Source organism: Sabethes cyaneus, chromosome 2, assembly GCF_943734655.1.
Source record: "Sabethes cyaneus chromosome 2, idSabCyanKW18_F2, whole genome shotgun sequence".
Classification (NCBI taxonomy): Eukaryota; Metazoa; Arthropoda; class Insecta; order Diptera; family Culicidae; genus Sabethes; species Sabethes cyaneus.
Window position 1 is genome coordinate 208,813,356 of NC_071354.1, and position 72,089 is coordinate 208,885,444.

Here is a 72,089-nt window from a genome sequence, read left to right on the forward strand (position 1 = left end):
TGATATGGTTTGGAAAAGGATGATTTGATTACGCAACAAGCATTTCTAAAATCCTGTTTTTGTTCACCTGGAAGTGTTATTAAACTTTTCTCATACTGATAATACGTTAATTGCGGTTCTAGTTATTCGTTTACGATACAGGACGGTATTTTCTCTATATTTAACTTAATACGGTGGCATAATTGAGACAAACGTTCAGAGATGTTTACAATAGTTTTGCTGCTGGATAACCGAAAAAAGCATTCTTGTTTACCTTTTCTTTGTTACGTATCATGTTGAATAAAACAGCAATTGGGAATTTGCAAATATACTTCAGCAAATCTGGTTTGATGGGCAGCGAAATTGCCAAGCAATGGATGAAGGAGGTGGATAGGCATCGGGATCAACATTCCGATACATTGTTGAATGGTCAACAAGATGGCTCATCAGAAATAGGAAAACGACTGAAGATGACGGACAAGCTATGGATCCACTAACTTTGGACGAAGTTATAAAAGCAGCGATTTAGCTGAAAATGGCAAATCAGTTGGAAAGGATGACATCCCTGTTGAACTTTTGAAAGTCGGGAGCGAACTTTTGAAAGAACGGGTGCAATCCATCAGGTTATACTAAAAGGTATAGACTGAGAAGGAAATTTCTACGGACTGGTTAGAAGATCTCATGTTCCCTATTTATAAAAAAGGCCTTTGACTCGAATGCAGCAATCACCGAGGCATTGCTTTCTTCAATTATGCATACAAAATTCTCTCCCGTATCCTGTTTCTCCGAACAGACTGATGCCGTTGCGAATACCTGTGCGGTATTCGAAAGAAACGCTCCAAGCCGGACCAAATGTTTACCTTGCGACAAATCCTCGATAAATTCCACGAATTCAACTTGCAGATTCACAATGTGTTTATAGACTTTAAGGCGGCGTACGGTTCAGTTAAACGCAATGAGCTGTGCTGTGGCAAATTATGCTCGAACATGGTTTTCCAACAAAACTGATAAGGCTGAAACGTTCTATTGTTAATGGTTCCAATCAAGCATTAGGATAACGGGTGAAACATCGGACGCGTTTGTGGTTTGAAGTAAGATGACGGGCTATCGAATTTGCTTTTCAACATTGTATTGGAAGATGCTATTCGAAGGGCAGGCGTGTAGAGAATCGATACGATCTTCACGAAATCTCATATGCTCCTAGCGTTTGCGGGCGACATCGGTATCATCGGTGTTAACCGTAGAACTGTGGAAACAGCGAACACGCGTCTTAAATCATGAATCGCATGAATCACGAAATCTACCAAGTAAACCAAGATGCGGATATTGTGAAGCGACTAAACCATGGCAGCCTAAAATGGGCTGGTCACGTAGCAAGGAAGTTGGATGAGAGACCAGCGAAAACAGACCGCGTACCCGTTGGATGAGCGCTGTTGACGTAGCTGTTAGAGCAGCAGATGGGAGCGGCAGCGCAAGACCGAGAAATGTGGAGACGGCTCCTGAATTCGGCATGGATTCGATAAGTGGACTGTCGCCAAAAAAAGTCAAGTAAGTAAAGGATGAAGGAGGTGTTATTGGACATAGTTGAATTTCGTGGTCCGGTTATAAGCAAATGATGGAGTAACCGCAAATCGCTCAGAAAAAATTGAAAATTATTTTACTTCCGCCTGACTCAACCTCGGTTCTGTAAACGGCAGATATATATATTAATCGGCCATTTAAGGATCTCATACGAAACGTATGTAATAAAATTCAATGGCATCACAATCTTGACAAAGCGGAACAATGTATTGGCAATTCTAGACATGCTTTGGTACCAAGGCATGAAAGTTTTTATGGTATCATGGTATTCATGGTATCGGAACGTCTTCATTGATGAACATCCATATGAATTTAATACACCAGCGCAATTTTGTCTTGGTTTTTCAAGATACGCAACATGCAAAAAACAATCTTGCACGAATTTTTGCTTTTTCAATTACATTTGTAGTTTCAATTCAGAACACCAAACTTGCATACCGGAATTAACGAGGAGAAAAGTTTAATAACACTTTCAGGTGAACGAAAAAGGGATTTCAGAAAAGCTTGTTGCATAATCTAATTATCCTTTTCAAACAATATCATTTTCTTTTTGATCTGTTACTTAAACGTTTAGGATATTCACAATGTACCATGCACCTCCATTAAGTCAAATGCCCATACAAATTTCAAGTTAAGTTTTCTCAAAAAAGTTCCATAGGCTACACCTATAAGAGCAGTGCAGTGAAATTCTGGATCGACAGGACTACGCTATGGTGTATATGGTTAAGCTCTAAGCCTGTGACCGATAGTGACGTTTCCTTGTTAGTGGCTCTATAAAAGAACTTTCTAATTCGGGACTTCATCTGCATCATGTCTTGACTTAAATATATTCATGAGTTTCGTTGCCGATCTCCGTCGTATTGGGTTTAAGAAGAGTAACTGGGTTTCTGTAGTGGCGGACTATTACAGAAAGCATATCCGTTCCGACAGAAAGCGTATTCCGTTTGAGTATGTGTTGACTACTTAACCCTTCAGAGGTTCGGCGAGATTTGCCGTACATGACGCAGATCTGCAGATTAAAGTCTGCTATCTCATTATTTTCACGCTCACGATGAATTATCGGAAATACCATAATCGGTGTGTGGTACTATATATACACCCTATGACTTATGACTTGGTTGTGCACCATTACGATTCAATTAATATTTTAATTGAAATTTCAATTAAATTTCAGTGATAATGTCCATAAACATTGTTATCAAAAGCGGAGGCCGTACATTATTTTAGTTTTTTTTCACGGGGGCCCTTAAACATATTTCCAATATAAAAAATAGTGTCGTTATTCATATTACTTGCTTAAATTTTCAATTCGCTCATAAATATATTGCATTGTTTATATTGTTTATTGTTTATATTGCATATACAACAGATTTAAATTCAGTGCAAAATTTGAATATTTTTGCACTTAAAAAATGAGCAAACCAATCCCACCGACGATTGGCCAAAATGTTCCGATTAGTTGGCTAGGAGCTGGTTCTCTAAATTGCAATTAAATTTTCACAATTCCAGCGGACAATTAGGAGCCACGCAACATTGCACCCACGCTAACAAGGTACGGCAAGCGTGACGATGAAATCGGCTTTGTCCCAAACTGGACACAGGCCGTATACATATTTTCGTTATAAATAGAATGGATTCGCACTTGGCATATTAGCTCTCGGTTCTACACACCGGGCATCGTTTCCCATTCGAAGCATCTGCACATTTGCTGTTGTTCCCACGTACACGTAACTTCAACACTCGCCGACCGCATCCCTCGGTGGATCCGTTTAGGCTCGCTCGGTAACGCATGCCGGTGTCGAGCCCAGGGACAGCGTACCGTTAATGGCTAACTCGTCCTCCCGACAGTAGCCCATAATGATGCCCGTCCTGCAGTCGCCAATCAGGTTCGGCATCAGCAGCGCTGCACCGGAAATTGTGACAATCGTACCGAACAGTACCAGCCCGGCAGCCGGCAGCTTCTCCTGGCTAAACAGCGAATGTGGGCTCAGCTGGATGTAGGCCAGCCCAGGAAGAATGTAGGCTAGTGGTATCGCTGCCAGCAGACCCTGCAATCGGACGGAGAAGATGGATAGGCCCACAAATGGGCAATTAATTGTGTATATGCGGCTGAGCCCAAACGGAGATCAATCTTTCCGCTGATAGTACTCGCACTGGGTTAGGTGTTGTATATCATGTTTTAACTGTACGATGCTTGTTTTAGTCAATTAGATGAAGATGAGAATGCCATTTTAAGTTGATAAACTTTACGTTTTTAAACACTTACATTCAACTCCAGCACAGGTCCTAGACATTCCGTGTACGGTGACAGGATGAAGGCAGCAAACACGATAACCAGCGTGGTAGACACGGCCTTTGGATCGTCCTCACCTGTTTTACCGGTGGCGTGGGACGGGTCCTTATCGGTATCGTACTCGACGGCTTCGCTGTTATAGAATCGCTTAATTTGAGTGCGAACAATTTCCCGGGAGACAAAACACTCGATGGGGAATGTTAGCAGAATTGAAATCGAGAACAGAACGCGGGAAAAATTCATTAAATCGTCGTCCCAGCAGTAGTTCTCCAGTAGGTCACCTACGGATTAATCAGGTCATAGAAAAGCGAAACTTTCTTATATTAGGAAAAGTAACAAGTACCTTGTGATAGTGCTCGAAAAGTGCAGTACCCGGCGATACCGAAAAACACGGCCACCATCCAAGCGAATCCAACCGATAGATGTGTGACCTTTACCCACCGCTCCATGGTGGCATTCCGCATCGATTGGTACACCAGAAATGTGTTGTGATGACACATGAAAGCTGAAAGTATGCACAAATTCACGAAGCGAAACAATAGAGCAGAGGATTAGTTTTGAAAAGTTTTCTTTTTCTTCTAGCAGGAATTTCGCTCAGAACTGAAAGTGGAGGTTAAGATGCGCTGATGCAAGAGGTATTACCGAAAGCCATTATTCCGACGGCAGGAATGAGATCCCCGTGAGCGAACCGCCACGATTCTGGCGTATCGGGTCTGGAAGGATAAGTGTCACGTCGTTGTCGAATGCAGTGGAAAGAAAAGGTAAAAGTTCGGTGCGGTATGATGTTAGTTTTAGTCGTTTTTTTGACACATGATAAATCGAAAAGGGGAAGGAAATCTTGAATATATATTTTACCTTTAAGTCATCCTAAGAGGATGACAGCTTTTCTATTGTCTGGTATGTCAGTTTAATTTAATTGAAATGATAGCATGAAAAGCTTTTTACACTCTTACATAACCTTATTTATAAACTAGTTTGTTTTAACTAAAAGTTGATCAAATCTACTCTGAATCAAGCTTTTGTATCGGCTGGTTGGTATTATTTGATAAGACAGTTTTCGGTAAATTGTTAAGACAAGAATATGATCTTTTGCCGACGTTTCGACACTACGTGGATATCATTTCAACGGTTAAATATCTTTTAATTATTTTGAAGATAGCTTGAATAGCTAAACATTGACCTTAACAACATTATTTCTATCAATATTATTCGAGAAAATAGGGTAAAGAACTAGTTTTAAGCAGTCTAAGCGGGTCACTGATTGTTTTACCTTATTACAAGCGATGGGTTGACTAAGTGGGGGATATCAGCATACCAATCTTCTTGCTATCTTTAGTTCTTCAAGCTGTTACCATTGGAAGACACTATTGTTGAGCTAAACTTTTGAGTTTTCGCTTTAAAAGTTGGAGCGGCGGAACTTATTTTGAACAGACCGAACCCATTTTCACCCGCAAGGTGCTTTTTTAAGCAATCCTGAAATCTGAATTTTTTTACGTCCCCTTAAAAAATCCCTCGAACTTTTCCCCCTATTCAGTAAGTTCGCGTTCCTATCCGACCTACTAATCGGCATCTGATGCGTAATCGGCATATCGTATCGGCATAGATGCGCAAAATGCCATCTGTCTAAATTGTTTATCGGGGCATACACTCACCGCACCGTTCGGCGAACGGTATTCGTCGTCTCTTTTATTCTCTGGTGTTCTTATGGGAAACTGTGAGTTTGACGTCTCACTCGCTGTTCATAAGGATGGTGGGAGAACAAAAGAGGTAAACATATAGCAGTACAAACGACCGACTCAGAACAGTGTTGTCAAAGCAAATAACATTGAAACACATCGTTGCTTTATTAAATCACTGAGAAAATCTTCGAAAATTATTGAAAAAGCTGTCTTTTGTGTTGTTTTTAATAAAGAAAAATTAATTATGAACATACATTTCTCTTGAAAGTATTGAACCACGTTTTCACCATAGGAGGTTTCAGTTAAAACTTAAAATTCTTATTTCCAGAACCGAAACAGTGTCTTGGCAACACGATAGTTCATCAGTTGTGCTGCAGCTGCTGCTACTGGTGAACTGGTTCCGTCAATTCAGAATTTGTTTTCAGTTTTGTTAGAATATAATAAAACTTTCGGCTAGTGACAAAGCCTTAGATAATAGAAAAAAAGAGAGTGAGTAATATGGTATGTGACAATTGAGTGCTTGACTTTTAGAGTGGTTGTAATCAGTGCTGAAAAATGTGATGGATTCGTTAGTAGCGAGGTGGCGATTGCCTTCAGCAGCTGAAAAATGTACGTTTTTGGACAACAATTTTTAATTCATCATATTTCTTGTCGGAAACCCAATAAATTGTGTTTGTATGAATCAAATGTATGGTTAAGTGATTTGTGAAGATGATCCTATCAAAAGATTTTGAAAATATGAATAAAAAAGTGCATTTTCGGCTCATTTATGTTCAACTGATTAAAATAGGTGACACTGCTTAACTCGTTCCTTACCCTATTTTTCGGCGAGATTCAGCCAGGCAGGGCTATAGCCTGTTACATGTATACAGCCTTTTATGACAGTTGTTGAAATTCGGCCATTTGGATTTCGACTATTTATTATTCGGTCATTTGGTACCAGCCCGATGAGTCGTTGCGAAGGCTATGGAAAATGGGCTACATGGCTATGTGCTTTCTGCGGAGGGGGGCTGCCCCCACACTTACTGGCACTTCCGATGGCGGGTCGCCGACAAAACTTGTAGCTTGCAGCCGTCTCGCCCTGAATCATCTATGAAAAGTCATGAAATATGTTTACGGAATATGCCAGAAGGTCGCACAGTGCAACTATTCCTAAAAAAGACGGTCAAAATAATTTTCTCGACTTTCCTGACGTTTTTGGGCTTAGGTGTCTTCGGAGAGGTTACTTAAAATACTCTTTTGTATCTTTTTACTTTTTCTTACAATTCGATATTATTTCACACTTGAAAATATTAACTTTTTGTAGGAACTAGAAAGCAAGTTTATGTGTTCACCAAAATTATAGAACTATAAATTTTATCCAATTTTGTCGAAGATACTAGGTATCTACGCAGTATGGTTTGCGAGATATAATTGGCTTTCTGTTGTGACCACTTAAAATCAGTTTATTAACCTTTTTGCACACAAAACCAAAATGTTTGGTGGAAAATCCTATATGCTCTAGCAGACCCGGCCGCGATTTTTAGGCACACTTCTACTATATTATATGGCAGCTCAAGCGGTGCCAACTATAGCTGCCAGTAAGTGCCTATTGACGAAAAAAGTTACTTGTAAACCTGATACAATTTTTGCTCGAAATCAGTTTATAAAGCAAATAAAGCAACATACGATATTTATATCTTCTAGAAAGTGAAGTGATATCAAAAAGTTTGTAGAATATGCCAAACCAGTTAGATAAGGTTTTGGGTGCAAAAAGGTTAATAAACTGATTTTAAGTGGTCACAACAGAAAGCCAATTATATCTCGCAAACCATAAGTCATGAAAGTCGAGAAAATACTTTTGACCGACTTTTTTTCAGAAAGGTCCCACTGTGGGTCGTTATGCTAAATGTTTTTCTGTCAAATAGTCCCTTATGCTTTTTATGGCAAACGACGTTATGCCAAACAGCATTACGACAAATATATTTGTGTAATATGGGCGGCCCCGGTTTTCATCGTATTGTGACAGAGCGATGATTGGCTTAAGTGCGTGTTCATCGGATATCGAAGTTTTGTATATTATGCTTAACATCCATTATGATTATCGTCCATTATGTATGTCGTCCATTCCCATTTAACGATTCTAAAGCCACATGGTTTTAATAGAATTTTGTAAAGGTTTTATTGTGATATTAATCATTACCTCTGTTTTTTATGGTATTACGCAATACCAAGGGGATACAAGCCAAAACACAGTTATAGCTAGCTATGAACCCATAATAAAACTGTTAATGGATCAAATTTATTGTGATTGCTTATATTACCACGATAAAACTAATTGGCTGTGTCACGTCTCTTTTAAACTTACCATACGTGTGGCGTAGCAATACAATGTGGCACACCAATCAAAATTGATCTTATTACGATTGCTTGTCAAACCGCAATAAATCTGTTGAGTATCGGAAAATTGTTTTAGCGTCAGTACGACTTGATGTCCAAAGTTGTTGTCAATTACTTGGTAGAATGATACTTGTATATTGGCCATTTTGTTTTTTATCGTATTGGTTTCGACTGTGGGTGGTATTTGGGTTGGGTATTCGGCTGTTGCAGTTTCAAAACAATATAAAAACGATGGTTTCTTGTAAATTCGACGTTTCGGACGTTTACGTGAGTAAATTTTATATGTTACATGTTGTCAAATATTTCCAAATATTTCGTAGATTTCTTTTGAAAAGGCCGAAATCAACGGCCGAAACGTCAGATTTACAAGAAACCATCGTTTTAATATTATTTTGAGACTGCAAAAACCGAATACCCAACCCAAATACCATCCACAGTCGAAACCAATACGATAAAAATCAAAATGGCCAACATACAAGTATCATTCTGGAAATTAAATAAAAAGAAAACTTATCCAATTTAATTCTACTATGTATATTTTATTCTTGACAGATACGTATAACGCCTACGACTTGCAGGCTTCCTCAGTGTCTGTTTTCGAACTCGAAGTATAGTAATATTAAAATGTATAGAAATGTTAAAAATAGGGGAAAATGAACGAAATGGGGCACTTCTCGATGACAAACAGGAAAGGGGTTGGCACCACGCGATTCTCCGGAAAATTTTACATATTGCGGAGTTCCCACCTATTTAGAGTCCCACGCAAAAATTATTAGCGTGGTTATTTTCTGCGTTTACCACGCATGTTTGCAATTTAGCAATTTGAACTATCAATTTTTCGTTATTGCCTCCCCACTGCACCCCTTGACAAGCATATTTTCAATGTATTTAGTAAGTACAGGATAATTACTATTAAAAAACGAATTTACGTAGGATTCATTCAATTGCTGCCAGGTGCAATAAGATCACCTATATTTTAGCAGTCTGTAGGCCGTATCTTAATTGCGTCCGTTTTTTTGCTCGTTTTTGCCTATAGTGCAGCGGTTTAGACTTGAGTTTTCGTGAAGAATGTGTCGTGCATATAAAGCACTTTTCCTTCAAGCATGATTTATCTGCTCGACTACACTACTCGACTCAACTGCTCGATTCAACTGCTTGATTCTACTGCTCGACTGGACTACTCGACTCAACTGCTCGACTCGACTCAACTGCTTGACTATTCGAATCGACTGCTCGACTCAACTGTTCTACCCGATTGCTCGGTTCAACTGCTCGACTAGACTACTCGATTTGATTGCTCGACTCAACTGACAACTTGACTAGACTGTTCGACTTAGCCACTCAACTCGACTGCTCGACTCAACTGCTTGACTTAACTGTTTGATTCGACAGCTCGACTCAACTGCTCGATTCAACTGCTCGACTGGACTACTCGACTGAAATGCTCGACTCAACTGTTCGACTTAACTGCTCAACTGAACCATTTGACCCGACTGCTCAACTCAACTGCTCGACTAGGCTACTCGATTTAACTGCGCGACTAGACTACTCGATTAAACTGCTCGACTCGACTGCCCAACTCCACTGCTCGACTCAACTGCTCGGCTGAATTGCTTGACTGAACAGCTTGGTTTAACTGCACGACTAGACTGCTCAACTCAACTGCTTGACTTCTGTTTGATTCGACAGATCGACTGAACTAATCGACTCAACTGCTCGACTGAACTACTCGACTCGACTGCTCGACTCGACTACTCGACTCGATTGCTCGACTCGACTACTCGACTCAGCTGCTCAATGAGTATACTCGACTCAACTGCTCGAATAAACCATTCGACTGGGCTACTCGACTCAATTGCTCGACTCGACTGCTCGAATAAACTGAACGACTTAACCGCTTAACCCGACTACTTTACTAGACCATTCGGTTCGACTGCTCGACTCAAGTGCTCGACTATACTACTCGATTAAACTGCTCGGCTGGACTACTCAACTTAACTGCCCGATTAAACTGCTCGGCTGGACTGCTCGATTTAACTGCTCGGCTTGACTGCTCGATCCGACCACTCGATTCAACTGCTCGACTCGACTGCTCGACACAACTGCTCAACCGGACTACTTGATTGAACTGCTTGATTTAACTGCTGGATTAGACTGCTCGATTTGACTGCTCGACTTAACTGTTCGACTCGAATGCTCGACCCAACTGCTTGACTCGATTGTTTGATTCGACTGCACGACTCGCCGGCTCAACTCGATTGCTTGTCGCAATATCAAATGGTCGCTGTTAAATCGGACCGGACCAAATCGCAAAATTTTAAAAAATGAGTTAGGCCATTGCAAATCATATTTAAAGTTTTTGTCACCCCCCCCCCTTGGAAATTGGCTTGAAAAATCGGGAGGGCAAAAAAATAATTTATAGGATATAAGTCAAATTTCTTTTTATAAAATCAATTGTCTGTGGGCTCTAGTCTGAAAAACTCGAAAAATGAGTCTCCGAGTTGAATTAACGCTTCTAGCACGAAACAGAAATGGAAATTCAAACAATGGAATTTCCGAAAATCGTCCAAAAAAATTTTCCTTCGTTTTTGTCTTTTTTCGTATATTTTTGCATAGAAAATAGTAACGTATATATTATAAGCAAGAATAAATTCGGTTTTCACGTTTAAACCTTAAATAAAAATTCCTCAAATCCATGTTTTTTTTGCTCGATTAAAAAATTTACTTTGTTTTTTTCATCCCCCCCCCTTCAGTGGCCGAACACCGGAAGGACAAAAACTTTATAAAATATTTGTAATGGTCTTAATGAGATAGCAAATGATCAAAAATTTTCCAAGCAACATTTTACTCTAATCAGACTACATAAATATTGCAAACAGCCAGAAGTTTTTATTCAGTTAAATAAAATACAATACGACCATAAAAACTATTTGTTTCAGTTTCCGGCTATGACTCTTTTATGTACAACATCTTAGAGCTATATTATGCAATATAAGATCTCAAAGAAATAATACAAAGATTAAACATCTTCGCAAATACTGGCCATTGAAATGTATCCGCATTTTTCGGAATTCTGAACAGACATTTATATTTTCCGGATCGTAAGATCCGTGTGTGGCTTCAGAGCCATAATTAGTACTAGACTAAACTCACCATAATTATAGCTAAGGTGTAATTGCCTGTTTAAATAAACCATTAATCTGTCTAAACTTCATTCAATCATAAAATAAAGATACAATAAAATGTTGAGTCTATTTTCTAGAATTCTAGATCATTAGGCAATCTATTTAATCAGGTATACTATTGTGTCTTATCCTTCTGGACGGTAAGCCCATATGCAACTTTAATGAATCACTATGTGAGAGTGAGCATGTAGTTCAGTTGCTTTTTCATTTTCTTTAGTAGGTAAGCTTATGTTTTTATATTATTATTTTTATAATTCTACACAATAATGATTTGCTGCCCCCGAAGGGCTTCACTGCCAGCAACAACTAATCAAGCTATGGCGTACAATATTTCTACTTACACGACACTGTAATCCCCCGCCAGCAGTTTGTACACCACCGCAATCAGGATGATGATTACGCAGGCCAGACTGAGGAAGCTCGCCTTCGCCAGCCGGGAGACGTTCTTGTACAGACAGAGCGGTATTATCACGAACACAGTGACGGCCAGGACCACCCCGAACCGTACCGCTCCCATCGAGTTGCCCCAGGAGGGCACAAACCGTACCAGCACCTTGGAAAGTGTGTCGCCGACGACCACATTGTAGGATATCATCGCTTGTCAGGACCAGAGAGGTTTGCGGGAACATAGAACGAGATAGTGTAAGGAACAACTATTAGATGCAATCTAAACTGTTCGGCAACGGTAGGGATAAACGTGTTGATCCTAGAATCTGCTAAATACTCATCTCCTAGACTAAGTGTTCGTGGGTGTAACCGTCCGTTGTATCAGGCTTTAATTGAATTAGAAAAGGGTTCAAACCGGAAGCTTGAATTCTATGGTTTGTCCATGGGACAGAACCGAAACAGAATCTAATTATGTCGCTTCAGATAGTTTTTCCTTCATTAAGTGGCTTTGTAATGAGTGATTCCCTTTTGAAAGAAATTTTGATTGATGTTAATTAGCTTGCTGATGACTTTGGGAGATAATTTGAAAAGGTTTCTTTGAAATATAACTTTTGTAGGTATTCCTTCACGTCGCTCGCTGACACTGAATCTAATGACTTTCGATTTAATATTCTTTGTCTCAAAATGTCAAAGTCTTGGCAGAACGTTTGTGCAAAAGTGACATGAAGATAAGCCGAAACGTATTTTCTTTTTTTATTGTCTATTCTCCAAGTGTCTACTTCACGTTTTCATGAAGAGAATGCTATGCTGTGTAGTCATGCATTATAGTGGCAAGCGCACGTGTCATACGCCAGCCAATGAATTAAATATTTCAGTGGAGACGTTTAGAACACAGAAAAGATCAATATTGTGAAAATGCAGAGCTAAGCTTGCAGTATGGATTTTTGAACTTTAACCAAAACATATGCTTTTTAGGTCACCATACGATAGTGCCAAGCACGCCATCAAAATACATAAAACTCGGTGCAAACTTTCACATCCTGTTGATCCTACAGCAGAATGTCCGGAAACAATTTGAGCTCTTGTTTTCAAAGCTATACGTACGTAATTATAAAGTTATCCACAGAACCAGCAGGGCCTCGCGCTTGCTCCAAATTTAACCCCGGGAGAATAGCGCGAGCTTAACATTGAAACTTACCGAGAAATGGATACATGAATTGCAACAGCGATAGAAGGTAGTAGCCACCTTTTCCGTAGGCGGCTTCCATTACGCCCGGGTAGCTGAACCTTCCGCTTAGATGACCGCAGCGAACCTGTCAGATTGTGCACAGCAGCGTGGGAAGAAAACATATTACAACAAGATAGAAAGTCAATTACAAATTTGTAGGTCCTTAAAGCAGCAATCAGAAGTATTCCTTCAACCAAATTTAAGTTGATGATGTGTACCTTCTAAATGTTTGAAATAAATCCAGATAGAAGCGATATGAATTGTATCAATTTGAATGAGAAGTTCTTATAAGAAATTCAGTCGTAGTATCTAGCTGCTTTTTTCAATTGTCGGGTCAGCTTTAAACACTAGTTTTTATAAGGGGAGTAAAACAATAAGAAGAGTGCACTAAGCGATACAAATATTTATAAAATAATACTCTGCAATTTAAGATCTCCAATGACTAATGCAAAGGGATAAAAAATGGTGAAAACAGCTTAACCCTTTAAACTATATAGGGTGTGGAATACACTAGAATCTCTTTTTACGTCCATTCATTTTACGTGTTTTCATTTTACGTCCGAAATTTGAATTATCGTACTCTTTTTGTACGTCCCCCCAATAGTGGACATAAAACGAGATTTGAGTCTATTAGAAAAGTAAATTAAATTTTATCCTCATTTAGTTATGCTTTACAATTAAATCTATATATATAAAAATGAAATGCTGTTCGTGTGTCCGGTATAGACTCGCAAACCACTCGACGGATTTTGATGAAACTTGACATACACATTGCGTTTGATGTGAGGAATGTTGTTAGCATGGTTTGAGACCCCTCCCCCCTCTAGAAGGGGGGGCTCCCATACAAATGGAGCACAAATTTCTTCATAACTCGAGAACTAATCAAGCAATGGAACCAAATTTGGCATATGGGAGTTTCTAGAGACAGGATTTATTTCTACGGTTGTTTGAGACCCCTCCCCCTCTAGAAGGGGGGGCTCCCATACAAATGAAACACAAATTTCCTAATAACTTGGGAACTAATCAAGCAAATGGAACCAAATTTGGCATGTGAATGTTTTTGAAGGCAGAAATTTTTTCTATGGTAGATTGAGAACCCTCCTTCCTCTAAGAGGGGGGGGGGGGGGGTCCCATACAAATAAAACCAAAATTTCCTCATTACTTGACTATTAATCAAGCAAATGGAACCAAATTTGGCATGTGAGGGTTTCTAGAGACAGGATTTATTTCTACGGTTGTTTGAGACCTCTCCCCCTCTATAAGGGGGTTCCCATACAAATGAAACACAAATTTCTTTATAACTCGGGAACTAATTAAGCAAATGGAACCATCAAATTTGGCATGTGAAGGTTTTTGGAAGCAGAAATTATTTCTATGGTAGATTGAGAACCCTTCTTGCTCTAAGAGGGGGGGCTCCCATACAAATAAAACCAAAATTTCCTCATAACTTGACTATTAATCGAGCATATGGAACCAAATTTTGCATGTGGGGGTTTCTAAAGACAGGATTTTTTCTATGGTTGTTTGAGACCCCTTCCCCTCTAGAAGGGGGGGCTCCCATACAAATGAAACATAAATTTCTTCATAACTCGGGAACTAATCAAGCAAATGGAACCAAATTTGGCATGTGAAGGTTTTTGGAGGTAGAATTTTTTTTTCTATGGTAGATTGAGAAACCTCCTTCTTCTTAGAGGGGGGCTCCTATACAAATAAAACACAAATTTCCCCATAACTCGCCTATTAATCAAGCAAATGAATTTGGGGGTTACTGGAGGCAAAAATTTTTTCTATGGCGTATTGAGATTCCTCTCCCCTCTGGAAGGGGGGAGGGCTCTCTTACAAATTAAACAGAACTTTTTGCAATATTCAAAAAGTAATCGAACTCGCGAGTGTTGCCGTCCATACTAAAATATAAGATAAATTTGGAACAAAATTGTTAAGAATAAATCGGTGAAGCCATGATAATGGGTCAAATTAAATAGAAGTAAAATAATATAATACTTATTTTAAAAACAAAATTGAAAAGAAAATACATTGTTAAAATGAAAATATGAAGAAAATAATGTTAAGGTTACACTAAGTTTATGGTTTCTGACCAGTTTTCAACTGATTTCAATCGAACTGCACTGATATTTTATTACGATTTTGCCAACATTACCATTTTAAGGGTTGGTAATAAAACCCAAATCGTTACGTTGGACTTGCTGCTCGAGTCACAAATGCTTATGCGTTGGATTAGAAATTTGCGGCATGATTTAGGAATATCATGGGTTGTCAAAAAGAAACCTCTTGGTTGCCAGATTACAATTAATCAAATCTTCAGGATTATGCATGTACCCCCTTTTTAGAATGGCGTAGCAACGCGCGCCGGGTCCTCTAGTATCTATATAAAAATAAATTTGCTCAAAAATATAAAATTAAAATGAGAACACTTTAAAAATTCCACCATAAAACTAAATTTGACGACTAACTATGATTAAACTATTTTGGACAGAGTATTACGCGCATGTATTTTGGAGATTTCCATTTGATTTAATCGCTAACGTCCAAAAACAATTAATCACTCTATAAAGGTTTATTATTGAATGTAACGACTCTTTTTTTTGCAGTGCTGATACTAATGTATTTGCAACAGAATTTTCTCCATGCTTGATTGTTTATCTCCCATTAAGCGTGTGCTGCAGCTACCTTCCGAGTGTTCCACAGGAAACGATCAGTAATATACAAACGTTTGCCTTTGACTTTCTTCCCCACTCAAAGGCGGTCGTTAAAGCAAGTATCATCAGCTTTCACTCCAGATTTTTTTATTCTAAAGAACCAAGTCTTGATGGACCTACCTCCCCAGTTTAGTTTTCAATAGTGTGTAACGACGACGAGCTTTGCTTTAGCTTAGGAATCATTATTCCTAAGAGCTCTCTTGTGAGTGAAATTTTCCATCATGCGTAGAAATACGCTTTAGTTAGTTCTATTCATAAATATGGATACTTAAACAACGTTGAGAACTACAAAGGATTCTCAGTTCTAAACTGTATTATAAAGAATCTAATGGAATTTTCTTCATAGGGATGGAACTAATTGTAGTTTTCATTAAAAATACATGATTAAATTTTACTGAGTGGCCAATAGCCAATGATAATATTGTTTATTATTTCATATGATTAGCTTCTATATCAAAATAGTGTTTAATTAGCTTTAACGTGTTTTAACTAGCTCAGTATTCTTATTTTTGAAATAATTTAAACTTATAGATAAAAATCGATTAATTGAAAAATAAACTTTTTCTCGAATAGATACAAGCAACAAGCCCTTAACGTGAAAAAATAGATGTCATAACATAATGAGGCCAACCACCTATTTATTGATCTTCTTCCATTCAAAAACCTGTAACACATCGTCAAATGAATCATCCAGTTAGCAATCTTTACTTTCAAATGAATGAAATACATAAATGAATACAACGTAGATTTGTTACTTCCAGTCGAGAATATTTAAACTTTAAATTATTTGTGTAATTGTATAAAACACTTTCGAGTTCTGCATCAAAGCATCGGAATTGTTTCATTTTAAATTTGTGAAAAAGTACGTCAAAGAAGTGATTACGAGTTTGTTGCCTGCCCAAAGGACCCGGAGGAGATTGCTTAGGTGGTAGGATGTCATCTGGTTACCGTTTATCGTACCAAAAGGTCTCTATTGGATGGTCCTTAGCAGTGGAAAGTGTAGGTTCGCGGTTTGCACGTACGCCAAACGTGATCAAATCGATTCGTACAAAGATTGCTCGTAATCTGGTACATTTCATGAAAAAAACTTGCCAAGGCAGTCAAAACTTCTGAAAAATCTTTGCGAAGAATCATCAAAGAAGAGTCACATGCATCTTTCAGAGCTAGAATTAAACGCCACTTGATTACGTGGCGGATAAAAGAACTACGATGAATTCGTTCAAAGATTTTGCTTTCTCTGTATTTACAAGAAGTAAAAAATGACAATCCTGTTCTGCGACGAAATGCTGCTCAGCATCGATCCTATGTTCAACAGCCGCACAGACCAGCTTATTTGACCTAAGAAATTTGAACTTGTTCCGGAGAAAGCGAAATTTAACTTCCAAATCATCCATCTGGCTGGTGTCAAGCTGTTTAGTTTGCTTGCGTCCAACAGTTTGGAAATGTCGCCCATTTTCAAGGATGCTTGTATTAAAATCAATACCGAAGTATCGGTAATTTAAATTGATTTTTAAGTGTCATTTTTAAACAAACTATTATATAAAAGAAATATAGTGTCTATATTCAGCAAAGTTCTGAAGAAAAATTTTTTTTGGGCGTAGGGTTTATTTCTAATTCCCGTCGTAGTAAGTAAAATCACACTAATTTTCATCATTTCTTGGATGGATTTAATGAATACTCCAAAAGTTCATGTGCTGATTTGATTCAAACACACTTACCTTCCCATCCGTGCACTTTGAATTCACTAAAAAGCGGTTATCAAAGCACTTTATTGAAATTACGCAAATGACTTTATTTTTTAAATTCGTCGCACCGTTTTAAAATCCGTCCTTCAAAAATTTTCATCGTCCGAACTAAAAATCACAACAATGTTTGTGAAATTAGCGCGCAAATGTTTGTAGGACGGCATGACGAATGTTATTCTGCAAAAATTCTACTGGTCATGCAAGTTTTCCCGGCTGCAGAATAACGACAATGCGTTGCGTGAGTCAATTTCATTTTATGAATGACGGAAATTGAAGCGATTAGTCGACATTTTCTTCTTCGTCGCACGAAAAAACGAAGTTTGGCTGGTAGGAATTTTTTAATGAAAAAAGGCATTTAAATAGATCTCAGCTCACTTTGATTGATCGCGTATGATAGTCAACAAACTAAAATATTAGGGAATAGCTGATTTTTCATTGTGTGTCATAGAAAACGCTGAAATTTATAATAATTTGTATTGGATAGGACGGGAATAGGCAATTACGACGAAGCAGAAACATACTCTATTTAAAAACAAATCTTTGTATCACCCTAATAGGCGAAATTATGATCACCCTGATAGTGTAAGAAGATGCGCTATATTTTATTGATAAACTTCTCTAAAGACACCACCGTTGAAAAATTACGCATTTTTTAGGCAATAGCAAATGAACGTGTTCTTGTGGATCTAGGGAAAATGAATCAGACAAAACGGACCGCGTATGAATTCATCACAGTACGAAATTAATGACATTCACCTTTCCTGCTGTCTTTCAAATGAATTGGTGCTATTCGAGTTTATTCCCCGGCGTTTGAGATAGTTTTAATCGCTTTAATTTGGTTTTATTATGTATTTAGAGTCGAATTGGGCAAAATGAACTATTCTTACATTTCGCACAGTATGGAATGGATGGGATTTGATTCTTCTGATGTTTTGACAACATTTGAAAGCTATTTGAGTTCATTTCACGGGTGGCAAATAAGTTTTAATACCGTTTAATTAGCTTTAACCATGAATTTTGAGGATAATAGGGCAAAATGGACATCTTCTCAGTGTCTGCACAAGATGAAACTATCGCCAATCGATTCCTTGTATTTTTTACATGGAAATAGGTGTTTTGTAAGATTCCAGACTAGTGGCATTAATTAATTGGGATTACGAGCACGTTTTTGCTCATAATGCATAGGTTTGAACATATTCAGCTCGGACTGTTTCCTCGTTCCTGAGATGCAACAGTTAGAGTCAAAATTTGCTTCACAGTAACGAATCCGTGTACGCAGGTGTCGTCTGTGTTTAGAAAGTTGCAAAATCATGGAGAAAATAATTCTAAAAAAACTTCAAATTGTTCTTCAAGAAGTATTTCAAGTAAATCATTAGGATATTTAATAAAAATGCTCAGGAATACCCAAACAATTCTTTATTAAGCATACGTTTTTCCACGCTGTTAACGATCTTAAAAACGAAGCTATTCATACTGTCCAATCTGTTTCGTTCGAACCAAACGTGGTTTGCTCTAGGGTAGACGCACCAGTAGTAGTGGTAGTACCAGTAGTGATACAAACTTGAATTGTTCCATTAGTTTTGCAGATTTTGGTACAAGTTATCAGTACCGAACTACCAGTAACAGTATTATTTTTATAAGTATCAAACTTGTAACAAAATCTGCAAAAATAATGGAATAATTCGAGTTTCCACCACTACTGGTACTACTACCACTAATGGTGCGTCTACCCTATTTGCTTCCTTATTCCCGAGCTATTTACTACCGCGATCACCATAACACCCGAGCAATGCACAGTGCAGTGGTCCAAAAAGGCGAAAAGCGGAGCTTTTTTCCTAGTGTGCTTTGCTTTCATTTTATCATTCATGGTCTTCAGCACTTTTGTGCGTATGAATATCCCCCTTAATATTAAACTGTCAAAAGTTAGTCATGGCTTACTATAATGAAAATAAAAAAATAACGTTTTTGTGTTAGGAAATATAAACGTAGTTTCTTCGGCAAAGTTGTAATTATTGTAAAAACAAGCAACTTTGCTGAAGAAATAAAATTTCTATCTTTATCGAGTGCTGAACTATATTCTTTGAAATTTCTTTAAAAATTAGTTTTTCGTTCTTAGTTTTTGTTAGTTGCGTTTTACAACAATATAATAACAATATAATTTTTAAAGAATTTTCAAGGAAAAGGCTCTTTAGCTCTGGACTCGACAGAGATATAAATATCATTTCTTTAGCAAAGAAAGCAGAAACTTTCAAAGTGACATCCTTTAGTTGACCACTATTATGAGAAGTGAAAAACGCCAAAAATATCCGATTTAATGACACGCGCAAGTTTTATGCGAAGGTGAACCAAACTGGCAAGAGTTACACACCGTGCTGCTCGAGCCAAAGATGCTGATACACACCGAAACCTGGCATGTGTAGGGAAGAGGGAAGGAATCTAATCACAAAAGAGCGCGAGGTGGTCGACAGGTGGAAGCAGTTCTACGATGAACAACTCAATGGCGAAGTTGCAGAAGAAGACGGAACGGAAGTTACCCTAGGAGTTCCCATGGAAGATAGTAAAGTCCCAGTACCTAGTCTCAAAAGAGTTGAACGAGAAATAGGGTTGCTGAAGACCAGCAAAGCCGCTGGTTAGAACCGCCTACCGGTAGAACTTTATAAACATGGCCGAGAAATACTGCCAACGGCTCTACACTGATTTATTTTCAAGATTTAAGAGAAGGAGAAGCTATCGGAGGAATGGATGGAAGGAGTGGTTTGTCCCATCTACGACTCGACTGCTGCACCTATCGCGGCATAACGCGGGTAAACGTCACCTACAAGTTACTCTCCCAGATGCTGTCACACCGATTGTCACCAATAGCACAGGGTTTCGTAGGGAATTACCAGGCAGGCTTCACTAGATTTTTACGACCTGGTAGATCTTGCAGAAGTGTCGGGAGTGCAACATCTTTATTGATTTCAAAGTAGCATACGATACAGTCGATCGAGACCAGCTATGGCAGATAATGCATGAACATGGTTTTTCGGACGTGACTAATCGTAGTTACATTACATCGAATGATGTGTTTCGTGCGCATCTCGGTGACACTCTCGAGTCCCTTCGAGACGCGGCGAGGGTTGAGACAAGGTGACTTATGCATTGGCGTAGCTAGAGGAGGTGCCTGGGGTACCAGCATTCGCCGGCGTGCGAAGCTGGCGATGTAGAAAACCCTTATTAGACCGGTAGTTCTTTATGGATTTGAAGCTATGACGTTGTTTACGAACGACACACGCGCGCTTGCCATGTTCAAGTGGAAGGTTCTACGGGTGATATTTGGTGGAGTACAAACTGAAAGTGGAGTTACAGGCACTGCTTGGAGAGATTCCCATCGTACATCTGGTGAAAGTCATAATCTGGGGGGGCCGGACAGGTCGTAAGGTTGTCGGACGATGGTGCGACGGAAATAGTTTTCTTCAACAATTCTACCGGCACTAAGAACAGGAGGCCTTAACGTGCAAGATGTCAGCCAGGTCAAAAGTGATCTGCGACTTCTGAGACAATTGGGAAATTGGCGACGAGTGATTCAAGATCAAGTGGAATGGAGATGCCTGCTTGAAACAGAACGAGTCACCCCGTTTAGAAAACGAGGTGTTTTACTAGTACAGACATCTATTTGATCATTGTTAGTACAGCTGCAGACAAATGTGTGCTTGATAAAGAATAATTTTTTTCTCGCTTTTGAAAGTTTAATCGAAATATATTGGGGTAATTTTTCTCCGAACAGACGATACTACTGGTCACGGTCTAACTGTTCTATTATTAATGTCACCAATATTTTATTTTTAAAATTTGAATTTTCAAGAAATTTTTAAATAAATTTTTATGTAATGAGACTATGGAGACTATGGACTAATATGGAACTGCTACCCCGTCGTTGGTAGCAAAAAGAACGCTCGTCTGAGCGGGGTAATTATACAATTATACAATTTTTTCCCTATTAATGCTCAGTAATAGCACAGACAAACAGACATAACACTCGTTTTCCATTCATCGTACCGATTAAACCGTCATTTCAAATTTGAGCTTAGTTGGGAATGTCTCCGTTTTGGTCAAAGTGGCGCTTTTTGACGAAAAAAGGGGAATTCCACATAAAAAATACTTGCTACTTCAAGGGATACCCATATTGCTATTTGATATTTGGGAATGTCGATCATAGATGGTGCTAGTGTTCAGGCTAAATGTGAGGTACGATAATTTTTGTTGATTTTTCTTCCAAGAGTTATGTCTGTTTGTCTGTGGTAATAGTTTGGCTGCAATTCGCAATGCAGTTTTAAATCTCTTCAAATCTCGCAAAAGGTCGAAGATAAGCCATATTTAAAGTATCCATTTTACGAACATCATAAACTGCTCCCGCACTCTTTATGTTCGACATAAGTGATCCCGGAATTGTAAGCAAGCGAATGTTTGCTTGCGAGTTCTTCTGTATGGTGAAATTTGAAGAAGCTCCTAAATCATAAAGTGCAACTCTGAAAAACGTGAATTTTACTTGAAGGTTAGTGAATGAAAAAGAAATACTATTCATAGTTCACATTAACGAGTTAACCAACGTTGAATTCTGAATCAATCCATTCATTCACATTCATTCACTCGAACAAGCAAACCACAAATAAATTACGGTTAATATATAAAGGATTCGCTTTGATTCTATTTTCTCTGTTGTGGCTTGTCACTTGCTTGTGAAAAGAACATTGGCCAACAAGCTACTCCGGAAATATCCACCGCAGTTTTACAGCGTGCAGGAAGCCGGAAGCGCCATAACGAAAGCGCACATTCGAATGTTATGAATGCTGGCTGCATTCGTGGGTGTTCGGTTGAAATTATAGACTCCATACAGAATGGGATTACATTGTGGCGCGGATAGAGCTGCCACGTACGACAATAGAGTGCCATCCTAGAACAGTGCCCGAACAATACTGGCGGAAAACTGGCTCAGGATATTCTGCTGGCTGGCTATATATTCTCTGCATGACCGTGAATATCCAAGGGTGTCATTGCTGTCTGGTTACTTTTCGAGCGAAAAAAGTCGTAAAAAAGAATCCGCCCTCATAACTCATGGATTTGGCGGAAATATTGCATTGCGAGATGAAGGTCGCTCGGTTTTGTTCGTACCTAGTCTTGCTGCATTTGAATTGCGTGAATTATCAGGTGGGCTCTTTTTTGTGGCCACTTTTGCATATTTTTCGTTTGCATTTGTTATTACATTGCTTTCCCAGCCGAAAGCGTCAACACGTGTTGTGAAGTATGCTACCGGATTGTTTCAGAATAAGACTGAGATAAATTGGTGTATGATTCAGCTTCAGCTTTACTAGGTATACATAATATTGATTTACTACTTTCAAAGTGAACAGTAAATCACGTTTTATTTAACAGAATAGCATAATTTTAAAACTACAAATATTAATTAAAACTGGACATCAATTTTAAAGTAAAGTTATAGGATGCAGTGAAACCCCAGTGCCCGAACGCTTCAGATTGTTAAGCGAAACCCATTAATAATGCAATTCATGCACGTAGAAAGATAATGCATTCTGTGAACGATTTAGAGCCTCGCTTCTTCATCTCCTATGCACCGCATGCACACACTCACCATCAGTATCAGCGAGTAATCCGTTATCACAGCTACTATCACCAGCAGGAACAGTCCCAGTCCAAAACCGGCTCGATGGAGCGCATACGGAATGCCAATAACTCCACTTCCGACGATCGAATTGATGTAGTTAAACGATGCCTGCGGAAGTGATGACAGCGTTTCGCCTGTCCCCTGGGATTCGTCGTTCTGGGGAAAAATGAAGATTGGATAGAATTGATTAGATAGCTTTATCCAATATTGTCAGTAGTCTAGGTGAGCTATTTCAATCAGTTACGGATTTATTTAAATGTCAAAAATATTTAAACCTTTTTCATTGATGAATACCCATCAAAACTCGGACTCTCGATAAAGTTGGTTAAAAGTTAATGTAACAGATAATCGATACAGCTGAGGGAATTTGAAGACTAGTATCATATTTTCATTATAAACTCCTTTTGGAAGAGAATGTTATCTGCTACTGCAAAAGACTATTGATTTTTCATGATTGATTTTTGTTTTGTATTTTGTGACAACAATCTGTCTATTTTTTGTTAGCGTTTTGTACGTCCAAATACATAGACCAAGTTTCGGATTAAATTATCCCCTCCAGAACCATCTCACCCAGAAGTTGTACCGTTAAAAGCAAATCCCAGTATTTTAATAACATAAATTCAATTAACTTGTTAAAACAGTCAACCTTGGCCTGATGTTGTATTTTATTTACATTTTAATCGTAGCTTACGACCGGATAAATAAACCCGCGTACCCCGGCAGATGATCCGGATGCGCGGTGGCATGGGGGTGGGTTTTTGGAAAATATTTGATACCATTGTTATTTCAGAACTGTCCGATACCTCCCCCAAATAAAACAGTCGGACTCCCACTTGTTGCTCGACGAGTAGGTGTGCATTTTCGGTATAGTTTCATTTGTGTTTCCAACGTTAAAAAAAAACAGTGCAGCAATCCACCCAAAAATGCAAAATATTTCCCCTCAGTAGCAACAATCGCGAACAAAAGAATGAAATAATTAACAATGTCATAGTGCCCACTGTTGATAAGTCTCTTAAAAGGAAAAACATAAATTTTATTTTCGAGGAAAGTGGTCAGGTTCAGTTTGAACGTATATGGCTTAGTAAATTTATTCAATTTTTAAAATAATGGGTTTTGTAAAAAGGCATAATAATGAGATTATTAGTTTTCAGATTAACGTGCAGTTAGTTCTGTCCCCATAGTTATAAAACAAAATCATAAATCAATCTCGTCTTCTAATTTCATACTTTCACTTTTTCATCAGTAACACCGGTTTATAGTAGAGCAGTGTACTTTGAAGTCTACTTTCATTAAAACAAAACTAAATTTGAGATATTATGAACTTTATAATTTGTCTCATTTTAGGATTATGTTTGAGCTTTAAAGGTAATACCTTAGGATCCACATTTTTAAAGCCAAGTTGGTTTTAAATTTTTTCATACTTCTTCCATCTAGTTTTTTAAGCAAAATGAACAGTGGTTGGAGAAATCGCCAAAAAATGCTTATTTGAAACGATGATCATCCCTCATGTACATAAACTGTTCGCCTGCCTCGCCGATAAATGAATCCATCGGTTTTGAATGTTATTACGAACATAACCTCATTGTGAACATCAGAATTCGAAAATTGAACATTGAAAATTGAGTGTGGTCGATTTAGCGGATATAAAATGCATGGATGGGAACTATCATTAAAAATCGTATCAGTAACGATTACTATCAGTAATTAATTATTAGTAATTTCCAGTGCGTTACTGATAACTATCAGTAAATATCAGTAGTTTTACCCAAGTAGCAATTTGGGTTTTATTACACTCTTATGATTGCATTTAAGGCCAAAATTGGTAATGAAAACCGCCATAAGAGTACAATAAAACTAACATTGTTGCTTGGGTTACTCATCGCGGCATTGCAGCAAAAAAAGGAAATTGTAATATTACAACTGCGTTATTCAATGTAAGCTTGCTTTGTAATTTACCAGACGGGCTTTATGGGGACTCGCGTAACAATAAACCAGATGTTTGCCACCCGACAGATCTTGAGAAATTTTGGGAGTACAAGGTGCCCACGCATCACAAAAAACAAAACCTTAAGTTATAAACGTCATTAAGTCTTGACCCTTCTTTATCGACAGACTTGGCAGCCGGTTATTAGAATATATGACAATTACGGGGATAGTACAACGATCTTACTAAGCTTTAGCAGCGTCACCCAACCGAAATTCGAACATGCGACGACTGGCTTGTTAGACCAGCATCGTACCTCGAAGCTAACTGGGAGGTGCCCATGCATCACGTCTTTATTGATTTCAAAGCAGCATACGACACAGTCGATCGAGACCAGCTATGGCATATAATGTACGAACACGGTTTCCCGGATAAACGGATTCAAATACCATCGAAGTACGGCAAGAGTTGAGACAAGGTGACAAGGTGACTTTGATATCATAATCATGAACATTGCGACGGCAAAGGCAATCTATGCCAGACTGAAAGCGGAGTCTTGGAGGATTAGGTTATCAATAAATGTGTTGAAGAATGCATACATGAAAAGAAGAGGCTCAAAGGAAACAAACGCGTGCCTCCCATGGACGGCTACCGTTGACGGCGACGAACTAGAAATGGTAAATGAGTTCGTGTATTTGGGATCACTGATGAGTGCCAACAACAACACTAGCAAGGAAATCCGGCCTTTGCCTTTCGCAAAATGCTACGATCAAGAAGCATACGTCACCATATGGAGCAGACAATGTAGAAAACTCTTATTAGACCAGTAGTTCTTTATGAACTTGAAGCCGTGACGCTGCTTGAAGCCGTGCGCCCTTGTCGTGTTCGAGTGGAAGATACTGCGGACGATATTTAGCGGAGTACAAACTGAAAGCGGTGTGAGGCGAAGACGTATCAATCACGAGCTACTTGCACAGCTTGGTGGTATTGATCAAAACAATGAATTTACAGAAGGTCTTAAAATATTCTATCTTGGGTTTTTTGAAAATTTCAATTTTTAAGTTTATGTAGGTGTCATTCCCTATCTGTTGTAGTCGACTACCTCCAATTTCAACCAGCGACATGCAGTGAAAAATGAGTTTTTTCGAAAATCTCAGAAAAATAGAGAAGCGGCACTGCAAGGGGGATTGATCAATCCGTGCAAAACTTTGAGAAATTGAATGTGGGGTCGAAATGAGCAATTATACCAAATTTGGTTAAAATCGGAGGAATCACTTGAGAGGGAATTAGAGTAAGGCGGGGCATAAGTGCGATGTTTGAAGTTGTCGTCAATTTTCGTGAGATATAAAGAAGGACAACAACATAATATATTTTATAGCGATGCAGTAACTCAATGTCTTCACATTCAACTATAAATCACCTTCGGTAATAATGTTTTGCAAAATAAATTCTTCGTTCTTCTGATCAAGTGCAGATTCGCACTTTTACCCCACTAACGGGGCAAAAGTGCAAATACCGTGGGGCAAAAGTTCGAAGCTAGAATCCTTGAAATTACCCCAACAGTAGCTTACAAAACTATATTATCTTAAATCAGCGTTATGTTTCGGTAAGGAATATTCTCAATTTGCACCTTTTCTATTTTGCGCTGGTGTATTGCAGCCTCCGTTAGATCGAAGCTTTTCAAAACGTTTGTTTTTTGTTTCATCAGCGGAAACACATTGTTTTTCTTCGGCCAACATCTGTAGAGCACACAATTTTCTGTAGATCTTTCGTTTCTAGTATCTGTAATATAGTGCCTAAAGCTGTATATAATTAGCTATACATTTTGCCTCGTCCATGAAACGCACTTTTGCCCCGTCCGTGAATCGAACTTTTACCCCGCTAGGCGCTTGACGGGGTTAGATTAAATTACGGAAAAGCGAAATATATTTTGTAAATTATTTTCGCCGTATTATCAAAACAGATATGTGAGTGATGTAAAACGCTGCAACAAATTTTCAACAAGCAATATCCTCCTATTGATATCGTATTTGCTGTATAACGAAAAATTACATCAAAACCGCCCTAAAATAACATTTGCACATAACTCAGCAACTATGCTTCGTAAGCAACCAAAGTTTACGTTAGATTCAAGCTGTCAAAGTAGTCACCCATCCGTGTCAATGTAGAAAATTTACTCGGAATCTACACCGATAAATTATTGAATCGCACTTTTACCCGCATCGCACTTTTACCCCTCCTTACTCTACTCCAATATAAACTTAATATTTGAATTTTTCAAAAAAAAACCCAAGATAGAATATTTTAATACCTTTTTTAAATTAATCGTTTTGAACAATACTATCATCCTGTGAAGAGAAATCTGAGGTGCTACTACTTACTTTACTTTAGCGGCGACGGTCCGTTACCGATCCTGCGCCGAACGAATTATGGTCCTCCAGTACCGTCGGTCCTGGGCTGCCGTTCTCCAATTCCCACGAACACCAGCTGAACGTGCATCGTCTTCGACAGCACATACCAACCGGGTGCGGGGTTTGCCTCGGAGTCTACGGCCTCTTCCTGGTTCTCTGCTGAAAGTAGTTTTGGCTACTCTTTCATTGGTCATTCTGGCCACGTGTCCAGCCCACCGCAGCTTGCCACATTGCACTACCTTCACTATATCAGCATAGTTGTATACTTGGTACAGCTCGTGATTCATGCGTCTGCGCCACACTCCATTTTCCATTTTGCCACCAATTTTACGCTCAAAAACCCCAAGCACTCGCCGATCAGCTTCCTTTAGCGTCCAGGATTCGTGTCCGTAAAGGGCCACCGGGAGGATTAGTGTTCTGTAGAGCGCCAGTTTTGTGCGAATTTGCAAACTACGGGACTTCAGCTGGCTACGTAATCCGTAGAAAGCCCGATTCGCGGCTGCCACTCGTCGTTTTACTTCGCGGCTTACATCGTTGTCACATGTCACGAGTGTACCAAGGTATATAAATTCCTCCACTACTTCATATCGTTCCCCATCTAACTCCACCTCGGCACCAACACCACTTGGGCTCCCACGTTCCCTACCAGCAACCATGTACTTCGTTTTGGCGGTATTAATGGTAAGTCCCAATCTCGCAGCTTCCCTTTTAAAGGGCCTGAAGGCCTCTTCCACTGCTCTACGGTTAATTCCGATGATATCGACGTCATCCGCAAAACCAAGGTGCATGAAAGTTAAATAATGAGTGCCTTCGGACATAGCGTGCACCATGAAAAGAGAATAATTTAAAGTATTGTTAGTTGCTTTAGAAGCAGCAGAAGGTGTTATTTCGTACTTCCGCGTTGCACGCGATATTCGTATATTGAGGGATGCTATGAAGCGTGAATGTATGTGGCTCATTAGTTATAGGCGAATTGAACCATTCGCTTCTCCTTTTCCTCAAGGTAAAATCGTTTGCCGATGCTCGGCGTATATATTCATTTTGCGGATTTTTCAACCGCTGAAAGCGAATAAGGGAATTATGCGCCCAGCTAGCACCAACTCGTATATCAATGTACGAACATTATCGTAAATATCTCCTAACAAATTCAAAATCGTAACTAAAGCTGGATAAAGTGCGATCAAGTTGATTTTCTATCATATATAATGATAATAACTGACATTCATACGATTTTCAGCACAAAATCGTATAGTAGTACGGAGCGACTCGCGCTTAATCGGATATTATCGTATATAAATACTTATATAGTCGTAACGCTCAAAATTATTCGTATTCACGTATATCACCTCCAAAATATTACGGATATGCCAATTTTGCGCATCATATACGATTTATTAGCATGTATATCTGTACGTAATGCTGATTTTTATCTTTTTACCTTTGTTATAGTATATAACAAAGGTTTAGAAATTGGTCGAAAAACACGAAACTGATCCGAGGCCCGGAGGGCTGAATCACATATACCAATCGATAGAGCTCGACGAACTGAGCAATGTCTGTGTGTGTGTATGTGTGTGTGTATGTGTGTGTGTGTGTGTGTGTGTGTGTGTATGTGTGTGTGTGCAGCTCATTTTCTATCGCCTGTTTCTCGGATATGGCTGAACCGATTTATGCGTTATTAGTCTCATTTGAAAGGTATTATTGCCTAGTATATCACTATTGAATTGCTTCGTGGTCCGGTGTTTCGTTTGAAAGTTATAAGCAAAAATGTGAAAACTACGTGACACGGTTTTCTCAGGAACCACACAACGGATTTCAATGATCTTAGTACCAAATGAAAGCTCTTCCTAAATTATAAAAATTTTCGGGAAGTTTGATTGAAAACAAATAAGTAGTTTAAAAGTTATGCTTAAAAACGTGTTTTGACAAGGTAATAATTATCGCCTGTTTCTCAGAGATGGCCAAGCCGATTTATGCGCTATTAGTCTCATTTGAAAGGTAATATAGCCGGATAGATCACTATTGAATGGTTTTTTGATTGGACTTTTAGTTTGAAAGTTATGAGCAATTGAAGTTACACGTTAAAATTTACAATACTTTATAGCGATTTTAACCAAGATAATTTATCTAGTTTCAATTGTTTTAGTATTAAACGAGAGGTCTTAACACTGCAAATGTATTTACCAAATTTCATAAGGATTGGTTCTACTGGTCAAAAGATATTTAAAAATGATTGATGAAATTTATTCAAGAATAATATAGTAAAAATGTGTAATTTTTCAACGGGTGTTTCTTTGCAGCAGTTAATTAATAAAATATAGCACATTTCCTGACACTTTTAGGGTGACCGTGAATCCACCTAATAGGGTGACACAAATTTTTGTTTTTTACATGCGTCCAAAAAAATAGCGTCTTCACAAAAATTCTAGAACACTAAAATAATCAACTTTGCTGCATATAGTAACTATCTATCTCTTACTGGTTGCGAAATTTAATGATTTGTTTGAAGAAACCACTTTAAAATCAAGCAAAGCAAAGCCATGGGTGTAAACGTCCTTCAGAACTTTAACCGGAAAGCATTCAGATTCACAACATGCACGAAGCATTACGACTAAACTGAGGGATTCCTATGTCATCAAAAAATTTTCTCATAGGTCCACCATCTTTCAAATCATCATTTCAAATCAATCTCGAAAAGCCACCCTTCTTTATAGACAGACTTCGCAGCCGATTATTAGAGTACAGGAAAATTACGGGGCTAGGGCAAAGATCCTATTAACTCTGTAGCGACACCGATCAGTCGAGATTCGAACATACAATGACTGGCTTGTTAGGCTAGCATTGTACCCCGAAGCTAACAGCCACTTTAAAATCAGTTCTGCTCGAAAATTCTGTACACGATGTTTTCATTGCTTTCCTATATTCTATAAAGTATTTAGTAGGTTAAAATACACTCTGAAAATTGTTTATAGCTAGGATGCATATGGATGATAACTAGCACAGCGTTAACAAACAGTTGAATTAAATTCCGAAGACGTGTCGATTTCTTTATGGTCATTTCCAGCTCAAAACGCTAAAAAAAGCCAGTTTTTACTCGACTATTTTCGATAGGAATTGGAATTTGAATGTGAAAATAGTTTCTTTCTAAACCTAATATTTGACGAGCAGCATTCCAAAAGGTCCAATGTGCAAATGAGAGATTCTCTTTGCGACTCGTTGCTTACGGTTATTACGGCGGCATAAATGCACTTGAATGCATCTATTTTGCATGAAACGGTTACTGGTGTTATTGGAAAGCTTATCCTTTAGAATAATTTGGTTGAAATGTATTTATGCCGCCGTAATAAGCATAAGAGAAGAAACGCAAAGAGAATCTCTCATTTGCACATTGGACCTTTTGACATGTTGGTCGAGATTTCCAGATTTATTTGTAAGTAAAAAAATAAAAAGGTTTGACAAAACGGGTCTTTTTTTAAAAAGGAGGTACTACCACTAATCGTACCACTAATGGAGGTATCAATCGGCACCAAATTTAAGATTTTTGCTTTCTGACCTAAAATGAACAATCTGACAAAATTTGGTTCAAATCCGTGAAAGTCGATTACACGGTTATCGGATACTTTGCATGTGTTGACTTCAATAGATAATTTTGAGATTTCACATCTGAATAACTTGAGAACGGCTGGGCCTAAGAAACAGTTTATATAAGAATTTAGTTCAAAGTGATGCGTATATAATTTGACTCTGTCAGTTTTATGAAAATTACAAATTCAAATACAAATCAAATATAATATTTTAACTGAAAATGCCTATGTCAAATGACATATAAGATGGTATAACAAAGGTTCCTTTCACCACTAAGTGGATTAAATCGGGTTTTGTTATACTATAACAAAGGTTTAAAAATTGGTCGAAAAACACGAAATTGATCCGAGGCCCGGAGGGCCAAGTCACATATACCAATCGATAGGGTTCGACGATTTGAGCAATGTCTGTGTGTGTGTGTGTGTGTGTGTGTGTGTGTGTGTGTGTGTGTGTGTGTGTGTGTGTGTGTGTGTGTGTGTGTGTGTGTGTGTGTGTGTGTGTGTGTGTGTGTGTGTGTGTGTGTGTGTGTGTGTGTGTGTGTGTGTGTGTGTGTGTGTGTGTGTGTGTGTGTGTGTGTGTGTGTGTGTGTGTGTATGTATGTAATGATTTTTTCTATCGCCTGTTTCTCAGAGATGGCTGAACCGAATGGTTCGCTATTACTTTTGTTTGAAAGGTGTTATTGTCTAGTAGATCACTATTGAGTTGTTTCGTGACACGACGTTTCGTTTAAAAGTTATAAGCAAAAATGTGAAAAATACGTGACACGGGTTTCTTCAAAACTACATGACCGATTTCAACGATCTTAGTATCAAATGAAAGCCCTTATTAAAGCTAAATTGTCCAGAAATTTTTAATTGAAAACAAATAAGTAGTTTAAAAGTTATGCATTAAAAACCTGTTTTGACAAGGTCATAATTATCGCCTGTTTCTCAGAGGTGGCCAAACCGATTAATGCGCTATTAGTCTCATTTGAAAGATAATATATCCTAATAGATCACTATTGAATGGTTTTTTGATTGGACGTTTAATTTGAAAGTTATGAGCAACCGTATACACCACACCAAAATTTACAATAATTTATAATGATTTTAACCAAGATAATTTACCTAATTTCAATTATTTTAATATCAAACAAGAGGTTTTGAGACTACGAATATATATGCAAAACTTCATAAGAATTGGTTTTGCCGGTCAAAAGATATTAACCCTCGAACACTCGCGCCAACTTTTGTAACACAGTTACTCGCGCGCACAATAGCCCCAAACCAAAGAAAACGTGTGCACTAGAGTTTTGACTGGAAAAACTTGGTTTTAGGTTTATCGAACCTTTGGAAGAGTTTCTTGAAATTGGAAGCTCTATCGTCTGGTGGAATTTAAATTTTTATTAATCCCCCTAAAAGTGAACTAAAAAAATATTTTTCTTCAGTGTCAATATAACACATTGATGTGTTCTGCAAAGTTATAGAGCATATTATTACAAGAAATTTTTCTAAAGACAGTAACCTTCTATCTCTGCAGCGAAGATAGAAAAATCTTATTTATTGTATATGAATTTGTAAAATCAGTTTTTCTATTATTGCTCTTTTTGTAATTGTTGCATGACTTTTTCATGTACTACAAAATTGTACAAATAGTAAAAATACACAACTTTTCTGAAAACAGTATACCTGTATGTTTGCTTGTTTAGGAACTGTAGAACTTTGATTATAAAGAATACCCTAATTTTGACTCCGAATTACTCGACTATCAGCAGACGGATACATTTTAAACATTTTACATTTGCTGATAGTTTTGCTGCATAAATTTTCCCAACAATTTAAATTATTAATGCATTGAATAATTATGATATTTTGCTCACAATAAGTTTGTTGAAGAATATACGTTAGTTAAACAACGATTTGTAATTTTATAACAATATGGCGTTGAAAAACCTACACGTGTTGTATAAAATACAACAGCGTGAGTTAATAAAAATTGATGAAAATTATTCAAGAAAACTCTATTGATGTGATTCAAATAGAATGGCATTACAAGAAACTATGAATAGAGCATAGTTCAAAAACCTATAAACTAGACCTTTACTAGACAATGTATATGCTAAAGGACAAGATTTCCTCTTACAACTTGCTTTTATTTGCACTTACTCAGATTAATAACAACTTACTTATCCTTACTCAGCAATTTCATGATCCTTTTTTCATCAAAATTTAAAAGTGTTCCTATTTTGTTCAAATTTTGTAAACTTATTCAATTTTCAAAAATATTATGTAAACCAACGCACTACGCAACTACAACCAATAGATGAATTATTTTCCGAAGACGTGTCGATTTCTATCTCAAATAGCAAGTAAGACCGTATAACAAAGGTTCCTTTCACCACTAGGTGGATTAAATCGGGTTTTATACATAAGAAAATGCTAGCTGGGCGGTGGTATAGGTATGCCAAGTTTGATGAAGATCGGTCAAGTCGTGCTTGCTTGCTTGCTGCGGAATATACAACCAAACATTGATTAATTGAAAGTCAGAAAAACTTGAGAATGAACCCATGCTAAAGTCATGGCACTAAAGTGTTTTTACGTTTTATTTACACACCCGGTGGTTGTGTAATCACGAGACTTGCCGGAGCAATATATACGCGAATGATAGAATTGGAAGAATAAAACAAAACTAGATATAAGACTATTTAATATAATGGGCGCCAGCAGTTCAGTGAGCAAAACATTCGGGTGCCAACCGAAAGAGCGTGGGAGCGTGCTCCCACCAGCCATTGCACAACCCAATATATTTTTAGTCTAAATTGGAAATTTTCCAGGTCATCCAATTAACCATCAGACACTTCGCATCAGATATTTCCACCCTTTCCAAAACAGTTTACGTCATTATCATGTACAGAGTCATATACGAGTAAATAAAAAGAAAAATACTGTAATTCCGATAAGAATATCGGATCACTAGTGATGAGAATACCGAAACCTGAGGAAACCAATTTTCCACATCCATCACCAGGCTGGTTTAGGACGGTCTGCCAACTCAAGGTTTTTTTTTGTATGCCAGAAGGGCATTGGGTTAAAAGGTTACTGCGACAGTCTTAATGATCATATTTTGTGGCAGGCCCCGATTGCTGTACACAGTTTACAGACCGCTCATACCCATTGATGGAGTTGAGCGGGAAACTCAAGGTATTACAAGTATTGACCAGGTATTACCAGCCAATTGTAACTGTAAGCGAACTGACTGTGTTTTATTTTGCTTGGCCTGATACCCTTAGGGTCGGTATCGACGTCTAGGGAAGACTTATCTTCGCAAAGTAACTTCGAATTGGTCTCAATTTGATTTCGGATCTTTTGTGCACAGTATAAATGATGAAAGGAATAGTTTTACGTAAATGAATCTAATTTTATGAATTGTTAACTCACGGACTCGATGCTCACTGCGCTCTGATTTCAGCTGCCTGGTTAACCGGTGCACGTGGGTTGGACTTCCGCTACGGATTCTGGCTACCTTGTTGGCCGGGGATGGCTTATGGATGTTCTGCTACGGGTTAACCGGTTGCCTAGCGGGCCGGTATGCTTCGGCGTTTCACGCCTGTCGAGGCCAGCTACCGGTGGAACCTGTCCACAAAGGTTGTAGTTTCCAACGATGGCTGAAAATTTCACTACGGGAGTGTGTTTTGACGGTCCCTCGCCTCCTCCATCTATTACTCCAGCACCAGCTTGACTTCTCAATAACTCTGGCGCCTGCGTCTCGGTACTGCCTCTGACCGACGCAAGTATATCATGATATATGCAAATATATCAACCTTCTGTTGACAGGAGGACAATGTAGCCCGTTAACGATGAAAATGATCGTTCGATCAGCATGCGGGATGTCGTTGTTTTCTATCGAATGACCGGTAGACCGAATTTTCTGTCGAAGATCCGATCTCTACGACATCATTGTTCCATTTGAAACGTAGCAATGGTATTTCCCTGTATTATTTCATGGATTTCGACTGAATGGTAGAAGTTAAGGTTTGTCACATCTATAAAAAGGTTGATCGGTTCGATTGCTATAATACTGTGACATTACGCTGTTCCACACCGCCTACGAGGAGCTCTTTCAGATTTACGTCGTTACGTCGTCTGTCTGTATTTAGCTCGTTACGTCGTCTGTCCCTGATAGCACGAGAATTCGTAAGGCAATAGCAGGCTTGCTGTATGGATGCTCGTGCTACTATGGATTCCAGAAATTTTGAGAGTACAGTATACCCACGCATCATATTTGCGTGGATTTCAAGGCAGCATACGATATAGTTAAGCGCGAACAGCTGTGGCAGATAATGCACGAAAACACTGGACAAACTGACGCGATTGATCAAAGCTACCGTGGAGCGTGTGATGTGCTATGTGTGTTTTTAGGGGGCTCTGTCCAGTTCTTTTGAATGGCTCAGAAGGTTACGGCAAAGGGATGGACTGCCCTGTATGTTATTCAACATCTCTGTAGAAAAGTAGCCAACTCCTAGCCTTCGTAGATGACCTCGACATCATTACTGGAAAGCTCGGGACGGTAGAGGCAATCGACGCCAAACTAAAAACGGAGTCTAATAGGATTGGGTTACAAATCAATGCGTCGAAAGCCAAAGTGCATTAGTCGTATTTCAACGAAAGGTGTTGAGGAGAATTTTTGGCGCAGGACGGCGTAGGCGTATGAACCACGAGTTGCAGGCACTACGTGGAGATATTTCCATCGTACACCTGGTGAAAGTTGGGGACTACGGTGAGCCGGCCACGTCGCAAGGATGCCGGACGATTAGGTAGTGAAATCCGTTATCTTCAAGAACTCCATCAGCACCAGGAATAGAGGGGCCCAACGTACTAGATGGCTCGATCGGGTTGAAGCCGAGTTGCGTGTGTCGAGCTCAGGTCCGAGAGGAATTGTTGGTACGACAAGAACCACTTCGACTCGAGTTACTACACGGGCCCCAAGGGGTGCGGGGGGGGGGGGGCGTGTAGTCACGCGAATAGTAAATATTGACATGAGAAATAGGCCCTGCTAAGTTCATGCGTCTATACTCATGTCGACAGCAGCTACTGTCTCCTCTGCAAGACGGAACATCGTTTCCTCGAGTAGATGATCATCTCTATTCAACGTTAAATAGGAGCGGCTCATAATAGCGTCTGACCCGGAACTAAAGAATAGTTACAAAATTATTTTCGAGCATCTTGGTAGAATTCACGAATAAACGAGAAAAAATTCAAGAAGTAGTAGTAGTAGTTAAGTGACTATTTAATGCGATCTTTAAAAGCGAGAAGATGCAGAGCGGCAGGACTCAATTTTATCAGAGTATGTGTATCAACGTTCTTCAGGTTTTAGCGACTATTGGCTCTCGTAAACATTTCCGCCTATATTCGTCAGAATAAAAAATAAATAGTGGAATTAATCGGAAAAGCTTCAAAACTACTCAGAATCTAAGCATGTATATTTGTGAAGATCTGAGTAATTTCAACCAAGTTACAGGGTGGCGGTACTGGTATAGGCAGTAGAATCGTAATTGTCCTGTACTTTATTAATCGGTTGCGAAGTCTGTGGATAAAGAAGGACAATACCTTAAAGACGGTTGCACTTTGCTTTTACAGGGGGGAATGTTAAAGAGTGAGCGCCTTCCGTTGGACTAGCGATGATTCTCTTAATTTAAACCTACCCTTTGCTAACAAAGGTATGGCTCAAAATAACGCCTTTATATCGGTATGTCACAATTGATTTTCTACATAATCAATTTTTTTAGGCCCAAAACCGTTCTGTCAATTACAAATTTTGATATTTCGTTTTCACCGACAAACAATCGATAGTCTGACCTGACCAGACATCCCGGATTTTGCAGTACAGAGTCGGATTTCGATGACTTGTCACGGTTGATGGAGTGTCCCACATTGATTGTTTTTTTTGTCGAGACAGTAGAATGTGTAAATTCCCAGAGAAATGCTATACAGTGCCCTAGAATATGTCTGAAAATTACCAAAAGTAAAATTACAAACGAAGGATTGTTAAAATATGTACAATTCACCAAAAAATATACGTAATTTTGTATTAAGTTGCATTCAAAGAAATGAATCTTCCAGTACAGAATAATTTTCATTTCGGTTACCATCCAATATGTCCCGCATTCATCTAGAAATAATCTGGTCACTTTAAAAAGGCGATATACTTCCAGTTTATAACGTGCAAATCCTGTCAAAACTGGTCTGATTACAATCTCTGTATATGTGAATTTATACTGTTGGGGTTAGATTCAATGTAATTCTATAGAACTTGAATTTTAAGCATAGCAATTACAAGCATTAACTAGATGCTGTAAGTCAAGGTAAAACTAGAATGTTTCGTTTGTCATCCGAACTTTTATCGAACGAATGTTTAATTATCTGAATTTCCAAATTAAATCGATTTTTACGTGACTTGCAAAATATAAAGATTCTTTTTGATTCTTGTTTGACTTATATCGTCACAAACTTACCCTATTTTTTCTTTCTTTCATCACATAAATTCCTAACGTAATTAAAGACTGAATCCATACCCTTTCTTCATTCGGCATGACGCAAAACCTATATTTTTTTTGGCTGTCCGGACGAAGTTTATTGATTTTCAAGCATGGGCGATTGTTTGTCTACCCGGTCTGGTAGGGCAGGTACCGGTTGCTTTCGATCAACAATAAATGTCGTTCCGGTGGACTATGTTCGTTACTGTGCGACAGGGCTAAACGGATATCCATTTCATCATAGTTTTACGGACGTTGTTGGTCCGGACACGCGCTCGCTGGCTGGCTGTGGATATCGTAGGTTGGTAGGACTGGTTGGTGGCTCTAACCGGCGGCAAATGTATTTTGCTCTCAATCATTCGAGCTCAAGTGGTTTGTCTGTCTGCAACAGGCTGTTGAGAACAGTACTTTAGTTTTCCGATATCATGCTGTAATGGGAAGTTTTTATGTACGTTATCGCTGCTGCCAATTAGCATTTCGGGAGCGCTTTTTTCCATTAATATTTATTCAAAGTTCAAACGATGATATCATAACGAGATTAAGCTTCGCCCATTAAACGTTACCTTTTCCCATTTCCGATGCAGTCAAAAAAATTTAACGAAGCGTTAATGCGTGAAAATTTTAAAGCGAATGTACCCTAACCGTTGCTTTTAATTTCCTTTTTTTCAAGAACAGTTAAGTGTGTCAGAAAACCTGAAGTGGATGAACATTATAAATTTTCATTTCCATCTTAGTATTTACATCAAAGAACAACAGCACGTATAATTTCTATTCTAGCTTTGAAGCGTTACACGTCATGATTTTTCTACATTATGCATGAGAATTTGCTCATGACAACAAGCGATCCAACAGAACATTATAAATTATTTCGCAAGTCCGAGTTTTCGTTGTTACTTTAACTGATTCGCCGTATCCGTTACAGCTGAGTCAACTGGTACGTAACGAGTATTCTCAGGGCGAACAATGCTTCTGTTTTGAAACTGAATCCGGAAATCTTGCTTAGTTCGAAGCATTCAGTTTTTCCGACGATGCTCCAGCAGCGTCACAACGTTGGATAAACTCACTTCCAGTAAGTAGAAAAAACAACGATTCTGCTTCAAAGTCTCCGAAGGCACAAAAAAAGCTAGACAAGAAATAAATGGAAAACGCCCTTTTACAGCTACCGTTTATTCACGACCCTAGATTGGTTGACGTTGGCAGCTTCCTTCATTTTTTCCCAGAACGGAGGAATCAGGATTGAATTTCTTCCAGAAGAATGGTATCAGATAATTTAATTTTTTTGTTTCATAAATTGCAGCGAATCAGCAACCCCTACAAGTGCTGGAAATGCCGAAATCAAAAGATTCGTTCAAACCAGTGTTATATTATTTATTAAAACACAGTTCATGCTCGAGTTTTTCTTTTACAGTCCAACATACAATTCCGGCACTCCGTTCGGTACGAGGATGCAAAACCCTTTTTGCAACCCCTACTCCTGGTGCGGTGACCTGTCGCCACTGGGGAAAGTTTGTCGAGTGCGGTGGCGACAATGAAGCCTGAATTGTGCTTCAATCAAGAGTAATTTGAATTTTCAATTTTAAATTCAAGCGCTCCTGTTGATGCTCTCATCAGTCTAGCCCTAGCGTCTAGCTCAACAAGATTTTGTCCGCTAGCTGTCCGAGCCGTGCCGTGCCGTGCCGTGTCGGCTGGGACATTTTCCAGAACCAAAAAGGGAAAACAAAATCAAGAATGGACATCCAGTTGAACCGTTTACTAATGAAATATACGCAAGGTCAGGGTTAGTGTGAAGCAACAGGGCAGATTTGGGTTAGTTTTTTACCATCCGTGTAGAAATCCAGGAGGAAAATTTAGTTTCGTTGCGTTTAAAAGGATACGTTGTAAAAAAGGAAAGATGTGGGCTCAGATTCCATCTCGATATTGCAAATCCAATTAGTCGAGCGTTCGATATCGATTATCTGATGAATTAATTGAAAATCAACAATATTATTCTGTTTGTTGTCATCTAGAATCCAGTTCGACAGAACAACAGGAACAGACCCGAGCGGTGGGTGAATGTGCATGGGTGCATCGGTGCTTACCTTCATCAGTGAATTGATATCGTCGAATGCAGCAGCTTCGGTCGAGTCATCGCTTCCCTGGAACGGAAAGAAAACGAAATAGGAAAAACTGTTATCATATTTAGGTCAAGTAAACGCTAAGATTTTTATTGCTGGTAAATAGTAGGTACGGTTACCGCCGGACGTGCTTCATGAGCTGGTTTAATCTGAAGTTAGTGTAGCGTGTTTTTTAAATTTAGGTAAAGCTCCAAGGGGCTGGATGTGGAGAAGAAAATTTTGAACTTGACTTTAATATATATAGCATTTCCGTTTTACTAGAGAGCCTTACTAGTAACGGAGAACTGAACTAGGCAGCGATATATTATCGTCAGTCATTCTTGGCAATATGTGAGAAATGGAATGCATTTCAGGACTGATATTACAATCACGTTCCATTCCTCTATGTGTTCCTTTCAATATCACTCAACGGAACGTATTTCCTGTGCAGCTGAATTGCATGGTACAAACTTTGTGTTATACAAATTTCTTCAATGGTGATGGAGTATGCAAAAAATAATCTATGACAATAGTATTATATATTAAGACGTTTTACCAACACTTTCCAGTAGCCCAGAAGTCCGCAGTTTTTGATTTAATCGGCCTCTATTTCTGCTGTAAGTAAATAAATTGTGTAAAAATAGTTCCAAGTATAAATTAAATTTTTCAGTTTCAACCCCAATTTAAGCTTAATTTCATGTCCAAATTCAATTCTAATTTCATGCCCAATTTCAACACTGATTTCAAGTCCAATTTTAGACATAGTTTTAAATTCAATTCAATTTCAATCTAATTTCATTTCAATTTTCAAGTCTAATATCAACTTTGATTCGAAGTCCAACTTCAAGTACAATGTCAAATTCGTTATCTTGTTCAATATGATTTAAAATTTAAAATGTTTTCAAATTCAATTTTAAGTCCAATTTTAAATCCGGTTTCTAATCAAATCCAGAATGAATTTATATTTATTGTCAAGTCCAATTTCATCAAGTCCAAATTTCGGAAATTTCCAAACGAAACATGGAAAATTATGTTCTGCCACACGGACAAAAATATTTTTTCTTTTCTGTCAATTTCTAATCCTTTAATGGTAAAATTTTCATCACATTTTTGTTGTTCCTGACTTATGGGACGATTCAAATATGACGGCCATCAAATTTCTGCTTTTTGAACCCCCTCTCCCCCCTCTGACCGATTGTATCGCAAATCACGCCCTTTGGACGTCACACGCGCTCGAAAAAAATTAAAATGGCGATGTTTTTCTTTTTTTTAATGTGGTTTTAACCAGTTGGTCATTCACTACATGGCGATGTTGAACATTGCTTAGAACTTCTAAAATCAAAATAAATTGATGAGTAATCAATGACCGCAAAACTAAAGTCTTTGTAGTCTTTATATATATTTATTTCGATGGATGTCACATTTACATAAACCCCCCCCCCCCTTCCCCTCTGTCATAGTCGCTCACAAAATTGGCACCCGCCCCATTAACTGTAGACGTCATTATTGAATGATCCCCATGGTCGAAAAGCTCGGGAATATCTATATGCGAGTAACGAGTATCTTATGAAAATGTAACCAAATTTTATTAGTAGATTTACAGATGGAGGTAGTTGCTACTCCTGGTAAAAAACGGTAAAAAGTACGGGGGAGGACGTGACAAAAATAGGACAAACAGGATAGAAAAAGAGGAAAAATGCGAGAGAGAGAGAGAGAGAGAGAGAGAGAGAGAGAGAGAACACAAAGATAAACTGACATGGAAAAAAGAAAAATCGTGACTATAAAAATGTAAGGGAAAACGGAATACTGAAAGACAGAAAAAAGTGAAACAGAAAAAACAGAGAAAAAGTGAGAACGAGGCAAAAAGATGAGACTGGACAAAAAAGAGGGTGAACGGAAGATAAAGAAGAAAAGAAGAGAAAACGAGAAAAATCAGAAAGAAAATGACGATAAACTGGACAGAAAGGAGAGAAAATGGAACAAAAAAACGGGAAAAATGAAATCGAAAAGGAGCAAAATAAAATGAGAATGAGAAATGAATCATATCAGAAATGAAAAATGACAATGAGAACAGAAAAAGTGGAAAATGGAGAATAAAAATGAAAATGAAAGACAAACGGGAGAAAAAGCAAAGCAGTGCGTGTCAGAAATGGAGGAAAAGCAGGACATAATAAGATGAAGAACGACTCAGTCAAAAACAAAAATATAGAAAAGGGGTACAGAAAAAACGAGACTGGAAAAAAGGAAAAACGAAGAAACGGTCGGCCAGAAAGAGGAAAGAGGAAACGGTCGGCGGAAAACAGGAAGAGCAAGAGAGTGAAAATGAGGGAAAACAGAAAAGTTAGGAAATCAAAAGGGAAAAGAACAATGACTAGAGAGAAAAGAGAATAAGCATAGAGGAAACGAGGAAAACGGGAAAAAGGTCAGAGGGAATATAAATGGAGAAAGTTGGGACCAGGGCTTGAAAAGGTATCGCAAGTTGAATGTGATTGTCGTGAATGCGATACTTTCGAACCGACTTCTTCCATGCACATGTAATGGTTCTTTTTTTTGTAGTTGGTTGAATATATGATAGCGCCACATACCGCGGTTGCTTTTCGTTAGCGTGGTGATTGCCAGTCATTTGACTGTTTTGCAGTCATTTGCTGCTCCAAACGATAAAAGCAACTTGATCGAAACGAAAATGTCAAAAAGGCATAGAACGCATTCGTTCTACTGCGTTCAATCGGCGTTTGACTGAGCAAACTGCCAGTTGTGGTATGCATAGCGTTCGTATTCTACCACTAAACGGACGGTGTGAACTTGAATGCACGTTGATGTGACTGCGGTAGAAAAAAAAGGATCGGTCGAAGCCCTGGTTGGGACAAAATTGGAAATGGGAAAGGGATGGGAAAATGTGATGGAAAAAAGATTAGAAAAATCTAAAGCTGCTGAAGCAGCTAAGCTAGGAGGTGCGAACCTGACCGCCTGTTGGACTGCTGAACGGATACGATGGGCAGGGCATGTTGTAAGAATGCCGGACAACTGCCCTGCAAAGATGGTGTTCGCGTCAAATCCGGTAGGAACAAGACAACCAGGAGCGCAGTGAGCAAGACGGTTAGACCAGGTGGAGCGAGATCTGGCGGAGAGTACTCGGTGTCCGAGGAATTGGAGAGCGGTAGCCCTCAACCGAGTTACATGGAGAAACTTTGTTCAGCAGGCTTTGTCTTAGGACGGCAAGCCACCTAAGTAAGTAAGTACTGTTCACTAGGAGAGGGGCGGCTCAAACAGCGACTGTTTTAGGGCGAGCGGCTAAATATGAAATGCTGTATCCCGCAAACTATACCCAAGATGACAAACCTATCAGCGGAATATATGCTGTAGCACTCATTTACCAAGAAAAACGAAAATGGAACTATGGAACGGAACAATTGGCTAGGACAAGGCAAAGAATAAGGAAACGATTAATGGATAACGATTGGAAACTTGGTACTTAGAATATCCGAACTCTCTATGAACGACAAGCCAGCTTGCTTGCACGAGAGCTACAACGACTCCTGGGAGGACGCTACGTTTTAATACCTAGCGGATGACGGCAGATGATGTGGCAGCGGAATAATCCTCAAAGCTTGATCAACGAATTGCAGAATAGCAGAGGGAAAGGGAAGAGGTTAAAAGTGGGCTGTTGAGGAACCTCCATGGTGCCAATGAAACAACAAGAGAGATGGTGAGCATGACGTGGAAGACAGTGCAACAGTGCGTGGTTAATAGCCGAATGCCAGAGAGCGACGGATGAGAAGAAGCAAGCCAGAAGTCCCATGCTCACCGTCGCTACACGTCAGAACAGAGAAAGATTTAGAGAGACTAGAGCGGCTTAAAAAGAACCCACCGTTCCAACGAGGAGCAACGACACTCGGAGTTTCTACAAAACGGTGGGATGTAGGAATTTTACCATGTCTGTGATGTGCAATAATGATAGTGCTGGCAACCTGCTTACTGACAAAACGGCGGTAGCAGCCAGGTGGAAGGAGCATTTAACGTCTGGTATAAGTCCGGAGATCAGCAGGAACATGATAAGACTTGTGAGCAACGGCCAAGCTGTGGAGCCACCAGTACAGGAGGAGTCCTTCTGCTTTTCGTGAGGGGCGCTTCACGACGGATCAGATGTTTACCCTGCGTCAGTTACTAGACCAATTCTGGGAGTATAACTTGCAGACTCATCATCTGTTTGTGGACTTTAAGGTGGCGTACGATTCAGTCAAACGAAATAACCTATGGCAGATAATGCTAGAGCATAGTTTTCCGACAAAACTAATAACGCTGATTCGTGCGACGCTGGATCAAAATTATTAGATTAGAAATTATTAGAATAGCAGGTGAGACCACAGCCGCTTTGCATGCACTGAAGCAAGGGGGTGCACTCTCTAACCTGTTATTCAACATTGCCTTGAAAGGTGCGATCAACTTCGACTGAGAATTGATAGTAAATTTACTGTGTTCCAATAATCATTTCTCCAGCTGTGGTTCTTACGAATTATTTATCTTTCAGTCTCAAATTGCTATTCCGTGGTAATCATTTTGATCCGTTACAGCGCGAAAGCCATTTCGAATTGGTGAGTGTTTTTATGATTTTTTCTTTTTCTTTCTTTACTCAATTACACAATGGTCTTTTATGATTCTCGAATAACCATAACTCACAGTGAAAATAAATTGGTTAATGCTCTGTTTTTTGCGATACTTCTAGTTAAGGTTAATTTAATTTATTGTTACACGGCGTTGCGGTTCTTTTTACATAATTCAAACTGTAACAAACCTTATGAAAAATGGCATACAATACTATGTGCAGCGATGCTAACAGCAAACACAAAATCTTATTGTCACAACTTGTAACTCCGGGAGATCCACAAGATTGATAGCAACCAACATCAAGTGAAATTCGTCTCTAAAAGAGCCATACTGCGCGAGTCTGCTATTGAAAGGAAAATGAAATATCAGAAATTTTTGTCATGCCTTAAATTAAATTCTTCGTAATTCGAAAATATTTGCTCACACCATTAGAAAGCATAATCGATGTCTTTTCCAATTGCGTCTTTACCTTCGTCAAACGCTGACAAAGCAACTGTGAAATTCCATTCATTGCGCTCCAGCTCGGTTTTTCGGTGAACCACCCAGAGCGCCTTCAATTTATGGCTGAGCTCATTTCGGTTTTGGTCTACCACCACTCCTAACCTTTCGCAGAAGAAAAAACCACCGTCTCGTATTCTGCACATTTCATTCGTCTAACTTTCATGAGCCATTTCAGGGAAGATCAAAAAAGGATTCGAAATTGTCTGACCATTTTGTGGCAAGCAATCGGAATCGAATCCAATGAGTAGGTGGTGTTGAAAGAAAAGAACAGGACCCAAGTTTATGCGATACCCTTCGACCGACATGCAATGGGAAAGCAACCAAAGCCGAACATTACACCATCTGATCTGGAATCCTATTCGTCTTGAAAAAACACTTTTATATTAAGGTTAATTTTCCAGTCAATAAATTTTGAAAACACGAGCCGGTTTCGCTGAAAAATAGCAACAAATAGTAAAATAAAAATATTTTATAGTGTTTGAGTTTACGTCAATTCTATACCAGTTTGCAGAAATTTTCAAACTCGAAAGCTTTTCAGAGCTTTAGTCAGAAAAATTATTTTACATAAATATCCACTACTTCAGAAGTTTGCTAAAAATATGAAACTGTTCCATACTAAACAAGTGAATTTATAATCGTTACGGAAATAATTATGGGTTATATTATTTTTTTCTCTCAGGTACCTCATCAAAGCAAGTGTAATTATATGCAAACTTACAACATCAATTCAAGGATCTAACATAGATCAACTTCCCCAATGTTTACTCAGTAGCAAAGTTCCTACCCAGAACCGGTTAGTTACATAAACTTACCAATGCAATTTGTTAACATCGTGTCGGGAAAACCAAACAGCTGAGAACGGATGGTGCTAAATCCACAGAAGAGGAAGGCTTGAACCTTTTCCGCTTTTACTTACCGGTGTATGTGTTGATTCTATTCTCCACCTAGCAGTGCCGCCCCCCGACCAACCCTATACATAGTTTGCTAAACGGACAGCAAGCAAAGGACACCATCCGTACCCTTGGGATGGGCAATTGAACCAATCCCAACACGCCTTTTTCTGTCTCTCTCTATCACACTCGCTTCGTACTAAGCGCTTGCTAAGCCAAGTTGTTGAGGACAGCAGTTGATAATCAATGTAACTTTATTCAGTTCCCAGTCCCATACTCCCGTTGTCGAGCAACAAGAACGAAAGGATTTTGATAATCAGGTGCAAAATCTGATCGAGCAGTTTAATGCTTCCAGATGGTAACTTTGTAATACGACACTTCCGCCGCCCACACTAAACACAGTAGGGAATCAAAAATGCCCAAACGGCGATGTGCTAACGAACGCACATCCGTGCTGTACCGGAGCGTCACTTTAGTTACAGCCGTGGGTGGGTAGTGAACAGGTGGGTTCAAGATGGAACCATACGCACACACTCATCAATCATGCAGATACGAGAAATACAGGTGTCAATATCCGACAATTATCGATATAGGGTTTGAGTTCCGCTTTAGGGTTAGAAGCTAACGAACGAATCATGTGCCGGTGGAGGCTTGTTCATACGACGTTATTATCATCATCATAAATTTATAATACGATGTGTTCCCACTTGTTTGTCATCTCCGGGGATATATTTATAGCAATGTCAGTCTGAAGTGTTGTTTTTTCAGTGTAGCGTTTTTTATTTACTTCTTTTCTCTCATTAATTTTTGTAGGCTAGTATATATTTTTTGTGATTTAGTAGTTTTATATATGTCAATTAGGTTAGTTTTCACAATAGCCATGATTCAATAATTCAAAGATTTGAAAAATCCAACACAAAAGTTAGACAAAATGGAGATATTGTGGAAACTAAATCAGAACAAAATTGAGAGAATAGAAAAGGTTAGTAGACTGCCCTTCCAGTACATCATAAAAACTGTTTTTATATTTACTGCCGATAAAAAATTGATCCATTACGACATTCCAAAGCGCAGGATGTTCAGATCTGCCAATCAGTTGAATATTTCATTTTTGGTGATTACTGTTATACTGACAGCAGCTAATACGTTTGAAGAAATATGGCTAAACATACGGCTGGAATCAACAACTAGAAACGAATCTGTGTGGCATAGAAATACGGTTGGGTGGCATATTACTTTTTCATAGCGCATAAAATTTTTATGCTCCTGGCAGGAGTATTCTGTGAGCCAGTGCGTATTCTTCAAATGCGCTAATGCGCTATAGACTGCCTATTGTGTGTAATGTCGGAACCAACATGAACGATAACTTCAGCTTTGCAGCTTCCCGAGGTCTGGTAATCAGAAGCACTTTCTCTTTCCGCAAAGACATCCACTAAGGCACCTGGAGGTTACCTGACCAACAGACCTTGAACCAGATCGACCATACTCTCATCGATGGCCGGTTTTTCTCAAACAACATCAACGTATGCTCCCTTCAGTGTGCGGATATCGACTCGGACCAGTACCTTAACAGTAGCATGTGCGCTCAAAACTATCGATGGTGTAGAGTAAGGAGGGGTAAAAGTGCGATGCGGGTAAAAGTACGATTCAAAGATTTATCGGTGTAGTTTTCGAGTAAATTTTTTACATTGGTATGGATGGGTGACTACTTTAACACCTTGAATCTAACGTAAACTTTGGTTGCTTACGAAGCATAGTTGCTGAGTTATGTGCAAATGTTATTTTAGGGCGGTTTTGATGTAATTTTTCGTTATACGGAAAATACGATATCAACAGGAGGCTATTACTTGTTGAAAATTTGTAGCAGCGTTTTACATTACTCACATATCTGTTTGAAAATATAGCGAAAATAATTTACAAAATATATTTCGCTTTTCCGTAATTTAATCTAACCCCGTCATGCGATTCATGGACGAGGCAAAAATGTACAGCTAATTATTTACAGCTTTCGGCATTATATCACAGACTCTAGAAATGAAAGATCTGCAGAAAACTGTGTGCTCTACAGATGTTGGCCGAAGAAAAACAATGTGTTTCCGCTGATGAAACAAAAAACAAACGTTTGGAAAAGTTTCGATCTAACGGAGGCTGCAATACACCAGCGCAAAATAGAGAAGGTGCCAATTGAGAATATTTCTTACCAAAACATAACGCAGATTGAAGATAATATGGTTTTGATAGCTACTGCTGGGCTAATTTCATGGATTCTAGCTTCGAACTTTTGCCCCGCGGTATTCGCACTTTTGCCCCGCTAGTGGGGTAAAAGTGCGAATCTGCACTTGATCAGAAGAAAGAAGAATTTATTTTGCAAAACACTATTACCGAGGATGATTTATAGTTGAATGCGAAGACATTGAGTTACTGCATCACTATACAATTTATTACCTTGTTGTCCTTCTTTATATCTCACGAAAATTGATGACAACTTCAAACATCGCACTTATGCCCCGCCCTACTCTATACAAAACCGACAAAACAGCTCTAATCGGTTCAGCATTCGGCAATTGGATAACCCACGAGTAACCGAGAACTGCGCGCGTGTACCGGATGAAGCTCTACCTTCCTGGATATGCTCGGCCGTTAATGTGGCCGCAACCACGGTGTTAGGTGAGGGAAACTTTAGCGCACGAAATGAATGATTTGACGGGAAAAACTACCTAACTATTGCTACGAGGGAGAATTTGGCCAAGCATCGATGACCGCGGAATGAGTTGACCACGATCCTGAGGAGGAAAAAGCGCCAAGAGGAGGACAGAGATTGTGAAGAGCTAGAACAACTATTCCGGGCTAATGACACGCGTATGTTTTATGAGAAGATGAACCAATCTCGTAATGAATACACACTGAAGCCCGATATGTGTAAGAACAGAACGGAAAACCTGGTCACAAACGAGTACGAGGAAGTCGACAGGTGGAAGCATTTCTTCGATGAGCATCTCAACGGCGATATACCAGAAGGAGATGCAACGGAAGTTAACCTAGGAGTGCTAGCAAATGTTAACAGCGTGTGGGCTCTCGATCTTGAAGAGATCCGGCGAGAAATCGGTCAACTGAAGACCAATAGAACCGTTGGAATGGACTACAAAAAGGGCCAAAAACCAGTAGGAGGAGTACCGGAACTACTAGAGGAGTGTTTAGAAGGTGTAGTTTGTCCCACCTACAAAAAGGGCGAACGGCTACACTGCTGTAATTACCGCGGTCAACGCCGCCTACAAGCTCTTACCGCCGACAATAATACGAGTAAGGAGAAGCTGGAAGTCGAGCCAACTTTTTCCTCCACAAGACGCTTCGATGAAGGAGCATATATCGCGCACAAAACTGACGATGTGCCAATGTTCTACGAATATTGGAATTTTCTACAGATGAAGTGCTCGTATCTACGTATTTTTATAAACCTTATGATATGAAATATTCTTAAATATAGTAGTTTCTTCAGCAGAGAAAGAAACGAACAGACTAGTAAAGAGGGTTCACTCTTACCAGCAGTAAATTAACAGGGAAGGTTTATGCTATTATTGAGACGCGGTCAATTCGACATGTATTTGTCACTTTGACGGCAGATATAACCCATAAAGCTTCAGAAAACACTACAAAAAGGCGATGAAAAGATGATTAACAAGCTAATAAAAGGCAATGAAGAGACAGCGCAGAGATGAAGAAAAGATGAAGTGATGACGAAAATTTACCCAAAAAACACGATAACAGACAACTAAAGTACAATGTGAATAACATGAAAATATGACGAAAAAACGTCAAAGCCGCGACCAAAAAAAAACAAATAATACGACAAAGAAACGTTTGGCAAACATTACAAAGGCGATAAAATATAAGAAAGACGGCTAATGTACGACAGAAAGACAAAAATGTGACGAAAAAACTTCAAAAACAGATGCCTAAACTGCCACACTACAAAAACAATAAGGACGACAAAAAAAGCGACAAACATTTCGAAAAACAGACGTCAAAACAGACGGACGTCAAAACAGACAAGACGACGAAAACTGGTGGTAAAAAGACGACAAAATGAGAGGGAGACGGCAATAAGACGACGAAAGAACAATGGAAAAACTGCGAACAGACGACCAAAAGACGACAAAGAGGCGATGAATAGACAATGAAAAGACGACGAAAAGATAATGAAAAAGTGATGACAAGTAAATGAAAATACGATAAAAGAAAGACGAAAATTCGATGAAAAGCCACTGAAAAAACGCAGAAGAAGTACCACAAAAGAAAAAAATGATAAAAATAATATAAAACGACAAGGAGACTATAAAAGGCGATGAAGAAATGATAAAAGAAAGGCAAATTGTGACAAAAAATGCTAAAAAAAGTCTACAAATGACAGCAAAAAGATATAACCAAACGAAAAACGCCACAAAGGACAGTAAAAAATAACAACAAATCGCTGAAAAGAGACAAAAAGACGATATAAAGATGCCAGAAAATCAGATGTTAAAACGAGCGACCAACGGTTAACAGATGTTAAAAAGACAACAAAAAATCACAAGAAGCCAAAAAAAGGCGGTAAAGTACACATGACGAAAAAGTACGAAGGTTCCTAGATACACGAACGAGGGACTCACGTAGGGCTACGAATGACTGAGACGAGATTCATCACCTTTTCTGGTGCACTTCCCTAACACAGACATCAAATTGGTCTAGGTTTATAATGATCCTAAGAAATTCTGTTAGGACGAGAGGACTTTATCACTCTTTCTGGCGTATTTCCCAAGCACAGATATCAAATTAGTATAAGTCTGAACGCCGTAATGAATCTTCGACCTGTTGGAATGGGACGAGGGGCTTTGCCACTATTTTTTTTTATAAAAATAAAGGAAAAATATAACAAAAACCATTAAATGTAAGTATAAAAACAGGAATGAGTGTAAATTTAAGTACGCTTATATGCAACCGTACTGCTTGTGGAATGCAAACATCATTATCGTTGCGGCAAATCAGCACTACTTATTCCGACCAGTCACTGAGCGTGGATTTTTAGTTAGACAATGCCTAACATTTTTCAGTTATTTAAAAGTTTGTTAGAGAAGCATATAAACTACTGCATTATAATGGATTCCTAAAAAAATCCGAACAATTGCTATTTGCTACATAGTATCTCTAGAATCTATTGAGGGATGACTGAGTTATAAGCATCTCAAATAGCACGCTGCAAGCTAATTCAGCTGAAGGATTACGACTGAAATTGGTCATAATTCTGTTACCAGAACTACTTTGTGACATTCGTGCCAGTAGGGATGGAAGCCATAACCACTTTTCGTTACATGTTCCCTTTTCGTTTATCTAAATTGCACCCCAATATAAAAATCAAAGAGGTAGTCCTACGTCAAAAAGACTACTTAATATAAAAGCATAGAAAAGATATCTAACTTACACAGAGGTGGGCACAATTCCGCTAATCCGCTAACAGCTAATTAGCTCAGCTAACATTTTGGTTAGCGGTTAGCGTTTTCGCAAATTTTTAAAACCGTTAGCGTTTTTATTAGCTTCCGCTAAATGTATGTGCCGCTAAATAAACCGCTAACTTTTTTTAGCAAGAGAAAAATTGTTATGAAATATGAAATTTTTCTTTTAATTTAACTGTTTAGCTATTATCCATCAATATTATCGCATAGATCTGGATCCAAAGATCCCAAAACTTAATAAACTTTTGTATGCGAGCACGGTTGATGGACTCATGAAATAAATTAACAATTAAAAAAGATATATTCTTAGAAAACCTCAAGAGAAACTATCCGATTTATTTACTTCATTTACATCGCACACATTTTTTTTTAAATTCATAAGTATTGAAGCATCATTTCAAAAATATTAGGAAAATGAAACCATTTAACCAGTGTGTCATTCACTACGCAAGAAAATATAATCAAGTTTACACAAAAATCCAGCAAAATTATTATCTGGAAAACAGTTTTTTACAAAATTTTCCGTGGAAGCGAAAAACTCCACAGCAAACTTAAATTTCCAAAATATTTTTTTGTTTCTTATTCTTGTTTTACAAACTGACCAATATGTGCTTGTAAGGGATTAAAATTTCACGATAGTGTTATTTTTTATTTCTGAGTGATGACCAAAAGGGTCAAATTCCTTAGATATTCATAGACAGCAGTCCCCTAAATTAGGCGGTGAGTGGTGCTACATGCCCACTGCATTTTCTTAGTTTCCTGTTAGTTACTTTATTTGGTTTTTGGTAGTTAAAAAGCTCATAACGGGCTCTAACAATCAGCCACGTAGCCAGAGGTGGGGGCCAGGAGCCCTATCTTGGCTCCTAATACATTATATGCATATCTTACTGCTTAAAAATACATTTAATGTATTGTAGTTCTAAACGCAAAAATATGCATATAAAACAGTTAAAATCAAAATTGACCCCCCGGGCCCCCCCTTCTGGCTACGTGGCTGCTAACAATATACCCAGAATCAGTTTTGTTGGTCGATAGATAGCTGATGGGCGAACAGCATCACGCATCGCCTTATTCGGAGAATTCCTGTGCCACTGACAATTCATATCTCAGGAACCAAATGTGTGGTAGAGCAAACATTTTTAAATGAGAATGTAAGTAAATTTTTTTGGCAATCCAGAAAAAATATTGTTTGGAAAAATCTTTTAAAAAAATTTCCACAGAAAAAAACTATGTCCTGCCTCATGGAAATTGCCCTCGTAATTTCATTTCATCCATTTTAAATGTGGTAATGTACTTCAAAACATTTTTTTGTGAATGCCTGCAATTTTTTCACGAAATTATTTGATGTTTTTCCAGTATATATTTTTTCTTATACCTTTGCAAAGAAGATTTTCTTTTTTGCAAAATTGGTTTTTTAAAAAGTGTTGCTAAATTTATGCTGCTAATAAATTTAGCGGTTAGCGGTTAGCGGTTAGCGTTAGCTTCCGCTAAATTTTTGGTTCATTTAGCGGTTAGCGGTTATCGAAGCTAACGTTTTGGACTAGCGGTTTAGCTGTTAGCGAAGCTAAAATTTCGGTTAGCGGTGCCCACCTCTGAACTTACACGGTTTGAAACAATTTGCTTTCTAACTTACTGCAGTTTACCTCACTTCGTCTGCGTATTATGGAACAGTACCATTTACACTGATATGAAAGCGGCATTCGATCGAATCGATCATGATGACTTGCTTACTAAGCTCGACAAATTGGGAGTGTCGCCCAGCCTGCTTTCATGACTCATCGACGTTAACTTGGACCCCAGTAGGGATGTCCGAAATTATTCGATTACCAATTAATTGGTTAGCGTTGTATGCACTAATCGATTAGTTCAATATTCGTGCTAGTAGTATTCGACTACAAATATTCGAATATTTCGTTTAAAAATTCGATTAATCGGACGAATCTGAACGCGTAATGAGGATTATTCGCATTTCTTTTATCCCCTTTGAACTATTCGATTAAGGGATTACTCGTCCCCGCAGTATTCGATTATCCCATGTTCTACTCGATTACCTGATTAATCGAGCGATTACCGGACATCACTAGGCCCCAGTCAATCGAGATGGCTCCTGAATGGTTCTTGAGTTCCCCATGGTAGCACTTTAGGACCTTTGCTATTCTCGCTGTTTGTGAACGACGTCACTCGACTGTTGCCTCCTGGAACAAGGCTGCGCTACGCTGATGATATAAAAATTTACCTGCCAATTGAAACCATCACATATTGTTTGCAGTTTTGAAAATCTGTTTAAAATGGATGAATCATTTTATTCGTCAAAAATTCAAATAAATCAATAGCCTAAACCAGTAAAACTACTTTATAATCGAGTACCATCATACTAAATATCGTAGAAAACCTCTTTTTTACCAATGCGTATCAAGCCATCAACTATGACCTTGCCGATCCATAACTTTTAAATTAACTATGGTCGCACTGAACCGTATACTTCATTCAACAATGATTGTACCGAATCATTTTACAAAGGGGCAAAAATCTTTTTCATCTGTACCTTTTCTTCCAAAAATCTGTACCAAAAACTGTACCATTAATAATATTTATTGCACAGAAAAATTTGTTAGTTAGCATTAAAAAAATGCACGAGTCTCAAATCATTTATTTGTTTGATGATGTTTGCACATAACTCTGCTAAACTTAGACATAAATACGTTTTGTGTTAATTTCATTCATACTAAGAATAGTTTCTCTATTGATTTCAACAAACAGCACTGAGAAAAAAGTATGAGTTTCCCTATCTGTAATTTTTGACAAAAATCTGTTATTTGTACTGTACCAAAAAATTCGAAAAAATCTGTACTTTTTCAGATAAATCTGTACATGTGGCAACCCGATCAGGAGGCCATAACAAGATTATATCTGTTTTATAACACATTTTGATATTTTTAACATATTATGTTACAAATCGAAAATAAACTAATTAGGATGGAACTTCAAGTTTGTAACAGATTCAGATACAAGTAGCACAGTAGTAGTAGTCATGAATGAGCTATATAGATTCCACCACTAAGAATGACACATTTCGCTTTAATAACAAAATATGTTACTTGCAAATTACTTTTATAACAAAATATGTTACTTGCAAAACTTATTTTATTTACCATCATCATTTTAAAAGTATATTAAATACGTCACTTCACAGTTACTAATACTTGTTAATAAATCTTTATTAGCTGTGTTATTTTTAGAATATCTTGAAATGTTGACAATTAACCTTTAACACAATGTGTTACAATTAAGATAAAATCTTTACATGGTTTGTTATGAATCAGATATTAATTAGTGGTAGAAAATTTTATAACAAAATAACAAGATCTGTTATAATTTTGTTAGGTTCTCCTGATCGAGAACACTGGTCGTACCTAATCATTTCGTGCATCTATGGTCGTACCGAACCATATACTTCATCAAGAATAATTGTACCGAACCATTTCAGTTTATGACCATATAGAAATATATTTTCTACCATGAGTAGGTAAATGGGTGATACGGAACCATTTCTTTCAATTTAGCTGTGGTCGCATCGGACCGTTCCGTTTATATTCGGAGTTCGGAGCATCTGAGTTTCCCTTTATCAATTATGTAGGCCCTGTGGACCAAGTCTTTGGCAATGTCTTAAGAATCTCGGCCGAATCCACTTTCCACTTTGCTAAAGATGCAAAACGAAATAAAACGACGATGAGCAGTATTTTTCGCCTTTGCAATCTCACACTTATGCCTACCTACCTACCTCTACCTACCGCGGGACAGATAAAACGACACACTTTTTATTCAATCTCGGTGGAGACGCTGCTGAACATCAGTGACCGATTTCCATTCTTATAATTAAAATAAAACACGACCATATTGTCAACGTAACACTTTTTCACTCGCGGATGCTTTCACGTAAACCTGAACAGTGAATTTTGTTCAAAAATTCTGTTAAAAAAAGAACTGTCCTGTCACGGTCGCCATTTGTACTAAGTCTATTTTACAGCCACAAAGAATCGCCCACTGCAGACGACTGACTGACGATCAGCAGCAGGTCGTTAAACGCAGTCGGAATCTAGACGCGCAACATCTAACACTACCGGGATAATACACTATCGAAACGCGCAAGACATGTTTCGGATTTGTTGTGGATCCCAAAATTTGTGTTACAAACACACAGAACGTAATGATATACAGATGTCACTTGCCTGACCACAACCCCAGCGCCAATCTGGCACAGTTATACAGCGAAAACTCAAATAAATTACACCAATGTTGTTACTACATTTAAATTGTAACCAAGATAAACATCTGCAACAAGGTAACAACATAGTTGCATCTCATTGGGCTACGTCCGTCAAGGACCTGCTAGACTTTGGAATTACTTACTGAAAGATTCCATTGTTCTTACCGGCAAAGATATTGGATTGCAAGCAAACGTATTCAGCATCGCTTGATGAGGGGCATCAACGTGTGCTCTCCATCGGATTCATTTCGAGTAATTTTCGCTGAATCCACCTAGTCAAGTATCCAACCAAGAGCTTGACTTTCGCCTGCCTTAACAGCAGTTCGTTTGTTGCCTATTTTAAGGAAGGCGTTAATGAGCTTTCTCTGTAGAAATTTAGCACGATGCGGTAAATGTCGATGACGGGGCGTTTCGATATCTTCACGATCAAGCTATACCACATCAAATTCGAATTATTAGAAACCTACCGAATATACCACCCTGAACCCTAATTATTGACGACTCTCTAGATTTGGAATAGTATTCATATTGTACCGACTAATTATACACAAATCACAGAAGTTTTAGTATTAACAACGGTATTTCCAGTTTTGTTTTGTGTCGGCATTAATATACCATTAGATATATTGCACTAGATTATGTCTTCATTTGCCTAATTACACCGAATCCCCTATCAAGTCTCAAAGAATGGTCTTAATTAATCATCAAAATCATATGTTTATTTCAGTGAGGACCTACATTACGTTGATCACTCTATCTATTTACGGCTAGCGAGTTCAGTGTTAGGCTCTATTAATTGCATCATGCGGTTTGACTAGCTATAGAGTAATTAATAGTAGAGACAAATTGTTTTGCTGCAGGGATATTTCCTTCTTCTCACTGCGTCAATATTTGTCAAAAGGGTCACTATAAGTAAATTCACAATATCTGAGCAAAATATTAAGAATCATAACCAATAGTAACGCAACGCATGAAAATATTACTGAACATCTCGGACCAAATTCATTTGCATACGCACACATTTTGTTTAAACAAATATTCTTGTTTTTTTTTCATAAAGACGCGTAGGATGTTCATTTAAATTCGTTCAATTTTCTTTTATGTCTGAAAGTGAAGCATTGTGTTGTCTTCTCCGTATCTAAAAATAATGCACGATTAATGCATAATAAATTCATCGCTTTAGTAACCGTTACGGCTCAAAAAATATAGACATATGACATTTAAATATATTTGAATGAAGAAACGTACACTCTTAAATGTATCCTTGCATTGATTGGACTAATTAAATTATTCATTGTGACAAATAACGTACTTTTAAGTTCTTCCTATCAGTTTTCTGTTTAGAAAAGTACATGAAGTCTGGGCTTAGTGGGTAGTTTTAATTAAGCATTAGCTATTTTCTACTTTTTTACAGAAACACACATTTGCGCAGGTAACAAGATTGGGACAATTTTTTGATCCGCAGCCAACGCCGGCACCAGTTCCATTAAGTGTGCAATAAATTCGACACCTGTCATCCTAGACTGTTCTACAGTCCAAAATAAAATCGGTTCATCTCCTTCCTCGACGTTTCCCATATTTCAAGTTGCTTGCTTACTTTAACATTGCGAGTCCTCGGTTTCTAGTTATTCATACGTAAAAAAACAGTGCATACATAGAAGCACACCCCGGTTGGGCCGCACGACATTGTGGTGCTCAATCTTTTCCAACTGGCGCCCATGTTTCCCCCCTTTTTTCTTCCATGGGAAAGTTGTGCTATTTATTCTATTTATTTACTTCCGTGGGCGTCCGTTCAACAGTGGCAGTATTTCCCGGAAACAGCCATTGGAAAGGTTTCAAGATTGCCACAAAAACCGCAGACCGTTTGCTCGATTGGAAACACTTCGTCGTCGTGTTAGTAATCTATTTTTTGGTTTCCATACTCATATTGTTCGATAAATTATTTATTGCTATCTTGTACTGTTTCAAAATAATCGAAAAGAAAATGGCACGGCATTGCGAATCATCCCGCTCAGTGTTGGATGTGTTTTTGTAACGCTATATGTAAAACAAGAAAATGATTAAAACCAGCAGATAAACATGCATAGTTAAAAGTCTAAACAGGTCGATTTAATTACAGAGATAATGTTCGTATAATTCATCACAACAGCCGTGCTCGTCATATGAGCCCGGCAATCGCGTGACTGCCAGCGAATCGCTACCGGAAGTGACGACAGGGCAGGAAGACATGAAGGAAGTTGATCGATGAATGGGTTTTATATGCTGGTATAAAATTTGTTCCGCTAGCGGGAGAATGCAATGGATTGGTTTTAAAATCGGGAAGTCGTTAATATTCTATGCAATATATTTAAAATTTTCCTGGGAAATCGTTCATCATTCGTTTAAATGAGCTGGCGGAATTTTAAAGAGGGAGCTGCTTTGGAGGAAATACATATCTTACAGAATAATGCATGAATTAGCAGATTTAAAGCTAAACATTTCATCTTTCTCTATTTACAGATTCTACTACGACGCTCAACAAAAGAACATCTGATTAGATTGAATTTAATTATAACGTTAACATTCCAAAATTATTAAATGCAGAAGCATGTCACGATTCTATATAGCTTTCAAAGGCTTTTGCAACGAACGAGGCACGAAAGTGAACGACGCCAAAGGTCTACGGGAACAAGCATGCAGTCGGGGGCTTCTCGACCATTATTCAAGAGGCAGGCTACCGTGAGACAAACTCGAGTATCTGCTTGCTAGAAGTAATCCAAATTTTCGTAAAATTCTGAAGTGTCAAACAAAAATTTAACATACTTACTAAGCCGATCAGATTGTTGAATTGTTGTTTGTTTGATAGTGTTTGATTTTTATCACTTACTTTTTAGCGGGTTTCTTTTGTAAAAGGCAGCAGCTATTTCACTGGAATTCCTGTTCATGTTTAAAGCATAGCAAAAGCCATAATAAATATTTCACCCACCATTCAAATTTGCCATCAAAATACATCCCAGCTTGAAGTTTCTCATGTCCAGTTCAGTAAGCATTCGAGTAAGTCGCAGATAAATATTTACCCGCTGTCGGAAAGTTCCACATTCCGATTTATCAACGTAGATGGTTTCTGATATATCGACCGCAAAGGCATTTGTATTCAAAGCACTTTCTTCCCGGCCCCACTTGCCCGACAATACATAAACCTAATAAAACGAGCCTCGTTGCAACGCTGACTAAATCAGCCGGCTCTATACTTTCGACAAAGCCACCCCAATAGGAACGCGCACCAACATCAACAGCAACACCCGGATGTCTCGGTTGACTCCCGACGATGACGATGAAATCATGAGTAATTTGCAGCCTTTGTGTCGTCGCTCGTTAGCCTTATTTATTTCGGGAATAAACACATTCATCGTGTCCTGTCATATGCACGGATGTCATGTTTCGACTAATCCTACACACTCGCCCGTGTTCGCACTTGGTCTATCGTAGATTCGAGCTTGGTCTCTCTATGTGCCTTCAATGGAGAAAGGCTCAACTTGTTCCACTTTTTGTGCCATTTTTTAAAGCCTATATTCCGCATTCCATTACATACAGCCTCCCCTTCCTAGCGCGATGGTGGTTGATTCCCGATGAACAGATGAGGGCAAACCCATTTTCACGGTTGATTTCCACCCGAGATGGAAATTTCCCACATTGTTTAGGGATTTACGTCACACCAGCAGGTACCGGCAAACCGCCATTCCCCGACTAGACACCAACCAGCAGTAACCAGCGAAAGCGACTGGCAAAAAAGGACCATCGGCAGACGGGAAACTCACATCGACGTGATACCGACGAGGACGACCAAATAGGAAGAAAAAAGCAGTCCAAGCTATAGCACTGATAGCTGGAAGCTGCGTTACGAATGGAGGGAAAAAAGTTGCTCATGTGTTGTTACCGAAACATGCTGGACCAGCATGGAACAATTCGGATGAGATATGTGGAAATAAGAAGCTCGCCGTGACGAACAACGATTTAATATACGCTTCACGAAATGGGGAGATACTTGGATCCGATAGGGATTTAATGAAAATTTTATTCGGTATTACTTTTCTGATTTACTAGCATTCGCTTGGCAGAGTGAGATACCGAGATAATATAAATCTACATTTGCAATAAATAACCAACAAATCCATACTAAATAGTCAAGACTTGCCATTTACATTTAAATTAATTTAAAGTTTAAGTTAATTTTCTACATTCCCGGTAAAAAGAAGGTGTCAACTAATGCGCTCTGAAGTATGCCCTTTGCACTTTATACCTAACAAACATTACGGGTAAACGCAGCGATAAGGACTACAGTCTAGCGTGGGAAGCTGTGTAGGCAATCTACTACTAATTACAAGGAATGGAAAAATGTAGCACAGAATGATAAACTCCCGCCCGACGACGATGCTTGTTATGAAAAGAGAGCAGTTAGCGTAAGGGAGACATTCACTAGTTAGTTTGAATCTAAAACTAGTTTTGTTTTCTATAAAACGGAAACTTTTAAAACATCAATTAGCAGAGCATGAGCTCAAATAATATAAGTTAGTATGCTTTCACTCTTTTAGGTTATATAAAAATGTTACTGATTGGTACATGACGATCTTACGGTAGGATTGCCTACGGCAGACATATTTTACGCAGAGGGTTTCGTTCTAGGAAAGTGTGTGCATTTTGCCCACGTCATTTTCGTTTCAGTTTGTTCAACTGGAAGAACAACGGAAGAAGAAATCTAGGAAAACCTTTTACGTCAGCAATTCAATGGAACCGAACCGTAACGGGTGACAACTAAAATTTTGGAATTTTTTTGAGGCCCCTATACCTACTCAACAACAAACGAGCTCAGAGAGAAATGGGAGTATGTATGTGTTAGCTCTAGATTGCTGTTAGATGCTGGTCTAACAAGCTAGTCGTCGTATGTTCGAATCTCGGCTAGGCGGTGCTTGCTAGTTAGAGTCAATAGGATCGTTGCACTGGCCCCGTAATTTTCCTGTACTCTAACAGCCGGCTGAGAAGTCTGTCGATAAAGAAGGGTAATGTCTAAAGATGGTATAAACCCATGGCTTTGCTTTGATGTGTTAGCTCTCGCTCTCTCTCCTCTTTTTGTCAATATTTTTTGTTTTGTTTATGTTTGTCCAGTTTTGCTTAAAATGACGTCGAAATAAGAAGCATTTCGGGAGCGCGTTGTATACTTTTACGAACTGCCAGCTGCCACAGAAATCTCGGCAAAAAGTATACGTATACTACAATACGGCAAAAGTATACATTTAAAAAGCGAATATGTTGCGGCATCGACTGTTTACCATATGTTAAGATGCCCAACAACTATTCGCAAGCTAGGTAGTGGAAGACCAGCCAAAATTATGCACGCAAAAGGATATCGTTATCTTTCTCGTGCCTTCTACAACTAGCCCTCTGATTTAGCTTTCAATTAAGATGTGCCAGACGAATGTTTGAAAAAAACACAATCATACGTCTTTGTTTACTATACTGGGTAGCACTTTATGAAAACGAAAATAGAAGTGTAACGTTTGAATGAAAGATTTCAAAAGCTGATATCTACTAAACTACTGAACGAAACTGAACAATTCATATGTCGTTGGATAGATAAAATGACCAGTAATTTTATGGAGGGCGTAAGAGGGGGGGGCTCATTCTGCAAATGAAACACATATTTCCTCAAAACTCGAGAACTAATCAAGTAAATAAGCAAACAAATAAACCAGAAATTTTTGCATATGTGCCATATTTTCTGCTATGTAACAAGCAGTAAGCTGGGAAAGTAAACTAGTAAAACGTTCTTGGAGCAAGAGACAGTGAATCGACGCCGCTTGCTTACGAGCCTGTTGCCATTCATGTCAAAAGAGAAGGACATTCGAATGGTACGTCATAATTGCAATGCCCGAGCAGCAGCGAAGAGCAAAACAATATCAAAATGTGTTATGGAAATGGAATGAATCATATTAAAATTTGGTCTTGTTTTGGCTAAAATAACAAAAAATAATATCAAAATTTTGCTCCTTTAAGGCCAAAAGAATAACTATTTGTGTTATTTGAATAACGAAGCAATAACATGACCGTATTCAGAGTTTAGAATAACATATTTTAGCATTATTAAGGTATTTAATGACAAATGTAGTAGCATATGAGATATTAAAAAACCATTTTATAAAATATTTATAATCCAAAAATTTCTTTAATCATTAAAAAAAATTTATGAAATATTTCGAATGTCATTTTAAGGTCGAAATAAGATATGATAACAAAATCAGTTATTAAACTCATCTTACAACCCTGATTTAAATATCTACTCAATAACAAAATGTGTTATCAATGTATCTCCATATCTATTCAATAACAAAATATAGCATTGTAACACAGTTTGATATTGTTTTTACACTCAAATCTCGTTTTACGTCCACTATTGGGGGGACGTAAATCAAATCGGTCGTAAAAAAAGTGGACGTTAATTCAAATTTCGGACGTAAAACGAGAGGACGTTAATTCAAATTATGGACGTAAAACGTGAGGACGTTAATTCAAGTTTTGGACGTAAAAAAAGTGGACGAATTGACATAATTGGTTCCAATATGGAATAACTCGTGATCCTGACCGTATAGAACGTTGATGTCTTCGACAAAGTTGTTTAGCAGATCAAGGGCTTTTCGTCGGATTATATGGATTATAGAATTGTCTCACTACGTGGCGCTAGTGTATATGTAGTACTCTTATGCAGGCCATATCTTGCGCTGCTGACTATCTAGAATGTTGCGGTCTTCGGGAAGTTTACTCAAGTGACTGACACCTTCAAGAGAGTATGGAAAATAGCGCAGAATTGACTCACTACGTGGTGCTAGCGTATATGTAGCATTCTTATACAAGCTTTATCTTGCGCTGCTGACTATTTAGAAAGTTGCGGTCTTCGGGAAGGTTACTTAAATGACTGCCACCTTCAAGATAGTATCGAAAATAGCGCAGAATTTACTCACTACGTGGCGCTTGCGTATATGTAGCATTCTTATACAAGCTTTATCTTGCGCTGCTGACTATTTAGAAAGTTGCGGTCTTCGTGAAGGTTACTTAAATAACTTCCGCTTTCAAAATGGTATGGAAAATAGCGCAGAATTGACTCACTACGTGGTGCTAGCGTGTATGTAGCATTCTTATACAAGCTGTATCTTGCGCTGCTGGCTATCTAGAAAGTTACGGTCTTCGGGAAGTTTCGGAAAAATATCTGTTTTATTTGTGTGAGAGTCCTTATCCTCGTACCACAGGGGTGAGGAGTCTCAAAGCATCGTAAAATAAATTCATGTCTTCAAAAACACCCACAAGCCAAATTTGGTTCCATTTGCTTGATAAGTTCTCGAGTTATGAGGAAACTTATATTTCATTTGTATGGGATCCCCCTTCTTAAAGAAGGCAAAAGCCTAAATTCACCATAGAAAAAAATCTTGCCTCCAAAACCTCTTACATGCCAAATTTGGTTCCTTATGCTTGATTAGTTCTAGAGTTATGAGTAAATTTGAATTTCATTTGTATGGGAGCTTGTATAAGAATGCTACATATGCGCTAGCGCCACGTAGTGAGTTAATTCTGCGCTATTTTCCATACTATCTTGAAGGCGGCAGTCATTTGAGTAACCTTCCCGAAGACCGCAACTTTCTAAATAGTCAGCAGCGCAAGATACAGTTTGTATAATAGTACTGCATATACGCTAGCGCCACGTAGTGAGTCAATTCTGCGCTGTTTTCCATACCATCTTGAAGGCGGCAGTTATTTAAGTAACCTTCTCGAAGACTGCAACTTTCTAGATAGCCAGCAGCGCAAGATACAGCTTGTATAAGAAAGCTACATATACTAGAGATGGTCGGGTATGAAAATTTGAATACCCGAACCCGACCCGTACCCGATCAAGAAAAAAATCATAAACCCGTACCCGACCCGAACCCGCAAGTTTATTATTTTTGATACCCGAACCCGACCGCAACCCGACGGGTACGGGTACCCGACCATCTTTAGTGTTAAATGTGGTCAATAGAGATACCCGACCCGACCCGTACCCGGTTTCAAAACCAAAAATTAAGAACCCGTACCCGACCCTAACCCGCAAATTATTTTTTTTCAATACCCGAACCCGAACCGAACCCGGCGGGTACGGGTACGGGTGCGGGTTTCGGGCAAATTTTCCGCTACCCGACCATCTCTAACATATACGCTAGCGCCACGTAGTGAGTCAATTCTGCGCTATTTTCCATACCATCTTGAAGGCGGCAGTCATTTGAGTAACCTTCCCGAAGACCATAACTTTCTAAATAGTCAGCAACGCCAGGTAGAGCTTGTATAAGAAAGCTACATATACTCTAGCGCCACGTAGTGAGTCAATTCTGCGCTATTTTCCATACCATCTTGAAGACGATGTCATTTAAGGAACTTTCCCGAAGACGTTAATTCAAATTTCGGAATTAAAACGAAAGGACGTTAATTCAAATTTCGGACGTAAAACGAGAGGACGTTAATTCAAGTTTTGGACGTAAAAAAAGTGGACGTTAATTCAAATTTTGGACGTAAAACGAGAGGACGTTAATTCAAAATTTGGACGTAAAAAAAGTGACGTAAAACGAAATCACGTAAAATGAACGGACGTAAAACGAGATTCTAGTGTATATTATTTTGCTCTTCGCTCTTGCTCGGGTACTGACAATCGCTCGAATCACTGGTGGTATGTCAAACAGTGCACATAGATTAAGGACGGAGCATACCACAATAGATCTAAATGCTGGTCGCAGTGGTCTAGTCTCCTATGAACAAAAAAAAACTCTTTGCAACCTCACTCACTTCTCTCGGAGATGGTTGAGCCAATTTGGATGATGTTAGTATCAATTAGTATTCAATTTTGATAATCTTAGTATCAAAATCTAGAAATGAATAAGGCAAATTTTCTAGTATCTGGCGAACGCCGGAATGTTAGGAACTACAGAGGTATTACCAGCTGCAGCTGCAGCTTCCAAGCTTTTTGAAATTATTGTTAACACTGCAATTCTCAACCATACCAAAAGCTATATATCAGTCTACCAGCACGGAATCATGCCTGGTCGATCGGTTTCTACTAGAATCTACTCGAGTTTACCTATTTTTGCATCACGCAACTTGAAGAAAATCACAAGTTGATGTAGTTTACACTGACATAAAAGTTGCATTTGACCGGATCGATCATCGCATCCTTTTGCGGAAACTGCATCGTTTGGGGGCCTCGCAGCAATTAGTAGATTTGCATGATTCATGTTTACGTGATTGAGGCTAGCAAGTCAAGTTAGAATCTTCTGCTTCATCGGTGTTTACAAAAAAGTCTGGTTTTTCTCAAGGAAGCAATATGGGCCCCATGCTGTAAATTTTATTCTTCAACGATGTAGTTATGCTATGAGAAGCCGAATACTCACTAATCTACGCTGACGATCTTAAATTGTATCACACCGTGCATTCCATCGACGATGGACGACGATGAGATTTTGCCTAGAATTTTATTTTAATTTTTACTAATTTTATGTCATAATTGACTTGAATCTCATTGCTAGGTAAGGCAGGAAAAAAATTCGAAAATGTTTAAACTTTAATTTTGGGTAAATTTGTGTAACTAATGACTTATTACTGTTGACAGTGTATTTGTTTACGTTTACTTTTAAGGGCTGCTTCAGAACATCGGAATTGTTTAATTGCAAATTTGTGAAAATGTAGAACCCCAAAGAAGTGATTACGAGTTTGCAGCTCGCCCTAAAAACATCGACGGAGACTGCCAAGGTGGCAGGATATCGTTTGGCCACGGTTTTCGCATCAAAAAGTTGGCAGTGGAAGCCGCGAAGTGGAGATTTGCAGTTTGCACGTACACCAAACGTGATCAAATTGGTTCGGGCAAAGAAAGAAAACCATAATTTCTGTAAAAATACACGTGAGGTATCAGCAAAGCAGACTTGCACGCATATTTCAGTGCACCATTTGCCTTTTGGGCTGGTAAAGGAAATACGAGTGACTGGTTCGGAGAATTTGCTTTCTTTGTTGAAGAAGTAAAAAATGATAATCCTATTCTCCGATGGAAAGCTGTTCAGCATCGATGCTGTGTACAGCAGCTGCACAAATCGGTTCATTTCACCGAAGAAATTTGAGGATATTTAGGAGAAAACGAAGCTTAACTTCCAAATCAAACATCCGGCTGATCTCATGATGATTGGCTTGGTGGTGTGTAGCATCCAACGATTTGAACTTGCCGCCTGTTTTCATTGCTGTTGGTGTTAAAATTAATATCGAAGTATATATTGATATTTTAAAGGATCAAGTGCTTCCGTGCCCAAACTGCACACATTTGGAACATTTAGTTGCAGCAACTCATTTATGACTAAAATTAGGCACATATCGGTTACCACAACCAGTTTGTAACAACTGTGATACTAGGGTGGGTGAAAGTCAATTTCTCTGGGGACCAATACATTGTCCTACAATATGATGAAACGCCATGTCATTCGTTAAATCGGACCCAACAACGGCTGATGGAAATTACGAAGTTTTGATCAACTTTTGTTTCCTAACACCTGCTCTTCTAGCATCCTCATCAACAGCGCTCAGCCATCGGGTACGTGGCGGCCTGTGTCGGGTTCTCTGCCGAATATTGGTTTTGCCGGTCTCTCATCCGGCATCCTTGCAACGTGGCCAGCCCACAGTAGCCTGCCGTGTTTTATTCGCTTCACAATATCCGGATCTTTGTATACTTGGTAAAGTTTGTGGTTCAAGCACGTGCGCCACACTCCTTCTTCTAATATGCCACCAACAATTGATCGTAGGATTTTACGCTCCTTAAGATTGGTGTACATGGTGTGTAGCATTCACTGTCTGTGTTTTGACGTAGAACTACGTCTTATGGCAGGGAGTCAATCCAAAATTTGCACTCAAACCAGCGTCACGAAAGAATGAAAGATTTTAAACGCTAATAGCTCTTCCAATTTAAAACGGATTTTGATGATTTGCACACCATTCGATTCTTGAAAGATGCAGCAATTATATGGCTTTCTTGAAAAGATCGCTTTTCAATCGTTAAATAGTGAAAATTAATCAAAAAATTTAAGGTGAAATTGTTCTATACATTTTCCGAGTAATAGACTTGCTTCTCAGGCACGGACGACTATTACATACACCAAGCTTGTGGCTGCTGCTGCTGCTGCTGATGCTGGTTCAAGACAAGAAAGTAAAATAAACTTGCGGCCGTTGCGTTGTTCCACCGTCTTGCCATGTAAAGCCTATTGAAATAAAATAAAAAGGAAAGCAAAACCATTATCGACATTCATTCGCTGATCGCTACTACTTTCCATTTCAATGTAAACTTGGATATCATCGCTCGGAAATTTATTGTACAAGCTTCACTTTCGATCGTGTTTTTACTTGCTACAAACCACAGTAAAGCTACATTCCGATTAGGAATTTTGACCTTCTGTTTTTACACGACAGGCTTCACAGCCAGTTGTAAGAGTGTAGGACAATTGCAGGACTGGTATGAGGATGGTATGGGGATGTTTGTCTAAAAATTTGGTTTCATTGCTATTCATTGAACCTGATGTTAAAATCAACACTCAATATTACTCAATATATTGTTTTGAAGAACCATTTACTGTCCATCGTCAAAAAATACTACAAGTATGCACCATACAGCTTCCAACAAGTTTCTGCGCCGTCTCACCAAGCGAAAGCTGCATAGCCTTGGTGTGCGGACAATTTTTATTTCTTCGGTAGATTAGCCTACCTTTTCGCTTGATTTGAATCGTCTCGACTTCTATGCATGAGGTTACATGCTAGGCAAACTAGGGAGCACCAAAGAATTGACTATGGATACTTTCAAGCAAGGTTTGGGATGAAATGCCTCAGGATATCGCGCGTGCCAGTTGTAACACTTTTCAACAACGATTGTGACTGGTAATTACAGTAAAGGAAGAAAGATTTGAATTGGACAGATTTAAGATAAATGTTATGGATATACTTTACATGAAATGCACTCAAAATTAAAATTTATGCAGGCGCCTTCACCCTATTCAAACACCTTACAGGACAAATTTTTTTGATGGTTTTCGTATGAAGCACACTTAATGCATTTTCAACGCCAATTTCGCTCAAAATAGCTAGAGCTTGGTAGTATTGGATATTTTTGGTATCAAAAAATTTGAAGCCATTAACGTTTTTGTACTTAACTTGATGAAAGTATGCGTAATAGTTATCAAACAAGTTTGAAACTGTGGCAAACTAAAATTACAGTTACGATTTTTTCGCCCTGTATTGTTATTACTAACAACTGTTTCGTTATGGATTTGAAATTATCAGTCTAGTCTTAAGAAATCCCTTCATGCTGTTCGAGATGCTCTCCTCGATGACAGTGGTATCATGAATAGTGTGCAATTGTCTTGTGAACTAAACTGAAAAGTGTCCGCACGGTGCAGTGAAAACGAAATGATGGTGCTAAGGCTTTGCTTCAGCAAGTAAAAAGAACTGCACAAGCTGTCGGAAGTCAGTTATAAGCTTATCAGTCTTTCTGATACAGCAAAGAAAAAGCTGTCTCTTAAGAGGCTTGGCCTTCTTTTGACATAGTTTGGAGCCAACTGGCACCAATCCTGCTCAAGGACGAAGTATTGCACTGCAATGTTATTGAGTCTATGCCGTCAGATTATTTATTATGGTTATCATATTATGTTTATTGCATCTGATTATGTGGTTAGAAAATTTTTAACAGTGATCGAGTACTTTTTTAACGTTTCCGGTGTTAGTTTCATGTAAAAATTGATGGAGGCGCCTTATTGGCCACGATCAGCACTTTTGGAACAAGATTTATTTCAAATTCCATTGGTAATTTATTTGCAAAAGTTATTGTTTTTCTCCACTATTCAATAGTTGTAGTTGTAATTTTCAAAATATGTATGATATGAAAAAACGATAATTGTTCTTTTTATATTAAATAAATTAAAAGTTATGCCCTAGTTGTCCTGGTAGAGTAGTTGATATTTTATTTAACGTGAGAAAAATAGATTTTTGTTCATAGATATTTCCCAAATGCTGCAGAAATTTTAAAGAAAGATTGTACATCATATAAAAAATGCCGATTGCTGTAATGTAACCTAAACTAATTTTTTTGAAATCAGAAGTACAAACAAGAAATTGAATTGAAATTCAAATATTTTCTACATAAAAATTGAGTTGCGTTCCCTTTTTCTTTAGACATAAATTAACTTAATTTGCATAAGAACTCAATTGGCATCCTACCGAGCTAATTGTAATTATTGCCTGAAACTGTGCCATAAATTTTCGAACCAAATGCAAATAGTAGGTATCGAATTCATTTCCGGTACGTGCTGAAGAAAAAAAAAGTTTATAACACGATGAAAAGCACTTAATTTAATTGCACAATTTAAGCAGCCTGCATCCCAGCAACGTACAAAAGGCTCGCATCATACGGAATACAATACTAAAAAGCTCGTTTTGCTTGACTTGCACTCGATTAACATGCACGGTCTGACTATATAAACACGTACCGCCAGCGCGACGACAATTGTTTCACCTCGGAAAATGCTTAGCAAGCAATATTAAAGCTAATTATAGCTAAAGTTTTTATCTATTTAAAGCTGTCGACTGTCGAACAACGCCAGGCTACAAGCACATCACCGTTGTTTGGGTAATAAATTTGGATCCTTATTTACCTGTCTCTGCAGCATGTAGCTAAATTCCGAAACAGCGTGCTTTTTGCTTCCACCGTCCATCCCGGAGCGTTTGGTTGGGAGGGAGTCCTGCTGGAAATTATTTTAAAAGTGGGTTACCGAGTGGGCAATTTTTCCCGCTTCAAAGCACACTGGAAATGCACACAGCCCCCGCTGGCTGGCTGGCTGGTTGGCTGCGGCCGCGAGATGAAGATGTTCGGATAAATAAGCGACGGCGTCGGTCGGTGATGGGATGAAAATTAAACGACGTCGGTTTCTTCGAAAGTGCACTTCACAAACTCAATTATCTGCTTTTTACGACTAATCACTGGAGGGACTTTTCGTGTTAACAGTTATCAAAGAAATTAATTTTTTTTCGTTTTCGTAGGAATTTAGATTTAGATTGCCAGCACTTTTTTATGCACTTTTTAAAACTTAGGGTGGTCAGTGGCGAAAAACTGTTTCCGTTCGCAAACTTTTCATGCAGGAAAAGAACAGGAACAGGAACGGACACTCCTGGTGCACTGATGCGGAAGGACAGAACACTCGTGCAATTTTTCTACACTTAATGGCAAATGAATAACTCGTATCTTTATGTTTTGCGATTAACGGTTAGGCACGGATCACTTAGTTCGAGTGGATTGGTTCAGGAATTCCGAAGCGAAAGATGCATTGGGATGATGTAGATGTGTATGTGTGCACAAGGACTGGGTTCTTTGTGTGTGGTTGGTGTATTCTGGAATAGTGGGACAATTGTGTTTGGTGTGCCTGGAAGGAGTACCGATAAAACGCGTCCGCACTCGATAAAGTTCCACTGCAATATGATGAAGATGCTCTTGGTTTTACCGAACTGAAACTCTGATTCTGCTCCAGATGGTACCTGCGCTCACCGTAGTCCTCTCGGACTCGGTTATCATTATTCTCTTATGCTCGGAATCCCGTCGCGTCGGATCGGTCATTATCTCTCCGAATCATATGTGACCACCCACAACCCATTCAGACAGGTTCGTGTTTATTCGCGCTGTTGCTGTTGGCAGCTGGCGGTGCGAGACTGTTGCGCTTCCTTCTTGTTAGCATAAACGGTGCGAAAGTTGTCAACATAAACATTGAGTCTACAGCAAGTGGCAAAATGTGAGTAGTAACAGTGCCGGAGAGCAGTGCTCTACGTCTGGCGGGTGAGCGAAAACATTACCGGAGATTGATCTTGACATTCAAATTCCCATGTACACAAGCTTCTATCAAAAATGTAGCGGAATGCAAGTGCAGCGGGCTGCTATAGATGCTCAAATTCTGTCCTTCTAGTCCTACAATGATGAGTTTTTTTTTTGCATAAAAATACGGTTTAACTAAAAATGTAACTAAGTATTTCAAAATAAATTTGTTTAAAAAAGAATTTAGTTCAATATTATAGTTAAATGTCGAGCGAAGAATGATAAAACAGTCCTGAAAAAAGCTACAAGCGGATGAAAAATCGAAACACGATTTAGAAGGGTAATTAAACCGAATTATGTATTAAATATGTAACAATCCTGTTTAAAATCGAGATGCATATAAAACCGCGGGACTCTGTGCTGAATACGGAAACCTGACACAATAAAGTCTTCTCTTTAAAGAGTTTGAGGGTGTCGTCAGGAATCCGAGGAAAACCAATTGGAGTTCCTTTAGGGATCATCTGATTGCCTCACGTAATTCCTGTCACAGTGATATACGAACTCCAGCTGAGCTGGATATCGCTGCTAGTGACCTGCAATGCAGGATCACAGACGCGTACAACACAAACTGTCCCGAACAGTTTGCCGTGATGTGCCCTGGTGGAATGAGACGCTTAGCAATCTCCGTCGGAAGGCAAGGCGTCTGTTCAATAGGGCCAAAATCACGTCTAACTGGGACGACTACAGAGCCTCCCTCACCAAATACAACGCTGAGCTACGAAAAGCCAAAAGGAAATCACGAGTTAAATTTTGCGAAAGCATACAAACTCTGCCAGAGGCTACGTGTCTGCAGAAAGCGATATCCAAGGACCACTGCAATGGTTTAGGGCAATTAAAAAAGAGGATGAGAGTCTCACTGTTAACACCAGGGAAACTCTGGAAGTTCTAATGGACACGCACTTTCCTGGCTCGACAGTGACCACCGGACAAGACACAGGCGGGCAGGAGCGGAATGGGTCATTACACAATGTGCCAAATGACTCGGTTCTACTTGCACGGCGATTGTTTACGGAGGCTTCGATCAAATGGGCACTCAGCTTTTTTGAACCAATGAAATCTCCAGGTCCGGATGGTATTCTACCCATTTTCTTACAAAAAACGGACAGTGTTATAATGTCCGAGCTCATCAACCTCTTTCGAGCCAATTTCACTTTGGGATATATCCCGGAGAATTGGCGGCAAGTCAGGGTGGTGTTCATACCTAAGGCTGGCAAAAAAAGACAAAACCATGCCTAAGGCTTTCAGACCGATAAGTCTGACTTCAACGCTTCTTAAGCTGATGGAGAAAATCACGGATAACTATATCCGCAATGAGTTTTTAAAAAACTCTCCATTACATGCAAGTCAACATGCATGCCAACACGGCAAATCTACGGAAACCGCACTGCACTGCTTAGTGACGTTAATTGAGAAAGCGCTTAAATATCAAGAGACAGCACTTTGTGATTTTCTTGATATTGAAGGTGCTTTCGATAACACGTCCTTCGCGTTAATTAATACGGCTCTTTGTCAAAAGAGAATCGACCACACTACAATGAGCTGGATTCAAGCAATACTCTCGAGCAGAGAAATTACAGCATCATTGGGAGATACGTCGGTCACGATTTCGGTGATCAAAGGATGTCCACAGGGAGGAGTTCTCTCCCCCCTACATTGGTCGCTGGTGGCCGACGTACTCCTTCACAAGCTATCACAGCTTGGTTATGAAATCATTGCTTACGCCGACGACGTTGTGCTTATCGTTAGAAGTAAGTTTGACGCAGTATTGTCAAGTCGCTTGCAAGGAGCCCTAACACCACCATGTTATGGTGTTCACAAGAGGGACTTAATGCAAACCCCACCAAAACAGTCGTTATACCATTCACTAGACGAAGGAAACATACCATTACTCTCCCTATACTGAATGGTGTCAAACTGGGCTTCAGTAATGAAGTCAAACACCTAAGAATAATTCTCGATAAAAGACTGAACTGGGCTGCCCACCTAGATTATGCTGTTAAGAAAGCAACTTCGGCTATCTGGGAATGCAGGTCACTGTTTGGCAAAGCC

At 38.7% G+C, this 72,089-nt stretch overlaps 1 protein-coding gene across 1 annotated transcript; it reads right to left on the reverse strand.

Annotated features, from left to right (window-relative positions):
* Positions 1 to 3,329: 3,329 nt before the first annotated feature.
* LOC128736597 (putative sodium-coupled neutral amino acid transporter 11) lies at positions 3,330 to 58,497 on the reverse strand. The gene is made up of 9 exons (XM_053831087.1): positions 58,339 to 58,497; positions 39,345 to 39,401; positions 22,803 to 22,991; positions 12,682 to 12,796; positions 11,438 to 11,693; positions 4,496 to 4,566; positions 4,197 to 4,358; positions 3,827 to 4,134; positions 3,330 to 3,608 (listed from the first exon to the last, which is right to left on the reverse strand). Exons 1-9 carry the CDS (start codon positions 58,495 to 58,497, stop codon positions 3,330 to 3,332), a joined length of 1,596 nt encoding a protein of 531 aa, XP_053687062.1.
* Positions 58,498 to 72,089: the final 13,592 nt, after the last annotated feature.

What these genes read in the sequence shown, in the direction of transcription:
- LOC128736597 (XM_053831087.1), bottom strand. Translation starts at nt 58,497, where the DNA reads ATGAATGTGTTTATTCCCGAAATAAATAAGGCTAACGAGCGACGACAC. An exon ending in ATTCATGTATCCATTTCTCG is followed by an intron (nt 11,694 to 12,681) that starts GTAAGTTTCAAT and finishes GGTCCTGACAAG; the next exon opens with CGATGATATCCTACAATGTG. An exon ending in TTTTCGAGCACTATCACAAG is followed by an intron (nt 4,135 to 4,196) that starts GTACTTGTTACT and finishes ATTAATCCGTAG; the next exon opens with GTGACCTACTGGAGAACTAC.